Raw genomic sequence first — 72089 nt, forward strand, 5'->3', positions numbered from 1 at the left:
GAAATTACTGGATGGTATATTTTACTGACAAAATTTAGTTGTGCATGTTACAGGCTAACCATCCCAAACAGATGAGCACATGATATTCAAACCACTTGCACATATTAGTGTCTCAGATAGTGCATAAATATGTAAACAAATTATCTTGGTGGAATCTGTCCGCTTCACAATCCTAAGTACCTAAGCATATTTGTTTGATTGTAAATCAATATACCAAGGAATTCAAGCATTACGAATGACAATGACGATATGATCGTAGATGCGTTAACGGAGCCTGTGGAATCAACTATTAAACCTATGGGTTCAACTCATATTCAAGTGTACCCTCACTTTAACATAATTTCTTTGATTTTACAGTTTCTTATATTTGTCTATATATAATTGGCACTAACTATGTGTATATTTGTTGACGTGTATAGGTCAGTTGCTAACAAAGATTTTACATCAGATGATTCTGATGAATTTTAATTGTGGTCTTTCAGATTATAAGGATGAGGTTGTTACATATAACATTGTAAACAAGAAAGATGATCTATACTTATTTGTTTGTCTTTATCTTGGTAAAATGTATATTGAATGTCAGTTTGTGGAGCACCGCATTGGATTGACGAGAGGACATCCGATTCATCGAAGAAGAATCCATCCTCTGCACTACCAGAGACTCCTCAGGAAATGATGGATTTACTTGATGGAGAAGAAGCCAAGTCAATGTTTTCCAGAGATCACATGATTCACGTCCAGAAGTACAATGATTCGAACGCTTTTACCAGTCTTGGTTGAAAACTGGATAAGAGAGTTTTGAAGGGTAATGGTCTGAAATCCTTTGCAATTCACATGGAACTTTGACAAAATTCTGGACCGTCACTACCCAATTAGGGAAATGAGCCAATATATCAACAGTTGTATATCTATGATCTTAATCAGGGCAAAGTATGTTCTTGCAAAACGAAAACACAACTGGATAACGACGTTCTTGGAATAATTCTGGAAATTATCTCAAAACATAATGTGTTTTGCACAAAATATTCCCAGGCACAGGAGATTCTGAGCAATGTCAATACCGCAGACCAAAATGTCAAAGTCATCATGCACTATAACGAAATCACATATGAAAGACGTAATAACCTGCCAACGGCTAACGAACTTTCGGTTATACTAGCTGAAAATGGTTCTCAAAAGCCTAATTTCAAGGATATCATACTTCATCGGAAGGGGAAAATGGATTCAAACGTATTTCACAGTGTCACCCTGCACACTTTCCCTTGCATTATGTTTTACTCTTTCTATACGGAGAGATGAGTTGGCATCCTGATATAAAACAATTGGATACACACACAAGAAAACATACTATGAAAAGCTAACTCTAAAACAAGTTCAAAGTTTTCGTCTTTTTAAGCGTTCATGCGAGTATTTTTCCATCCTAAAAATTAAAAAAAAAAAAGTTTCAAAAGTTCTTAGTGGATACTTGGGCATCAACTGAACAAAACCACCTATATTATCTCAAGAAAAATCAAGATAAATTGCAAGCGGAAATTCTTACAAAAATATAAAGGACTTTGCAGAATCTGGGCTGAATCCCGATAATGGAGGTAAGCCATACGTATTACCATCGACTTTTATTGGTGTTGCCAGGCATACGCATGAGATTTATGAAGATTTAATGGCCATTACACGGTTTAATAATCATCTAGATATCTTCCTAATAGTGACAGTAAATCCGCGTCGGTCATAAATTCAAGATGAGCTTCTACCTAATCAATATGCTTCTATCATCCAAATTTCATAACCTGTGTCTACGAGTTGACGAGAGCTGAGTTGATGAAAGAAATTAAGAAAAAGAATATGCTCAAAAAAGTAGTTGCTGATGTGTTCATGATTGAATTTCCTTATGCATGCTCTTATATCTTTGGATGGTCTTGAAAAAATTAAGACATTTGAACGGATTGATAAATTTTGATGTACCGAATTTCCTGATGGAAAAACCAACCCATTTTTAGTTGGGACTGTTAGGAAATGCATGGTACATGGTCTATGTGGTGTGAACTCCATGTGCATGAAGAATGGAAAATGCAGCAGAGGATATCCAAAGAAATATACCGAATGTACAAGCACGGATGAAGGTGAATATCCAATATATCGTCGTGCGACAACATGAAGGAAATGATTGTACGCGGGGGAACAAAGCGTACATCACAAATGTTGTTCCGTATGACCCATATTTATATAGGATGTTCAAATGTAACATTAATGTTGAGATCTATGGGGGTGTAGGGGATATTAAATACATACATAAGTATATATGCAAATGTCGCGATCGTGCAACACTAATCGTCGATGAATGCAAGGAAGTGCAACAGTACACTGATGCAAGGTATATTGGCCACCTGAGGCTGCGTGACGTTTATACGGTCACCCAATACACCGGGAATAACATAATGCAATTCAAATGGATATTCATCTTCCAAGCCAACAAATAATTATGTATGATGCAACTAGCTCAATGGATAAGTTTAATACTGCTGCAGAAATATATAAGTCAACATTGATGGCGTTCTTCGAGTATTATCGCAAGAATCCCACTGCCCAAGCATATACTTATCAAGAGTTTACATATCATTTTGTATGGAACAAGAAAGAATGAAAATTAAGGATATGAGCTTTTGCAATTTGAAGGATGTACTTTTTTAGCCATAATACCGTTGAAATGTATTACCTTTGTTTATTACCAACGGTTGTAACCGGTGAAAATTTCAAGTTATGGGGTCAGTACTTCCTACAGGGTCAGTATTTCCAACAGCAAATCGGACTTGCTGAGGTGGAAAAGCAATGTTCACAATAACATGGTAGAGTTTCTTAATATGGTTTGATATTTTGCAATGCAATACATGATAGGTGGTTGGTTACATGAACCTAAATTCAATCATGAACATGTCCAAAATCAACAATGGCACAGAGAATAGATGGTTATAGTGCCAGTACCTATCGCATTTATGTAAATAAATTTTTTCTAAAGTTCCGACACTTCCGGGGTACACGAATTATAGACTAACTATATGGAACTAATTCACATCCAACACAACTGGATCAATGTATAGTATTTTTAACTCTAAGACAAACACAATTTCTCGGTTTGGATGAATAACTATTCTGGAAATTATCGAGTAATTATTTACCCTGTGTGACTATGAAAAGTTTCTATAATTAAAATCAAGTTACATGGTTAATACTTCCAGCGGAAAAACATGCTTACTGAGGTGAAAAAACAACGTTCTCAATAACACACGAACATGACACAAATATACTTACGGATTTGTTGAGTTGGTTGCTAAAATGTTAACATTTAAGACCAACTGGACACACTAAATCAAAAATACGTAAAAATAAATAAATCAAAAACGTATCAAACAATCTACATAATTTCGTAAAACTAGACGATTTCCAAAATCAGTTAGAATTCCGTATATACTGAAACATATTAATCACAAACCGACATCGAAAATAGGCTATATAAACCAACATAATAACAAGGTTTACTTCTATATAATCCATGAAAATAACAGAGTTTCGTATTAAAACAGCTGACGTTTGAGAACAATAAAAGATATGATTTTGTTAAACAATAGAAAGAGAAAAAATCTATCTACAACAAGATAGTTCAAATTTCGGATTAAAATAGTTCAATAGATGAAGAAAAAACTTTATCAAACAACCAGTGTAAGGTACGACACATCAAAGAAACCCTGCACACGGTGCCCTTATTTCCTTAATGGAAAACTGATGGACTCCAATGACGAATATGAATTGGAACAATATATTCATGGAGAACTTTATGGGTTGCTCTCTCATCGTTATCATGACATACTAAACCAAACTAATTTGTAGTTGTAACAATGAAATTAAATCAAGTGATTGACATTTTTTCAAGATATATTTTTGTTATTGGAGCTATGTGCCTAAATATAAACGGATTCTATTAGTAATGATGGTATAAGGTGTTTAATTAAAGAAGTACGTGTACTTTGTTGTACACTAAGGCTATAAGGAAAGGTTGAGCCGGGGCCGTTAGGCCTCGGTGATACCTAGTAAATTATTAATGAAATTATACATCTTTTTCATTAATGAAATGATGAATATAAAGTGAAGTATACATATATAAAAATACTTACTCAATTTATAAAAGTACTTAACAAACAAAAATCATAAAAGTAGTAGTTTTATTAATATGTTGCAATATCCATTTTTAGGTGTTTTGGGTATCAAAATTGTCCAATGCTTCTTTTGCAACACACATATAGCTAGCAGAGTCATGTGTTTTTGGACATGAGCCAAGTTTCTCCCAACTGACAAAAGGATGCTAAAACAAAGAGAAAACAATCATACGTTAGTAAGAAAACAACTACTCCCTCCGTCCCAAATTAGATGATCTAATTGTAGTTTGCACAATTCTTAAGGCAAGGAGGAAAGGGGAGTATGTTTAAGTATTTTTTTACAATTATACCCTTATGAATAACAACTGAAAAAGCGGGAGTTAACAACCACACCCGATATTTCGCTTAGCAATCTGTATGGACAAACTCCAATATACTTTCAAGAGAATCAACTAGACAGTCAGACTCAATATGTAGAGAAGTATATCAAAGAGTTTAAATCTCAACTTCTCAATTCAATCCGCAACCAAACAAATAGGAATTTGCGAGCCCGGTTGAATAGGAGAAATAACTTGGACGGTATCAAAAACCAACATCCAAGTGTCAATCAATCCAATCAACAACCCAAAGGTCGAATTCAAGAACTGATTGATCTTAACGCACAACCTGTGATATTTCAATTATATAAACAAATATAATGCAGAAAAGAAATAACACAGACACCAGAATTTTTGTTAACGAGGAAACCGGAAATGCAGAAAAACCCCGGAACCTAGTCCATCTTTGAACACCATGATGTATTAAGCCGCTACAGACACTAGCTTACTACTAATGAACTTCAGACTGGAATGTAGTTGAGACCTAATCAATCTCACACTGATCAAGGTACAGTTGCGCTCCTTACGTCTCTGAACAACAGGATTCTACGTACTTGATTCCCTTAGCCGATCTCACCCAAAACTAAGAGTTGTTACGATCTAAATTCGAAGACTTGATAAACAAATCTGTATCACGCAGAAAAGTGTATTGATATAGATAAATATGTCTTCCACAGAAATACCTATAAGTTTTGTTCCGTCTTTTGATGAATCAAGGTGCATAGGAACCAATTGATAAACCGGACTTATATTCCCGAAGAACAGCCTAGTATTATCAATCACCTCATAATAATCTTAATCGTATGGAAACGAAACAAGATATTGTGGAATCACAAACGATGAGACGAATATTTATGCCAATACTTTTTATCTTGCCCATCGGAGATTAAATCTTGAGCAAATCTTAGAGAGGATAGTACTCAATACGATAGAAACGGGCAAGATTAGAACATGCAACTACAGAAAAATAGTTGGGTCTAGCTTCACAATCCCAATGAAGTCTTCAAGTCGTTAACCTTCAGGGTTTTGGGGAAAACCTAAGGTTAAAGGAGAATCGACTCTAGTCGCAACTAGTATCACAAAGAAGGTGTGGGTATTAGGTTTCCCAGTTGCTAGAGTTCTCCCTTATATAGTTTTCAAATCAGGGGTTGCAATAAATGTTACCTTGGTAACAAAGCATTCAATATTCACCGTTATATGAAAACCTTATTAGACTTAAGCTAATATCTTTCAACCGTTAGATCAAACTTAGCTTGTTACACAAAAATGAAATGTACCTTCATTTAGATATGAGTAACCGTACCTAAACGTGTACACCTTGTTGGCTCAACAATAGTTAACCGAAGTTGGCCATATGAACACTTTCATATCAACCGTATTCATCTTAACCACAACTAGTTCAAATGACTCAAATGAAACTAGTTTTAGAGTTGTTCAATTGTTTATGTTCTCATTGAAGTATACAAGACACAATTGAAACAAAATCGGTTTGATTCACTCGAATCGGTTCATGAACATTATAGTCACGGTCTGCAAAAGATTGCATTCCATATTTCATTAATGTATTGGTTCATGACATAACCGATTTTAGAACATAACTCACTCAAGTATGCGAACTGGTACGCATACTTAAGTAGCCGGACTTGGACTGTGCTCGACAGTATGCAAACGGGTACGCATACTGTCACACATCCACACATCCAAACATCAGTTGAAATTAGTATACGTACGAGTATGCATACCAAAGTTCCCGTAGTTGAACTGAGTTCGCCAGTACGCATACAGGTACGCATCCCAAGGCCCCCAGACTTCACCTGACCTCGCCAGTACGCATACGGGTATGCATACTACATCGGTCTTTGGATCAACATATATGCAAGTACGCATACTATGTCTATAATCCAATTAAGGTTAAGTGTTTTAAACTCCAATTCATTCGTTGAAACATTCTTAGAAGACGACAATAGTTGTCTCACACAAACTATTAGCTTCAAAGCAATTTTCAAGTGATCGAATGATCTATACGAAACATTCCGAGTCTACATCAAATGACTGTCTCACACAAATCATATAAGATGTTACCAGGTGATTTTCACATGATTATCTTTTGATTTTCGTCAAGAATATAAGATGAACTTGGTTAAAGCGAAAGCTTACCAACACATATTTCGAGAAATATGTAAGCGAGTTAAACTCAGCTCGAAATATCAAATGTCTATAAATCGAAAACTATATAGTTATACGACTTTTGTCTCAATTAGGAGATGGAGTAGAAATAGACTTTCCGAGTGATAGATGAGTTTCAGTCTCCACATACCTTTTGTTGATGAAGTTCCACAAGCTCTCCTTAGTAGTTTTTCGTCTTCAATTGATGAACGACGTGAAGTCTAAAGCTCAACTACACAATTTATCTTAGTCCGAGACATCGCTATAAGTAGACTAGAAATCAAGACCTATAGTTTTGATCACTAAACTTGACAAACAAGCTTGAGATAGCAGCGCTTGCGAGTTCTACCGAGCAGTGCTCTAACAACAAGTAGTAAAACTTAGAAATGATTTATCTCTTAAACTATACCACGGTTTTTCGTAAACTTTATATCGTTGAAAAGAATTTTAAAACACCTACATAACGAATATAAACATGCTATCAAATTAAACATATTTCTTATAGTAACAATAATCAATTAAAAGGGTAGTTTTAGAAATATCCCGTTGATTAGTGAGATAGCTCGTCTATTTATGGGACAAACTTTAAAACCAACTAGGTCATCTAATTTGGGACGGAGGGAGCACAATTGAAAAAAAAACTAAATAATCAATTCATAATCCATAATCAGTTACACAAGCAATATGGATGTATAGATGAAAGTTACACATGCTAATTGGATGTGTAGTTGCAAGGTACACATGCTATCTGAAGAAAGAAAACAAATCGGACCTGGAAAAACCTGGAATGAAGTACACAAGCTATAAGAATGTGTAACTATGAGTCACACATGTTAATTGGATGTGTAAATGAAAGTTATAAATGCTAATTAGATGTGCAGACGAAAGTTACACATACTAATTAAATGGAATAAAACAGACTCAGAACTGGAAAATTCTGGAATCAGGTACACAAGTTATACGAATGTGCAACTACGAGTTACACATACTTATTGGACGTAGAAAGGCAAGTTACACATGCTAATTGGATATGTAGACGCAAGTTACACATGCTAATTGGATGTGTAGACATAAGTTACACATGTTGTACATCATCACATAACAAAAGTCATCTTACAACAACAATATTACAGTTACATACTGAAAAAGCGTGGGTCAAACAACCACACCCAATATTTCGTTTGCAAATCTGAATAGACAAACTCCAATATACTTTCAAGAGAATCAACTAGACAGTCAGACTCAATCTAGAGAAAAGTATATCAAATAGTTTTATATCTCCATCTCTCAATTCAATCTGCAATCAGCAAATAGGAATTTGCGAGCCTGATTGAATATAAGAGAAGTAACTTGAACGGTACCAAAGACCAATGTTCAAGGATCAAACAATTTCAATCAATAACCAAAGGTTGGATTTCCCAGTTGATCGATTTAACGCACAACCTGTGATATTTCAATTATATAACAGAATATAATGCGGAAAAGAAATAACACAGACACCAGAATTTGGTTAACGAGGAAAACCGCAAATGCAGAAAAACCCCGGGACCTAGTCCAGCATTGAACACCACATTGTATTAAGCCGCTACAAATACTAGCCTACTACCAATGAACTTCGGACTAGAATGTAGTTGAACCCTAATCAATCTCACACTGATTCAAAGTACAGTTGCGCTCCTTACGTCTCTGATACCAACAGGATACTACGCACTTGATTACCTTAGAAAATCTCACCCACAACCAAGACTTGCTACGACCCAAATTCGAAGACTTGATAAACAAATATGTCTCACACAGAAAATTCTATTGGAATAGACAAATTTGTCTCCCACACAAATACCTACGAGTTTTGTTCCGTCTTTTGATAAATAAAGGTGCACATGAACCAATTGATAAACCGGACTTATATTCCCGAATAACAACCTAGAATTATAAATCACCTCACAATAATCTTAATCGTATGGTAGCGAAACAAGATATTGTAGAATCACAAACGATGAGACGAAGATGTTTATTACTACTTTTAATCTTACCTATCGGAGATAAATCTCAAGCAAATCTTAGCAAAGATAATATTCAATCACGATAGAAGAAGTAAGATCAGAACACGCAACTACAGAGAAAATAGTTGGGTCTGGATTCACAATCCCAATGAAGTCTTTAAGTTGTTAACCTACAGGGTTTCTCCTAAGGTTAAAGGAGAATCGACTCTAGCTTATACAACTAGTATCACACAGGAGGTGTGGGGATTAGGTTTCCCAGTTGCTAGAGTTCTCCTTTATATAGTTCTCAAATCATGGTTTGCAATCTAAGTTACCTTGGTAACAAAGCATTCAATGTTCACCGTTAGATGAAAACCTGATTAGATTCAAGCTAATATCTTTCAACCGTTAGATCGAACTTAGCTTGTTATACATAAATGAAATGTACCCTCATTTAGGTTTATGTAACCGTAGCTAAACGTGTACACCATGTTGGCTCAACAGTAGTTAACCGAGGTTAGTTATATGAACACTCTTATATCAACCTTATTCATTTTAAGCATAACTAGTTCACATGACTCAAATGAAACTAGTTAAAGAGTTGTTCAATTGCTATATTCTCATAGAAGTATACAAGAACACAATTGAAGCAATATCGGTTTGATTCACTCGAATCAATCCATGAACATTATAGCCACGGTTTGCAAAGAATGCATTCCTTAATATATAAATGTATTAGTTCATGAACAAACCAATTTTAAAACTTTAGTCATTCAAGTATGCAAACGGGTACGCATACTTAAGTAGCCGATATGAGTTTGGGTTCGCCAGTATGCGAATGGGTACGCATACCTTAGTACACTTCCAAAACCGAGCAGAAATTCCCGAACCTATACCTTACGCAAGTATGTGTACCGGTATGTGTACTTGGTACACGGAATTTCAAAACTACAAGTACGCATACGGGTATGCATACTATAAATCCGGCCATGGATCACATACATGCAAGAATGCAAACTATGTTCATAATCCAATAGTTCTGAACTCTATTTCAATCATTGACACTTTCTTAGAGGATGACAATAGCCGTTTTCACACACTATTACCATCAAAGCAATTTTTAAGTTATTGAAATAATCATGACGAAACATTCCAAGTCTACACCAAATGATTGTATCAGACAAACCATGTAAGATGTTACTCGGCGATTTTCACATGATCATGTTTTGACTTTCGTCAAGAATATAAGATGAACTTGGTTGAAGCGAATGCTTACCAACACATATTTCGAGAAATATGTAAGTAAGTTAATCTCAACTCGAAATCTCAAATGTGTATAAACGAAAACCATAGTAATACGACTTATGTCTCAATATAGGAGATAGAGTAGAAATAGACTTTCCAAGTGATAGATGGGTTTTAGTCTCCACATACCTTTTGTTGATGAAGTTCCACAAGATCGCCTTAGTAGTTCTTCGTCTTCAATTGATGAACGCCGTGAAGTCTAATGCTCAATTACACAATCAATCCTAGTCCGAGACATCATTATAAGTAGACTAGAAATCAAGACTTATAGTTTTGATCACTAACATTGACAAACAAGCTTGAGATAGGAACGGTTGCGAGTTTGACCGAGCAGTGCTCTAACAATCTCCCCCTTTGTCAATTTTAGTGACAAGACTATAAATACATATGGATTACAGAATAAATAATCTTTGTAGCTTCTCATCCAAATGCTTGATCTCCTTGGTTCTTCAAAATTACTCGAAATCTTCGTCACTTCCAAGTACTGCAATGATTCCAAATGTTTTCAATTCTGCATCATCCTTGTTGAATATCCGTATCAATAACAATGAGAAAACAGTTGCTCTCAATCATTGTTATACAATGTCATAGTATTATTACACATCAATAAAGTTCAATTGTATCACAACTTTGACAACAATGCTATGGTGATACGTATCACTCACCCTTAGTCAATACTTCATCTCACATGAAAATCACTCCCCCTTACATAATGATCCGTAAATCATATGTATTTGTAGTGTGAACTACACATTAATTCTACTCCTTTTTGTAAATATAAATTGGCAAAGGTACGAAAACTAGTTGGATCCTCATGAAATTTTCATAGAGATACTTCATGACCAAAAGAGAACAACATATCAACTTGTTTAGACGCAATCATATATCCGAAACTAAATGCATTCATCAAGGAGTTAATAAAGATACAAGATAAATCCTACAATATTCCACAGCCGCACTCCCTACAAAGATTTGGCAATTAAGCACAATTTCAATTAAGAACTCTCCTTCATAAAATGTCATTCCTGAAAGAACAACAAGAGCGGCCTTAGTTTCACAAGAAAAGAAGGATTTCTTTGGACATTAACAAATCACATGAAACATGAATTTGTATCCAAAAATCTCAATTGAATTAACCACAAGGAAAATGATCAATTCAATTGGTCATGCTCAACATAAGAGAACTTACGGAGCAACACAGTATATACACAAATATGTGGATCAGGGAAAGACCAATACTGAGGAATAATCAAAGATTCATTCTATTTTCCATCACTATTTGCACAATGACATATAATATACTTAATCTTTGTAAACAAAAGTTCATCCTTTCTTCCATCAATATTTTCATAATGACATAAAAGGCTTAACTTTTGTAGTCAAAAGTTCATTTTATCTTTTATCAGTACTTTCATACCGAAATATAATAGAGTTAACTTTTGAACAAATATGGGATAGTCAAGGTTCACGGACGTAAACGACATATCCCATAACAATTTGCAATATATAAAACCATAAAGATTAATACTGCAAAAATCATCTTCCAAATAAACTTTAGAATTTAAACCAATAAATCTAAAAACATTGCAAAATGAAAACGTTGGCAATAGCTATGTGTACTCACAATAATGACTATTCCAAACCCTGGTTATCCTTCTTAAAAACACAAGAATAATTATCATAAGAAGTTTCCTAGATATTGTAGAGTTTTCTCAAGGCATCTACTGAGAATTCCTTCTCATTATTGAAAAACCCATTGATAATGAGATCATTCAATTCCTCCAGATCTTCAGAGATATCAGTTAACTCACTAAGTTTTTTCTTTAGTCCACACAGAGTGTTCTTTGTTAGAGACAACATTTGTTCATAGTGAGATATTTCTTCCAAAGATGAAACGATTTGAGATTTTAATCATTTATGTTTCTGATGAAATATTTTACCATAGCCCTGAAGTTATTATCATAATGACAAACAGACAAAAGGCAGTTAGAGGAGGAACCTGAATCACTAACCGTAGGCTTCACCTTTTTCTTCCTTGAGGACATGATTCCTTCACATATATACACATTCACAGCTTCTACTGCATCTCTTTTTGTAGTACCTCTCGTTATAGGTGCCATGAGACTGTATCTTTCAGAAAAAAGAGTGAAGTACAATTCTGATCACAAATGAATATAAATAGACTTATTAGGAAAACTAACCCTAAAGAACCTTTGAAAAAAGTCTCCACAGTTCACGTTCCATTATCTATCTTAACAACAGAATATTCACTTGGTCAAAATAACTTTTAGTTATAAATGGAACAATGAGAATTAACCAACATATTTTACAGGACTTGAGCAACCTTGATGTGATCCTTATTCCAAGTCAACAATAAGGATTCATCACATTACTACGATAGTGAACAAAATGTTCACTTCTTCTGTCATAAGATGACATATCAAGGCTTGTTGGGTAAAAAGACTTACCTCGTCTGACTCTGATTCTTTTAGACATCTTCTTCTTGTACTTAGATGTTTACTGGTTCTCCAGAGTCAGGCTCATTCTTTGCATGTCATTTTGAAGTTTGGACATTCTTTTGTTGTTCTTCTTGAATTTCCAACACTTACTTTGAACATGACTTACACTTCCACAAAATGAGCAACATAGTAAAGAGTTTTTGCTTTATGGAGATGACTTCTGTTTATCACAACTTACAAAATAAGTTGTTATAGAACCGGCCGGAACAAATGAGTTGATTGTGCTCAACTTCTTATTTTTGAACCCTAAACCCTTAGTGTTTCCAAAAGCCTTTTGACCAAATAACATCGCTGAAATTTTGTCGGAGCTTCATGTCAACCTTTGCAGGTCACATTTGAGAGAATTAATCTCTTTTTCTTTCAGAGATAGGGTTCTGGTGAATTCATCATTAAGACAGTCAATCTCAAGAGATTTCACCTGAAGTGATGATTCAAGCTTCTCCAACAAAACCTTTAGTTGAAGATTTTCCTTGTCAACTTCTTCACTTTTATCCAAGAATTCTAAAATCTCAGTGTCAGACTCACATTCCGAACCAAAATTTGAGTTAATGGAGACTTCTGCCGAGAGGGCTGAAAATCCTGAACATACTTCAGGAGTATGTATATCATTGATACACTGAGATATTTCTTCTTGAACTGAATCATCAAAGAGAGAAGACAGTCTCTTGGATCTTTTTCTTTTCTTCACAATATCCTTGATCTTTTGTGTAATCAGCAATCTGTTAGGATCAGATTGAATAGGACAACACTCATCAGCCCATGACAAGTTAGAAGCTTCACTTGTAATGGTCACAACATTGAACGCAGACGTTCTGACTGTATTTTGATCATGATCAAGTAATTTTAACTTTCCAACAAGAGTATTTCTGGAAAGAGTTGCAAGGTTATTACATTCAACAATAGCATGCTTTTTAGAATCGTATCTTGATGGAAACGATCTGAGAATTTCCATCATAATGTCCTTTTCAGTAATAGTCTTACCCAACGCAAAAGATACATTAACAATTTCAGACACTTTGTGATTAAAATCATCAAATGAATCTTCATCTGCCATACGAAGGTTTTCCCAATCAGAATTTAGGTTTTGCAGCCTAGCTTCCTTTTCACAGCTATTCCCTTCAAATACGGTTTCTCGGATATCCCAAGTATCTTTAGACCGAGTGCACATAGTCACATAGTGCTCGAGATCTGGGGTAATGGCATGGATGATAGCATTTAACCCGTCATAATTTCGCTTTGCAGTGAGAATCTCGGCAGGTTCATATGCACAAATATCCTTTGGAACAGTTGCATCACCTTCTGCAATAACCGGAGGATTATAGCCATTAACAACATAAACCCATGATTGAAAATCACGTGCTTGAAGAAAGGCACACACAACAATTTTCCACCACAAGTAAATTGAGCCATCGAGGACTGGTGGTACGTTTAAGGAGATAACACTTCTGTCCATATTCAGATCGCTACAAACACAAACTTATGAGGTCTTTAATGTGTTTTCCTGATCTGATACCAATTGAAAAAGCGGGGGTCTAACAACCACACCCAATATTTCGTTTGGCAATCTGAATAGACAAACTCTAATATACTTTCAAAAGAATCAACTAGACAGTCAGACTCAATCTAGAGAAAAGTATATCAAAGAGTTTTATATCTCTGTCTCTCAATTCAATCTGCAATCAGCAAATAGGAATTTGCGAGCCCGATTGAATATAAGAGAGATAACTTGAACGGTACCAAAGACCAATGTTCAAGGATCAATCAATTTCAATCAACAACCAAAGGTTGGATTTCCCAATTGATCGATTCAACGCACAACCTGTGATATTTCAATTATATAACAAAATATAATGCAGAAAAAAAATAACACAATAACCAGAATTTTGTTAGCAAGGAAAACCGCAAATGCAGGAAAACCCCAGGACCTAGTCCAACATTGAACACCACACTGTATTAGCCGCTACAGACACTAGCCTACTACCAATGAACTTTAGACTGGAATGTAGTTGAACCGTAATCAATCTCACACAAATTCAAGGTACAATTGCGCTCCTTACGTCTCTGATCCCAGTAGGATACTACGCACTTGATTCCCTTAGATGATCTCACCCACAACCAAGACTTGCTAATACCCAAAGTCGATGACTTGATAAACATATCTGTCTCGCACAGAAAAGTCTACTGGAATAGATAAATCTGTCTCCCGCAGAAATATCTATGAGTTTTCTTACGTGTTTTGATAAACCAAGGTGCACATGAACCAATTGATAACCGGACTTATATTCCCGAAGGACAGCCTAGTATTATCAATCACCTCACAGTAATCTTAATCGTATGGTAGTGAAACAAGATATTGTGGAATCACAAACAACGAGACGAAGATGTTTGTGACTATTTTTAATCTTACCTATCGGAGATAAATCTCAAGCAAATATTAGCAAAGATAATACTCAATCACGATAGAAGAAGTAAGATCAGAACACGCAACTATAGAGAAAATAGTTGGGTTTGGCTTCACAATCCCAATGAAGTTTTTAAGTCGTTAACCTACAGGGTTTCGTGAAAAACCTAAGCTTAAAGGAGGATCATCAACTCTAGCTTATACAACTAATATCACACAGGAGGTGTGGGGATTAGGTTTCCCAGTTGCTAGAGTTCTCCTTTATATAGTTTTCAAATCAGTGTTTGCAATCTAATTTACCTTGGTAACAAAGCATTCAATATTCACCGTTAGATGAAAACCTGATTAGATACAAGCTAATATATTTCAACCGTTAGATCGAACTTAGCTTGTTATACACAAATGAAATGTACCCTCATTTAGGTTTATGTAACTTTACCTAAACGTGTACACCATGTTGGCTCAACAGTAGTTAACCGAAGTTAGCTATATGAACACTCTCATATCAACCTTATACATTTTTAACCATGACTAGTTCAAATGACTCAAATGAAAGTAGTTAAAGAGTCGTTATATTCTCATAGAAGTATACAAGAACACAATTGAAGCAGAATCGGTTTGATTCACTCGAATCAATCCATGAACATTATATCCACGGTTTGTAAAGAATGCATTCCTTAATATATAAATGTATTAGTTCATGAACAAACGGATTTTAGAACTTTAGTCACTCAAGTATGCAAACGGGTACACATACTTAAGTAGCCGGTCTGAGTTTGGGTTCGCCAGTATGTGAACGGGTACGCATACCTTAGTACACTTCCAAAACCCAGCAGAAATTCACGAACCTATACCTTATGCAAGTATGCGTACCGGTATATGTACTTGATACACGGAATTTCACAACTACAAGTACGCATACGGGTATGCATACTATAGTTCCGGTCATGGATCACATACATGCAAGAATGCAAACTATGTTTATAATCCAATAGTTCTAAACTCTATTTCAATCATTGAAACTTTCTTAGAGGATGAAAATAGTCGTTTTCACACACTATTAGTATCAAAGCAATTTTCAAGTTATTGAAATAATCATAACGAAACATTCCAAGTCTACACCAAATGATTGTATCACACAAACCATGTAAGATGTTACTCGGCGATTTTCACATGATCATCTTTTGACTTTCGTCAAGAATATAAGATGAACTTGGTTGAAGCGAAAGCTTACCAACACATATTTCGAGAAATATGTAAGTGAGTTAATCTCATCTCGAAATCTCAAATGTGTATAAACGAAATCCATACTAATACGACTTATGTCTCAATATAGGAGATAGAGTAGAAATAGACTTTCCAAGTGATAGATGAGTTTTAGTCTCCACATACCTTTTGTTTATGAAGTTCCGCAAGCTCACCTTAGTAGTTCTTCGTCTTCAATTGATGAACGTCGTGAAGTCTAATGCCCTATTACACAATTTATCCTAGTCCGAGACATCACTATATGTAGACTAGAAATCAAGACTTATAGTTTTGACCACTAACATTGACAAACAAGCTTGAGATAGCAACGCTTGCGAGTTCGACCGAGCAGTGATCTAACACATACAAACATACAAAGACAACCAATCATTCCAGGAAAAAATTGAAATTGATTTGAACAAGATTCAACAAGAAAAGCACAAACAATATCCCTCGTTTTCCTAAAATTCAATTCGACTTCATTTCGAGCCTTAAAATGGCCAAGTACACTACAGTGATTGTAGTCAACAACTAAAAGAAATTCATATTAATGTTAGATCCTAAAAATTCATACAATCACGTAGAAAATCACAATTGTATCAACAAGATCATGAACCCTAAAACGGATTAAAACAAAAAAAAATTCAAAAAATCTAAACAACATGAACTAGTCGTAAAAATTAAACTAAACAGTTTGAAACCCTAGAATTGATATCAAAATCAACATACAACAATATCTCTTTTGTCAACATTAATTTATTCTACAATCCCTAAAATAACATTAAAATAGAATAAAACATACCTGGTAAGGTCGATTCTCTTAGTTTTTCTTCTTCAGCGACTTGATTGTTGTCTCTTATGTTTTCGGAATGGAATGATAATAGATTAGGTTTTTTAGATCGGACCGAGAATTAGTCGATAAAGTTTTTCATCCTGATCTTGATTGCTTTTCTCAATTTCTTCAGGATATGGAATGATAATAGATTAGGTTTTTTAGATCGGATCGAGAATCAATCGATAAAGTTTTTCATCCTGATCTTGATTGCTTTTCTCAATTTCTTCAGGAATTATATATCCAGATATGATTACTTTCTTTCGATTTTTCGTTCTCGTTTTTTTGTCTCGAATTTTCGCTCTCGATTTTTCTCTCTCCAGATCAGACTGAATGTGGAAGAAGGTAGGTTAGATACATACGTATTAAAGGATAATTTAGTCTTTTTACTCTATATTAAAACTAAGGGGCCACTTTTGGTGTCGTGTCCGCGTCTGACTCACAGGGGATGCGGAACGTGGTGACGTGTGTCAGACGCATGCACATGCGCGTCCCACGCGCTTCTCCTTTGGACATTGTCTGGACACACATTTGGACGCGATTGGGCCTTCTGACGTTTATGGGTTGGGCTATCTCGTAGTCGTAGAGTTATTGGTTTTTTCCTCTTTTTTAGAAATTTTTTCAGCAAAAAGCATCCCGAAAAAAAAGAAAAAACCAATAACTCTACGACTACGAGATAGCCCAGCCCAATAAACCATTTCAACCTCTGTGCTGGATGTTGTATATACTACATATATAATCGAATTTAAACATTTAAGTGAAAATACTTTACTTATACATATTATAAAATGTTAGAACATAAAATCATTGTAATAAAAAAAGGTGGTCTTTGTCTCCTTGATCAAAGAGTCAATCGGTGGACAGGATTTACCAGGGAGGGTCATCTTTCAGCCCACAACATCCAGGATCGAGCTTTGACTTGGACGGCTGGGAAAGACTCGCGGTAATGTTAAGATGGGGCGTGTGGATGAAAAGTAAAGGTTTTGTTATACACGTATCAATATTAATATTATCAATATATAGTCCAACGAAAGAAAACTTTGTTCTGTGTTTATCGATCGCGGATTTCTTGCTCCCCTAAATCTCTTTCACGATTCTGCACAGAAAGAGGATCGGCTCCATCACGATTCCACTATCATAAGAAACAATTTCATTCATTAAACAAATAATCAACAAAGATTTAGAGGTATGTTCCCCATTATCCCTTTTTAAAACCCTAATTTTCATCGTCAATTAAAATCAATTTTGTTTTACATTATTGCATAATTTTGAAAAAATAAGTTTGTTCAGATTTATCAGCAGGAATTTTCAGAGATTGGTCGGCCAGATATCGAGCTTCAATTCGTTGTAAGATTTTGATTATTTGTTTTTTTTTTCTTTTTCTTTTTGAGGTTTGAGATTATGTTGACAAAAGTATAGTGGAAACCGAAAGGTTTGCTGTAGGTAGAAATTACTTGCATATGGTAGAAGAAACATATAGAAAAAAACAACAAGCTGCAGAAGATGAGCTAGAGTTTTTCATGTGAAGCAGGATTTCGAGTCATCGAGATCATACATTAGTAGTTTAGTTAATGACATTTAAGCTTAAACTAGCGAGGGGGGCATTGTCGATTGTGAGCTTCTCATTTTAGTTTTTTCTTTTAGGTGAAATTTTGTGGCAGAACTGTCGACAATTAACCAAATGCTATTAAGAATACCGAGTTCACTTTGGATTTATAAGGTGTTGTATTCAATGTCATGTAGGTGTTCAACAAGCATGACTACAGATGACAAGTTTTTAAATAGCTAAGCATTTTAGTTTTTGGTTCTTAAGAAGTACTTGCAAAAAAACACCATTGATGTCTACCATTACTTTGTTAAGGGTAATTAAACATGACACTTCTTTATCTGTAAGACTGTAACCTATTTTTTCTAGGTTTTAGTTTGTCTGTATATATTTTGGAGTAAAGTCTGATTAGGAGATAACTACCTTGCGTTTTCAATAATTTGATTATATCTTTTTACTGTTCATATTGATTTCCAATTAATATAGAATCTGCAGTGAAATTGCAGGATATTGGCTTTAACAAGCGAAAATGGCAATTATCAGCAAGTCAATTAGAAGGGAAAATGGCTTTAAGAACATTACAGATGAAAAAGCGGGGGTCTAACAACCACACCCAATATTTCACTTAGCAATCTGTATGGACAAACTCCAATATACTTTTATGAGAATCAACTAGACAGTTAGACTCAATCAATGAAAAGTATATCAAAGAGTTTATATCTCAATCTCTCGATTTGATCTTTACTCAAGCAAATAGAAATCTGCGAGTCTTTATCAAAGAGAGATAACTTGGATGGTACCAAAGACCAATATCCAAGTGTCAATCAATTTAAATCAACAACCAAAAAGGTCGGATATTCTAATTGATTGAACAACGCAAAACCTGTGATATTACAATTATATAAACAAATATAATGCGGAATAGAAATAACACAGACACCAGAATTTTATTAAAGAGGAAACCGCAAATTCAGAAAAACCCCGGGACCTAGTCCATATTGAACACACACTGCATTAAGTCGCTATAGACACTAGCCTACTCCAAAATAACTTCGGTATGGACTGTAGTTGAACCCCAATCAATCTCACATTGATCCAAGGTACATTTATGCTCCTATGCCTCGGATCCCAGCAGGATACTGCGCACTTGATTCCCTTAGCTTATCTCACCCACAACTAAGATTTGCTACGACCCAAAGTCGGAGACTTTAATAAACAAATCTGTATCACACAGAAAAGTCTACGATAATAGATAAATCCGTCTCCCATGAATATACCTACGAGTTTTGATCCGTCTTTTGATAAATCAAGGTGAACAGGAACCAATCAATAATACCATACTTATATTCCCGAAGAACAGCTCAGTATTATCAATCACCTCACAATAATCTTAATCGACGCAGCGAAAAAAGATATTACGGAATCACAAACGATGAGATGAAGTTTGTTTGTGCTTACTTTTCTCTCTTGCCTATCGGAGATATCAATCTCAAGCCAATTATTGCAATTGTACTCGTACGATAGAAACAGCAAGATCAGATCACACAACTACGATAAAAGTAGTATCGGTTTGGCTTCACAATCCCAATGAAGTCTTTAAGTCGTTAACCTGGTTTAGAAGAAGAAACCAAAGGTTAAAGGAGAATCGACTCTAGCTTAGCACAACTAGTATCACACAGAATGTGTGGGGATTAGGTTTCCCAGTTGCTAGAGTTCTCCCTTATATACACTTTCAAATCAGGGTTTGCAATCAATGTTAGCTTAGTAACAAAGCATTCAATATTCACCGTTAGATGAAAACCTGATTAGATTCAAGCTAATATTTCTCAACTGTTAGATCGAAAACTTAGCTTGTCACACACAAATGAAATGTTCAATTTTGGGTTTATGAACCGTACCCAAACATTAATATTTGTGTGTTCAACAAGTCAACCAAATGGTTAGCCATATGATTACTCTCTGTTGATGGTGGATTTTAGTTCAGGGCTAAAATTTTAAAACCGAATTTAATGTGATGACATCCTGCAAAGGATAAAGCCGTGTGCTGACATCCTGCAGAGGATAAAGCTGTTTGATAAGTGATGAGTACCTCTTCGCTTTTATTAATTCACCTAGAATGGAGCATGTGTCAACAATCCCGAATATTCTGCCAATTAAATACACAAAATTCACCTAGAATGGAGCATGTAGCAACAATCCCGAATATTCTGTGAATTTTTAGCATTATTGATTAATGCATGGTTTTCCTAGTATTTCCTGTGTTGTTCCCAGGAACTCTCATTATTGGTGTGGCATGATGACTAAGTGTTGCTCTTAATAGAGTAACATGAATATCCAAGTATCAATAATGAGGCATGCACGAAATATCGGCAACATCTCTCGGTGTGCTTATATTTACCCGATTGAGCATATTTAATATGGACTGACCGTATCAGTCTCAGAAATGATCACGACCATGCAGGTTGACCGCATGATCTAACCAGCCTAGACGAACCCTAACAGGAGCAGGATATCACCTTAATGATCACCAACGGGCCTATTTATGCCCAAGACGGTCGAACATTATACTTCACCTGCCGGCGTGCCAAAACGCCAGCCCTAAGGAAGAAGCTCGAACGAGCAAGACTGCTTAAGACAGTTTCAAAAGGATCGTGACCGTCCAACTTCACTAGCATGATTGGATGGCTTAGATCACACCTATGACCATGAAATAGGTACGAATATGTTCACCATCGGCCCAGCGTGGGCCCCACATGGTCGTCCTCCCCAAAGGAGGAGCATAGCCTGCCAAACCGATCGGCTAAAGTTGCATGCGAGTGACCGGCCCAAAACTCTAATTAGGGTATGCGGCGCCGCATAACTGTCGTAGTTCGATCACGACCATCCATCTTCGCAAGCTTGGATGAAGGGTGTAGATATAGACTTAAAAGGTCCCAAGCATGTCAAATGATAACTCTGGGACCACCTTTGCGTGGAGCTGGTCGGCCTAGGAAGACTAGGATCCGACGACCTCGCAACGTGCGCCCAAAAGTGGCATGCTGAGCGGCTTCCAAATCCTTTGCGACAATGGATTTCTGCCACAAATCAATCTCCACCACTCACCTTTTCCGGTAAAATTGAGTGTCCTAGATCGCACCCCCATGAAATAAAGAGGTATGGGCATATACACTGGCAGGCCGTCTACACGCATGCCTGGTCAGCCCCACCAAAAACTTGCGCCCAAGCTCGGATTCGGTCAAGTATAGGGGTGATGCTCGCGCACCTCCTAAAACCCTAAAAATCCATCAACGGTCGCAAACGGGAGTTTTAAACCATCTCGTCCGTCCAACTTTGCTATCTTGGTCGGACATCCTAGGTTGAAAGCTAGACGACCAGTAAGGCATCCAGATGATCGCCATCCGCCACTCTTCCACAAAAGTGATCGGCCAGGAGATAGCTTGCCCATACAGCCTCCAAACGATCACTCGAAGATGGTTGGACGTGGTGCTATTTTAAGACGCTTGGTCCGCGACTTATTCAGTCAGGCTTTAAAACAACGATGCTTCATACATGTTGATTTTTTGCGATGCATTACATGCATCGAGCATACATGATATTTCATAAATATCAAATCCTTAGTTATTTTAGCATCACATGCTACTTCCTACAATGGGTCCCACGATCCACTCATTCGAGACATCAAACATGTCACAAACTGGGGGATACTTACTGGGGTATTGGTCTGGCGGTTTACAGCGTGCAACGCGCCATTACAAGAGCGTGTCAGGAGGCATGGACGGTTAGTGATGATGGAAGAAGTGGGCAAAGACTGATCGTGTGATACTAACACGACCCCACTATTCCATCACTCCACTTCCTCCACTTCCTACGAGAGACGAAGGTTGTGCTCAATGATGATTATGAAGATGAATACAAGGAGCCCTATGATTTGACTCAAATAATTGATAATCTCATTCCCAAGAAGAATAATTTTAGAGTTGGAAGACGAAAACGTTTTTAATTTCCTAGTTCTCTTCTTTATGCTAATTTTTAATGTTTAGGAGCTTATTTTATGAGTTTTTAGAGTTTTATGCCCCTTTGGTTTATGAGGGTGGGGAGGCCTAGAGCCTCCCATTTTGTAATTCTTGTAATTACGTTGTTTTGCTTTAATAAACCATTTTGACCTAGCAAAAAAAAAGGTTGTGCTCAATGACTTGTATAAATAGGTTCTCCTCCCTATTTCCAAGTGTTGATATCCAGAAAACACCCAGAGCTGATTGCTTACATTATTGCAAGTCATTTCGATATTCTGATACAAGTCATAAACAGCCAACACCTTCACAATCTCAACACCTTCTTCGCTTCCCTCCCTAAGATCAACCCCATCTCCTTCACTTTGTGACCGAAGCAAGTCTGGAACAAACATTTCTTGGTTTAGGCCAGAATTGTATAGATTGATCTCTCGAATCAGAGAGCACTCCCGTGCAGTGCATTTGTTTAGGGTTTAGATTCGTTTCTCATCCACACACCCAAATTTACCAAAAACAGCATAAACAGTTTTCACCCATAAACACGCTCATATCAATCTTATTCTTCTTCACCATAACTATTTCAAATGACTCAAATGAACTAGTTAGAGAGTTGTTCAATTGCAAGGAAATATTATGTAACTACACAAGACACAATTGAAGCAAAATCAGTTTGATTCACTCGAATCGGTTCATGAACTTTATAGACACGGTTTGCAAAAACATTCCTTAGTTTATTTAAACATTAGTTCAAGAACAACCGACTTTAGATATAACCTGCTCAAGTTCGCGGACTGGGTTCGCGGACTTAAGCTCATGGAAGGAGTACACAAACTCCAGCAGAAAATCTCGGGCCGAGAAGTTCCCCAAGTTTGCGGACTGAGTTCACGGACTTGGATCACGCCACTTCCAACTTCTCTTGATCAACAAAGTTAGCAAACTTTGGTTCAAGGAATAGGACTTATGCATATATGTATTTCCACAACAATGTTTATATCCACCAATGGTTATGTAATCTAAACTCTCATTTCAATCATTGAAATATTCTCAGAGAACGTTATATAGCCGTTATTCACAGGCCATTTTTCGTCAGAGAAATTTTCAAAGTGATTGAAACATAACATGACTTTCTTCACTTGGTAAAGATGAATTCGGCTAAAGCGAAAGCTTACCAACACACACTTCGAGAAATAGATAGGCGAGATAAACTCGGCTCGAAATAGCAAATGTGTATAATGAAAATCTATATATCAAAACGACTTTTGTCTCAAGAGTAGGAGATAGAGTAAATAGACTTTTGAGTGACAGATAAGTTCAAGTCTCCACATACCTTTTAGTCGATGAAGATCCACCAGTTCCTTGAGTAGTCTGAAAAATCGGGGGTCTAACAACCACATCCAATATTTCTCTTAGAAATCTATATGGACAAACTCCAATATACTTTTATGAGAATCAACTAGACAGTTAGACTCAATCAATGAAAATATATCAAAGAGTTTATATCTCAATCTGTCGATTTGATCTTTACTCAAGCAAATAGAAATCTGCGAGTCTTTATCAAATAGAGATAACTTGGATGGTACCAATGACCAATATCCAAGTGTCAATCAATCTAAATCAACAACAAAAAAGGTCGGATATTCTAATTGATTGAACAACGCACAACCTGTATTATTTCAATTATATAAACAAATATAATCCGGAATAAAAATAACACAGACACCAGAATTTTGTTAACGAGGAAACCGCAAATGTAGAAAAACCCCAAGACCTAGTCCAGATTTAACACACACTGTATTAAGCTTCTACAGACACTAGCCTACTCCAAACTAATTTCGGTCTGGACTGTAGTTGAACCCCAATCAATCTCACACTGATCCAAGGTACGGTTATGCTCCTACGCCTTTGATCCCAGCAAGATACTGCGTACTTGATTCCCTTAGCTGATCTCACCCACAACTAAGAGTTGCTACGACCCAAAGTCGAAGACTTTAATAAACAAGTCTGTATCACACAGAAAAGTCTACGGTGATAGATAAATCCGTCTTCCACGAATATACCTATGAGTTTTGTTCCGTCTTTTGATAAATCAAGGTGAACAGGAACCAACCAATAATACCAGACTTATATTCCCAAAGAACAGCTCAGTATTATCAATCACCTCACAATAATCTTAATCGACGCAACGAAAAAAAATATTGCGGAATCACAAACGATGAGACAAAGTTTGTTTGTGATTACTTTTTATCTTGCCTATCAGAGATAGAAATCTCAAGCCAATTATTACAACTGTACTCGCACAATAGAAACAACAATATCAGATCGCACAACTACGATAAAAGTAGTATCGGTTTGGCTTCACAATCCCAATGAAGTCTTTAAGTGGTTAACCTGGTTTAGAAGAAGAAACCAAAGGTTAAAGGAGAATCGACTCTATCTTAGCACAACTAGAATCACACAGAATGTGTGGGGATTAAGTTTCCCAGTTGCTAGAGTTCTCCCTTATATACACTTTCAAATCAGGGTTTGCAATCAATGTTAGCTTAGTAACAAAGCATTCAATATTCACCATTAGATGAAAACCTGATTAGATTCAAGCTAATATTTCTCAACCATTAGATTGAAAACTTAGCTTGTCACACACAAATGAAATGTCCAATTTGGGGTTTATGAACCGTACCCAAACATTAACATTTGTTGGTTCAACAAGTCAACCAAATGGTTATCCATATGATTACTCTCATATCAACCTTATTCTTCTTCACCATAACTAGTTCAAATGACTCAAATGAACTAGTTAGAGAGTTGTTCAATTGCAAGGAAATCTTATGTAACTACACAAGACAAAATTGAAGCAAAATCGGTTTGATTCACTCGAATCGGTTCATGAACTTTATAGCCACGGTTTGCAAAAGCATTCCTTAGTTATTTAAACATTAGTTCAAGAAAAACCGACTTTGGATATAACCTGCTCAAGTTCGCGGACTGGGTTCGCGGACTTAAGCTCATGGAAGGAGTACACAAACTCCAGCAGAAAATCTCGGGTTGAGAAGTTCCGCAAGTTCGCGGACTGAGTTCGCGGACTTGGCTCACGCCACTTCCAACTTCACTTGATCAACAAAGTTTAGCAAACTTTGGTTCAAGGAATATGACGTATGCATATATGTGCTTCCACAACAATGCTTATATCCACCAATGGTAATGTAATCTAAACTCTCATTTCAATCATTGAAACATTCTCAGAAAACGTTATATAGCCGTTATTCACAGACCATTTTTCGTCAGAGCAATTTTCAAAGTGATTGAAACATAACATGACTTTCGTCACTTGGTAAAGATGAATTCGGTTAAAGTGAAAGCTTACAAACACACATTTCAAGAAATAGATAGGCGAGATAAACTCGGCTCGAAATAGCAAATGTGTATAATGAAAGTCTATATATCAAAACAAATTTTGTCTCAAGAGTAGGAGATAGAGTAAATAGACTTTTGAGTGACATATAAGTTCAAGTCTCCACATACCTTTTAGTCGATGAAGATCCACCAGTTCCTTGAGTAGTCTGAAAAAGCGGGGGTCTAACAACCACATCCAAGATTTCTCTTACCAATCTGTATGAACAAACTCCAATATACTTTTATGAGAATCAACTAGACATTTAGACTCAATCAATGAAAAGTATATCAAAGAGTTTATATCTCAATCTGTCGATTTGATCATTACTCAAGCAAATAGAAATCTGCGAGTCTTTATCAAAGAGAGATAACTTGGATGGTACCAAAGACCAATATCCAAGTGTCAATCAATTTAAATCAACAACCAAAAAGGTCGGATATTCTAGTTGATTGAACAACGTACAACCTGTATTATTTCAATTATATAAACAAATATAATGAGGAATAGAAATAACACAGACACCAGAATTTTGTTAACGAGGAAACCGCAAATGCAGAAAAACCCCGGGACCTGGTCCAGATTGAACACACATTGTATTAAGCCGCTACAGACACTAGCCTACTCCAAACTAACTTCGGTCTGGACTGCAGTTGAACCCCAATTAATCTCACACTGATCCAAGGTACAGTTATGTTCCTACGCCTCTGATCCCAGCAGGATACTGCGCACTTGATTCCCTTAGTTGATCTCACCCACAACTAAGAGTTGCTACGCCCCAAAGTCGAAGACTTTAATAAACAAATTTGTATCACACAGAAAAGTCTACGGTGATAGATAAATCCGTCTCCCGCGAATATACCTACGAGTTTTGTTTCGTCTTTTGATAAATCAAGGTGAACAGGAACCAATCAATAATACCAGACTTATATTCCCGAAGAACAGCTCAGTATTATCAATCACATCACAATAATCTTAATCAACGCAACGAAAAAAGATATTTCGGAATCACAAACGATGAGACGAAGTTTGATTGTGATTACTTTTTATCTTGCCTATCGGAGATAGAAATCTCAAGCCAATTATTACAATTGTACTCGTACGATAGAAACAACAAGATCAGATCACACAACTACGATAAAAGTAGTATCGGTCTGGATTCACAATCCCAATGAAGTCTTTAAGTCGTTAACCTGGTTTAGAAGAAGAAACCAAAGGTTAAAGGAGAACCGACTCTAGCTTAGCACAACTAGTATCACACAGAATGTGTGGGGATTAGGTTTCCCAGTTGCTAGAGTTCTCCCTTATATACACTTTCAAATCAGGGTTTGCAATCAATGGTAGCTTAGTATCAAAGCATTCACTATTCACCGTTAGATGAAAACCTGATTAGATTCAAGCTAATATTTCTCAACTGTTAGATTGAAAACTTAGCTTGTCACACACAAATGAAATGTCCAATTTTGGGTTTATGAACTGTACCCAAACATTAACATTTGTTGGTTCAACAAGTCAACCAAATGGTTAGCCATATGATTACTCTCATATCAACCTTATTCTTCTTCACCATAACTAGTTCAAATTCCTCAAATGAACTAGCTAGAGAGTTGTTCAATTGCAAGGAAATCTTATGTAACTACACAAGACACAATTGAAGCAAAATCGGTTTGATTCACTCGAATCGGTTCATGAACTTTATAGCCACGGTTTGAAAAAGCATTCCTTAGTTTATTTAAACATTAGTTCAAGAACAACCGACTTTAGATATAACCTGCTCAAGTTCGCCGACTGGGTTCGCGGACTTAAGCTCATGGACGGAGTACACAAACTCCAGCAGAAAATCTCGGGCCGAGAAGTTCCGCAAGTTCGCGGACTGAGTTCGCGGACTTGGCTCACGCCACTTCCAACTTATCTTGATCAACAAAGTTAGCAAACTTTGGTTCAAGGAATATGGCTTATGCATATATGTGTTTCCACAACAGTGCTTATATCCACCAATGGTTATGTAATCTAAACTCTCATTGAAACATTCTCAGAGAACGTTATATAACCGTTATTCACATACTATTTTTCGTCAGAGCAATTTTCAAAATGATTGAAACATAACATGACTTTCGTCACTTGGTAAAGATGAATTCGGCTAAAGCGAAAGCTTACCAACACATATTTCGAGAAATAGATAGGAGACATAAACTCGGATCGAAATAGCAAATGTGTATAATGAAAGTATATATATCTGTAGATGCTGGGTTTCCGACAAAGGGTAGAATTGTAAAACTATACTCCAGATTCGGCAACCGGATGAGTATTGAGGCTCATGTCTCTCATCAAAGCATGAAAGCTCATGCCATAAAATATCTGACTGAGAAGGTCGTCTCTCAGTGTACATGTAGATGTGTAGTCTCTCAGCTGAGGCCACGACACATCTCATAAATATTGAGCAATTTCACTAATTACTCAGGATCCGGCAATCGGATGAGTATCGAGACTCATGTCTCTATGCATGAAAGCTCATGCCACCTCTGATGGAGAAAGTCTCTCAGGGAAGATGAAGATGTGTAGTTTCTCAGCTGAGGCCACATCACATCTCATATTGTATAGAATCGAAAGTGTAGATGGGGAAAAACGATTTGCTGGTTTTTAAGGAATTGAGGAGACGACCGTACGGAGGAGACTCCTCGAACCGAGCGAAATGTTAAACCTTACACAGATGCACCGCTGCAAAGGGGGTGCTTTAGATTCGAGAGATCAATATGTAGTACTCCGGCCTAAATCAAGACAATGACCGTTCCAGAGTAAATTCGATCACAAGAGAGGATGGGTTGATCTGTAGGAGGGATGCTGGGAAATGTGTGGAATCAATGGTAATCAAAGATTGTGGGTGTGTGAATTCTGAATATGATAAGCTCTAAATGATTGAAATTTCTCAATTGAGAGTATTTTCTCAATTGATGAGTTGATGATCTCGTGTTGTCGATGAGACGTGAGATTGATGATACTGATGATGCTGATTCAATCATGATTCAGAGACTTATTTAAATTACTGGAATTGTAGATACCATGATTCCATGAAGTGTGACAGTTGATGGAATCAAAGAGTGGGTAAGTGGAGATCGTGTTTGAAACCAGTTGCTCAACGTGTGGAGACTTGGTCGATTTTTCACCCACTACCTCGTGAATTCCTTCAACTGATTGCACGACTTGCTCACATTCCATCGTGTGTTTGAACACACGTGCCGTAGACCGCCAGACCAAAACCCTAAGTGATATCCCCCAAGTGACACGATTGATGTCTCGTGGTTTGTTAGTCAATTGATGACTTCGTGGTTTGATGGGACGATGAGTCCATGTAGTTGCTGAGTGTCGAACATGATGTTCTGAAACTCATGAATTGAACATGTCATGAGACAGAGGTATAGTTCTTACGATGAAGTGAGTAAGTATTGCTCATTCGGTAGATCGTTGAATATTGATTGTTGAACCAATATTCCTTGGTTTGAACAAATATTTATCATCTGAGCAAGTGTTGCTCATGTGATGAATTGTTGAATATTTGATCGTCTGAGCATGTGTTACTCGTCTGATGGATCATTGGCAGCATACCAAAAATATTAATTAGAATACTGGTCGTTGAACCGAGCATAATTAATAAAATTAATGACCATGAGGTCGTCGTAAAATTATTAAGGTTAGAATCTGGAATGATGATCCTTGGATTCAGAAACCCTAATTTGATCAATTGATGATCAATTCATGGTTCGTCAGAATTTCAACCATGGGACGAAGGAGGGAGCGACTACATGGGACCGTGGATCAACCATGTAGTTTCCATATGATCACGTGAGCAAATACGAAGAACTCCTGAAGAGTTGACGATTTGTTGGTGGAAGAATGATTAAATGCCGGCTTAATCATTTATTCAAAAATGCTCGTCTGAGCCTTAGGTGAGAAAACCTAATTAATTATGACGAGGCGAGGGACCGACCATGGATTCATGAAACCGTCCCTGGGTTGTCCCGTGACCGCCTGACAATCACTTCATGAAAATCCAAAGTGTTTGGGAGAGTTTTGGACCTAATACGACCAATTGTGCAAATTAGGTCAAAACTGTGAAAATTGATGGGACCGGCTTCCGTGAGCCAAAGAGCCAATCTTGGTCGGTCAAGATAACGTGATCGTGTCCCCAAGGCGTCCGCGTCTCAGTTCTGAGAATTTTGATATTTTCTGGCGTGCAATTGAGCATCCATTCGAGAAAATATGCCAAAATTAGGGTTTCGACGAAACTGAGGAAAACACCATGAGATGATGAAAAATAATTATAAAATAAGGAATGAGGAGGCGTGGGACCGCCGTGGTCAAGGAATGGTCGGCCGGTCGTGACCACGGTCCCGTGGTGCCTTTTCCTTAATTTTATAATATTTTGATGATTTTATGAAAAATTCATGAATTTTGAGAAATTTGATGAATTTAGGGAGTTTCCATGAATTGAAGGAGTTTTCATGAGTTCAAGGAAGTAAAAAATATTAAAATAATAAAAACAAGGGCATGTGGACCGTGGAGGCATGGCCGGCCGGCTATGGACCGGTCCCACGAGTTTTCATAATTTTTTAATATTTTTTAGGTATTTTTGATGATTTGAGGGAATTTTTCCTAATTGGAGAGAAATACCATGAAATCAAGGAATTTGATGAATTCAAGGAAAACTAATAATAAAATAATAAAACAAAGGGGCGTGTGGGACCGGCTAGGGCATGGTCGGCCGGCCAAGTCCCGGTCCCACAAGTTTTCATAATTTATTTTATTTTATTTTATTTTATTATTATTTGATGATTTGTGCAAAATACCATGAAATCAAGGAGTTTTTTTAATGAAATTAGAGAAATAATAATAATAATAAAATAATAAGAAACCGTGAGGTGTGAGGGCCGGTTGGGACCAAGGCATGGCCTGTTGGCCAATGGTCACGCCCCACACTCCTTTTCTTAATTTTATATTATTTTTTATGGATTTATGGAAGTACCATGAAACCGAGGAGTTTCCTCGAGACGAAGGAGATTTGATAAAATGAGAGAATTTTCATCAAATCATGGAAAATAATATAAATGCATTAAAAATATAAAACTGGCGTGGGATTGACCACGACACGGTCGATCGGTCGTGTGTCCGTGCTCCTAGCACCCTGGTCAATATTTTTAATTATTTATTATTTTCTTCTTTATTTTGCATAGGCTCATCGTTTCGTTGTATTTTTGAAATACTCGTTCATGCGGTGACTGTTAGTGTATCGTCGTTGAATACACCTTCACCATTTGAATCGGGGCTTACTTAGAGGTAGCTCAGACGCCCGGTTGTTGATTATTTATTACTAATTGTGAAATTCGGTGGAGAATAATTCACAAAACTGAGAAATAAGATGTTTATTATTAATTCATAGGATCAGCTGAGGATTTGACTACGAATTCAAAATAATAAAGTGAGCATTACCGTTCCATGGGATCGTAGATCCGACCATAGAATTGGATTAATTAAGATTTATCTATTACCATTTATGAGACCAGTTGTGGATTCGACCATGAAATCGGAGTAATGAGATAATATAGTTATTGCTATTCTATGAGATCAAGTCGTGGTTCGATCATAGAATCAGAACAATTTTTATTGCCATTCCATGGGACCAGTCGTGGATTCGACCATGGAATAGGAGCAATTGTTATTTCCATTCCATGGGACCAGTCGTGGATTCGACCATGGAATAGGAGCAATGATAGATTATTCTGGGAATTCGGTAGTGAATGTCACGACAGAATTAATCTTAATTATGAATAATTAACTTTGTGGCTCTATACTAGCAGAGCAGGCTGTCTAGGAGCATTAATTATCCCGATATGAGCTTGTCGGTAAGTCATATCCTTTATATAGTCAGGGTAAACTTGTTGTTTGTTCCTGAAGACGTTATCGCTCTATACTAGCAGAGCAAGCTGTCTAGGAGCCGTCCATCTCGTGATACTATATAGAAATAATCACTGAAAGTATTCAGTATTCATGAGATATGTCGTTGTCCAGTCGTGAGACTACATATCTACATGTACTCTGAGAGAAAGTACTCTCCGTTGAGAATTCGATGAAAGACCCGTGTCTCGGTACTCACGTCTGATTGTTGAATCAGAGCTTCGTATAATTATGAGTTTACGATTTTAGCCTTTGTCGAAAATGCACCATCTATATTAAGTCCCCTGCTTACTGAGGAAAGCTGTGTTCCTCAGTCAGCATTAAATGGTGATTTTCCGGCCATAAATAATAATACCAGTAATTGAACTTAGTCGTAAGTTGAGACATGAGCAAATCACGACTTGATGAAGGCTTCAATGTCATGATTGGAGCGTCGTTTGATGAGCATAAATTGGTGTTGAACCGCTGGTTTGGACGACGAGTCCGTAGTTGGTTAGGATTCGCGGGCCGGGCCCAATAAGGAAATCCTTGTTTTATGAATAGACCCTCGTTCGTTCGTTAGTTTAAGGAACAAACAAAATAGACCTGAGTCTAATGATATAAAATTCGTCTATGAGATTTCATGAAATTTTTTATTTTCGATATGTGAGCGTTCACAAATTTTTGAAAATATACTCTCGCTTCAAAGACAGATGCTCGCGCGAAGGAGAAAAAGTATGTAGATATATTTTTCATATTTACATGGGTTTCACGTTAAATATTTACATATTTTGTAAAATCATGTTTTGATTTTGAACAATTGTCGAAAGTAGACAATTATACATGGTGAAATAATGTCTGTGAGTTTTCACAACTGTAGAATGGACGTCTGTCATATTTTCGAAAAACCAGTGGATGTTCACTCAGTAAAAACTTTACGTGGGTTGTCCACGGTTTCATGAAAATCAATTTATGATTTTTGAGCAATTGCTGGAAGCAAGCAATTGTATACATGATGAAATAATGTATGTATGAGTTTGGCGATATTATAGTGTATGCACACATGTAGAAAACCAGCGAATGTTCATATGAAAGGTTATGTGAATTATTCATAGTTTCATGAAAAGTCGGGTGCTGGTTTTAAATAATGAATTTTGTTCATCTTGGCAAGTTTGAAGAGGCGAGCAAGTTTTTCGAGGGTTTTACGTTATTATCACTAAGTTCGTGAAACGTAAATAGGTAAGAGTGGAGGATTACCATTTTTGTAGACGATGTTGTGAGCACCTTTAATCCATGATTCATTGTTCTGTCGAATCCTGCGCTTTGTATGAACGATGTGCTCTGAGTGGTGAGAGATCCTTCATACTGAGTTGTATTCCTGGTTATTCCGTTAGCTTTACTATAGGATGATCGTGTAGTGAGATCCCGGATCAATGTAGACTCCATGGAAATGGAGGAAAATCTACGGGAGCGGAGAGCCCAGAAGTAAGGATTATAGGGTGTTAGCAAATGACTTGCAGTCCCCAGCCGCTCCTTGTGTCATGACTTTACCCGTGTAATTAGGATCATGAGATCAAGGTTTGTTACTTCTTTTCAGACTTTTGCTCCATCGATTGACGGTCTTCAACTTGTTCCCGGGTAAACAATTCATGAATCCAACACTGATGAAGAAGTCGATGTAAGTACCCTTTTTTGTGCACGTGATCGTGGCATCTCCTTGAATGACATAATAATAATTGTTGTTGACGAACCCAGGAAGAAATCATGGTATATAAGCATTATGTTGATGAAGCGTGCTCTTCTTTGGGCTATGAGAATATGGAGAGTTCCCAAAATCCCGAACCGAATGAAGATAATGGAGTTGCCAACGGAGATTCCAACATTGCCGAACCCTCAAATGGTTTAGAGACTCCCCTAGTAAGTATATCTCCTGTGACCTCTTCATAGAAGTATGAAATTTCTGATTTGTGAGTGAATGAATGAAAACCCATGTGAATACACGAGTAATTTTTCCGAAATACGTCACCAGGAAATTTCAGACTTCAGCCTTTATTAAAAACGCTGTAGAATCTTCGTTTGGTGTCGTATTTTTGACATTTGCATATGTATTCTCAAGCCCAGGAAATTTCCAAGCTATAGCAAAGAAGATTTTTGAGTTTAGAGCTTGTTTAGGATCCGAAATCGGCGAAACAGTAAACTTCCAGGAAACCTTCAGAAAATTTACAGCTGGCATGGGGTCCAATGTTTTGGCCACAACTCTTCTCTAGTTTCTCCAATTTTTGTGAATTTTGGATAGGTTGTAGAGGACATTTATACGAAGAAAATGGTATATGACCCATACCTAGATTCTTCACCAATTGCTCCCAGCTCGTCGGTTTGTACAGGACAGCATAAAATTATTTCAGACGGGCTTGTTGTAAAACACTCATGTTGCGTCTTTAGACCATTCGCTTGTGTCTTGAAAGGTTGGTGAAGGATTGATTCCATTGATTCAATTGAGATCAGGACTCCTTGATTGGCACATGAGCATGGTGCTTGATTACCACCTTGTTTCTGTCAGTAGTAGAAACATTACTTCTGAAACCCTGGTCATGGGACCATAATTGAGGTTGCTCTCAAGAGGGGATGATGTAATGACCATGGTTTCATGTCCCGGTGGTAGCATTCCTTTTATGATGAATGATTAACACTTGAGAGCCCGGCACCATGAGTGTTGGGATGTGAAATTGATCGTCATGATCGGTGAACCGACAGCCCCCAGTATATTGTTGAATCTCCCTCTTTCATTTTCCCTTCTTCTGTCAAGACCTAGATAGAGGACCCGGGTAGAAAAATCAATGTAAAGACCTAGGTGGTCGAAGTTGGAGGTACCTTGATGAAGGACTTAGCGAAAAGACCTGGTGGACACCGATCGACTGTGGAAGTTATGAATCCCGTCCACGAATCTCTGGTTGCGCGTTGTATGCTCTGGAAGATGTAGGAACCTCATACGACGTCGGAATTTGATGCTTGACCACAACTTTTGAAGCTAAGAGACTGAGTTATCCCATGAGACAAGAATCACTCAATTTGGAGTTGTAGAGGTCATCCAACGAAGCGTGCACATTTGTAATTTTTAATCCCGTACAAATTTTTCAGATTTCGTAGACCTGATGGTAAAGGCCATATCTTTCAGCTCGTACGTCCGATTGATGCGCCCTTTTGGTAGGTTGTATAAGAGACATAGACGAACATCTTTTGTTGAGGATGTATCGCCACATTTCTCACTCGTTGGTACGTTTTTGTAAACCCATTTTCTGAAGTATGTTATATCTCATTTGTAGAGGTGATGAGAACATCTTGTAGAAGACTTTGGTGTTGTGCCCACCCATCGTGCAATCTTCAGAAAGACTTTCATGTGAGCATATTTCATGTCTACACGCCTTGATATGAATCATTAATGCTTCGAGAAGTCCGTTTCCTCGAGCAATACTTCAGAGAATGGTTAGTTGATGGAGCCTTGTCATGAGGATGTTGCTCCTGAGACCGTTGTTGGTGCTAAGACCATGAATTATTATGCTCCAGATATCCTTGTCGATGCTAAGATCATGGATGGTGTTCCTCTAGAGATTATTGTTGATGTTGATACCATGGTTGAAGTTGCTCTAAAGACCGAAAAGGCTAGAACTATGATTATAATTTTTGTTCCTTCATCCAGTGAGCCTTTTACGTTCACGAACTAGTTAGTGGGTTGAGAATCCAGTATACTAGGAGTTCAAACTGAGTGCTCTTGAAAGCATGATTGTATCGTGAAGCGGCTTTGTAAGTGAATCTACGTTGTTGTGGAAGATGGCAGTAGAAATATCCGTTCTAGATCGGTGAAGGGAACAAGTTCCTCAGTCATGTAGGGTTTTGTGATGTAGAGAAGTCCCGTCGATGAAGTTTCACGGAATCACCTCAGGTTTCCCAGTGTATGTTGAAGGAGTTGGTAACATTCATGTGTGAATGATGTTGCATCTGCTTCATAAGTCTTATAATGAGATAATGAAGACTTATCGAATGTAGTGTCGTGCTGGTGTTGAATCAGTGTCGAGATATTTGTGTTGAAGCCAGAGGCGCCATTATCGAAGGTGTACTCTTTGATTGGGAGTACAATTTTGAAGGCTTCTTAGATGATTGAGCGTTGAAGCGTCATACCCCTTGAGCATGTCTTAGGTTTGATCGTCTGGGCCCCCTTTCTTCTGTTGATTCAGCATTCCTTTCGTTGCAGCAGTGGGATTCAACACTTGTGCAGAAGTCAGAGCTTTCTAATTTTGTGGCACACATGGACGCTCCTGCAAGGCTATGTAGAAACTCCCAAAGTGTTCTTTGCCATGTTTGGACATCATCTCAGCAATGAACGTCTCAGTGATCGATTCAGAGAAATGTCAGATTCAACCACTTGGTAAAATACTAATGCGGTGAAGTTACCATTCATAACGTCTTGCAGAGTTGCTAGCAGAATTAAGTCCCCATGCTACATAGCATGTGAGGAAATAAATGACGTAGACACGGGAGGAATGAGACTTGCCTGAGTGTGGAACCTCTTGATGAATGTCTATGCATCTTTTGCAGGTTCTTGCTTCAATCTCGTCAAAGTTCGAAATTCCTCCAAGTGCTCTGATGATGGAATGTCCGTCAAATCTTCTGGATCAGAACTTTCTTTGTTGGAGAGATATGTAACCAAAGGCGCTTTGTAAGTACCCATCTTTTCAGCGTGGATCCACGCTCTTCTGAAGGACGTGTCATATCCTGGATCTTCCTGATTATGTGAAACTTGGTTTCTGTCCAGGTTGAACTTATGTTCACTTTGAGAATGATGTAGCCATAAGTATTTCCGAGCGCTCCTTCAAGGTCTCTGATTGAGATGGAGCATGAGTATCTTCTTGTCGAGTGATGCATGTGGATCCGATGGTTTTCAGTGGAATGTTGTTGATGGCGGTGTCAGCATCATCCATCAACGTTCTTCCCAATTCGTTTCTTCTGAGATTGATTGTGGTAAGAAGTTCCCAGTCGCACACCTCTTGGTCCGTGGATGGAGGCTCAAGAAGTATTTTCGGAATGGACTTCTTGACATGATGTGTTCAGTGTTGTGAACATGTCTCTCCTTCGTGCCTTCGACAGATAGAGCAATTCACGTTCGACCAGGATTGAACCGCCTCTTTGATAGGTTGTTCAGAGAGAGTGTAAAGCTTCTGAGTGGGAGAGGAATCTTATGTACTCCTTCAGTCCCTCGTTGAAGCTATTGTGGATCAACCTTCTCTTTGAAAATTTGCTTCAAAATATTGCAGTTACTTGTTGGATGATTTGATGAATCTATGAAGGTGACAGTACCTGGGTTTCTTCATTTTTCTTCAGTTGGCTCTCTATGATGAGCAGCGATTTGATTGCACCATCTTGAACCCAGACTTCTAGTAACTCGATCACTGCTTCATGATAAGTTTGAGTATGTCTGATCATCTCCTCGTTCGTTAATGCCGGATCGAGGTTTGTGTAAGATTGGTTATCCTTTCTTGATGCTTTTGTAGGATGAGGTGTTGGATGTCTCATGTTTGAGCAGAAGCTTTCCTTTTGCTTGAGCAATAACGTTCATGGAAGGTTGGACATTGTATTGTTTGTTGATCAGTCATCGGCTGCTCCGAGGTTCCTCGACCTTGTAGACTTTTCTCAGCAAAGCAGGTGTAGTAGTCGCTGATCGTTAGGCTGCTTCATGAAGTTCTGAGAGAGTCTGGAGTCGCATATAAAGGCTATGTAGATTGGGATCATTTCGTTTTGTTCATGCTCTCCTAGTGCCTCCAGGGATCGAGAGACGTGTTCTCGAGCGCTCCATGTTCCGTTATAGAGTGCGAACGTTGGGGAAGTGTAGCCCTTCGGGAAAGAAATTATTTGCCTAGCAACAGGGTATGAAGGTTGATAACGATGAACAGATGATGCTTTGTCTTTTCCTCGATCCTCCATGAAGCGTTCCAGATCCTCACGAGCGATGAAGCCTGCAAGTTCCTTTGCTGGAGAGTCATCTGCAGCTTTGCGGAATTCTTCATCTTGTACAACATGGATTGGAGATATTTCAGGATCAGCAGTTGAAGATGTTTCTTTAGCTTCTCTTTTTTCGCACTGAGGCTGAGTTCGTTCAGACGCAAACTTCTCTGTAAGAGTTTTGAGATAAGCATACAACTCTTTTTGTGTTGCAGCCACGTCAGTCTGAACCTTCATGAGATCAAGCTTATTTCCTCTGGTTTCTTCAGGAGACCAACCGAAGAGTGGATTGTTGATGGCGCCAGTGTCGTCACTTGTAGGGGCGATCTCTGGAGCACCAGTGCTTGGAAGAGTGATAGTAACATGTGACGTGATATTGCTGGCCGAAGGAGTGGTGTTAGCACTACCACTAGAGCCTGCAACATTAATAGGAGTAGTACTTACTGGGAGTACCACTAGGACTTGCAATGTTAGAGTTGGGTGTTGAACCTGGATTGGTAACTATACCTAAGACCGACCATCCTGCCGAATTGAGATTGCAACCGAGAGAATGATCTCCCACTGTGGTCGCCAATCTGTAGATGGGGAAAAACGATTTGCTGGTTTTTAAGGAATTGAGGAGACGACCGTATGGAGGAGACTCCTCGAACCGAGCGAAATGTTAAACCTCACACAGATGCGTCACTGCAAAGGGGGTGCTTTAGATTCGAGAGATCAATCTGTAGTACTCCGGCCTAAATCAAGACAATGACCGTTCCAGAGTAAATTTGGTCACAAGAGAGGATGGGTTGATTTGTAGGAGGGAAGCTGGGAAATGTGTGGAATCAATGGTAATCAAAGATTGTGGGTGTGTGAATTCTGAATATGATAAGCTCTGAATGATTGAAATTGCTCAATTGAGAGTAGTTGCTCAATTGATGAGTTGATGATCTCGTGTTGTCGATGAGACGTGAGATTGATGATGTTGATTCAATCATGATTCAGAGACTTATTTATATTGCTGGAATTGTAGACACCATGATTCCATGAAGTGTGACAGTTGATGGAATCAAGGAGTGGGGAAGTGGAGATCGTGTTTGAAACCAGTTGCTCAACGTGTGGAGACTTGGTCGATTTTCCACCCACTACCTCGTGAATTCCTTCAACTGATTGCACGACTTGCTCACATTCCATCGTGTGTTTGAACACACGTGCCGTAGACCGCCAGACCAAAACCCTAAGTGATATCCCCCCAAGTGACACGATTGACGTCTCGTGGTTTGTTAGTCAATTGATGACTTCGTGGTTTGATGGGACGATGAGTCCATGTAGTTGCTGAGTGTCGAACATGATGTTCTGAAACTCATGAATTGAACATGTCATGAGACAGAGGTATAGTTCTTATGATGAAGTGAGTAAGTATTGCTCATTCGGTGGATCGTTGAATATTGATTGTTGAACCAATATTCCTTGGTTTGAACAAATATTTATCATCTGAGCAAGTGTTGCTCATGTGATGAATTGTTGAATATTTGATCGTCCGAGCATGTGTTGCTCGTCTGATGGATCATTGACAGCATACCAAAAATATTAATTAGAATATTGGTCATTGAACCGAGCATAATTAATAAAATTAATGACCATGAGGTCGTCGTAAAATTATTAAGGTTAGAATCTGGAATGATGATCCTTGGATTCAGAAACCCTAATTTGATCAATTGATGATCAATTCATGGTTCGTCAGAATTTCAACCATGGGACGAAGGAGGGAGCGACTACATGGGACCGTGGATCAACCATGTACTGTCCATATGCTCACGTGAGCAAATACGAAGAACTCCTGAAGAGTTGACGATTTGTTGGTGGAAGAATGATTAAATGCTGGCTTAATCATTTATTCAAAAATGCTCGTCTGAGTCTTAGGTGAGAAAACCTAATTAATTATGACGAGGCGAGGGACCGACCATGGATTCATGAAACCGGACCTGGGTTGTCTCGTGACCGCCTGACGATCACTTCATGAAAATCCAAAGTGTTTGGGAGAGTTTTGGACCTAATACGAGCAATTGTGCAAATTAGGTCAAAATTGTGAAAATTGATGGGACCGGCTTCTGTGAGCCAAAGAGCCAATCTTGGTCGGTCAAGATAGCCTGCTCGTGTCCCCAAGGCATCCGCGTCTCAGTCCTGAGAATTTTGATATTTTCTGGCGTGCAATTGAGCATCCATTCGAGAAAATATGCCAAAATTAGGGTTTCGACGAAACTGAGGAAAACACCATGAGATGATGAAAAATAATTATAAAATAAGGAATGAGGAGGCGTGGGACCGCCGTGGTCAAGGCATGGACGGTCGGTCGTGACCATGGTCCCGTGGTGCCTTTTCCTTAATTTTATAATATTTTGATGATTTTATGAAAAATTCATGAATTTTGAGAAATTTGATGAATTTAGGGAGTTTCCATGAATTGAAGGAGTTTTCATGAGTTCAGGGAAGCAAAAAATATTAAAATAATAAAAATAAGGGCGTGTGGGACCGTGGAGGCATGGCCGGACGGCTATTGACCGGTCCCACGAGTTTTGATAATTTTTTAATATTTTTTAGGTATTTTTGATGATTTGAGGGAATTTTTCCTAATTTGAGAGAAATACCATGAAATCAAGGAATTTGATGAATTCAAGGAAAACTAATAATAAAATAATAAAACAAAGGGGCGTGTGGGACCGGCTAGGGCATGGCCGGCCGACCAAGGCCCGGTCCCACAAGTTTTCATAATTTATTTTATTTTATTATTATTTGATGATTTGTGCAAAATACCATGAAATCAAGGATTTTTTTCATGAAATTAGAGAAATAATAATAATAATAAAATAATAAGAAACCATGAGGTGTCGGTCCGGTTGGGACCAAGGCATGGCCGGTTGGCCAATGGTCACGTCCCACACTCCTTTTCTTAATTTTATATTATTTTTTATGGATTTATGGAAGTACCATGAAACCGAGGAGTTTCCTCTTGACGAAGGAGACTTGATAAAATGAGAGAATTTTCATCAAATCATGGAAAATAATAAAAATGCATTAAAAATATAAAACTGGCGTGGGATTGACCACGACACGGTCGGTCGGTCGTGTGTCCGTGCTCCTAGCACCCTGGTCAATATTTTTAATTATTTATTATTTTCTTCTCTATTTTGCATAGGCTCATCGTTTCGTTGTATTTTTGAAATACTCGTTCGTGCGGTGACTGTTAGTGTATCGTCGTTGAATACACCTTCACCATTTGAATCGGGGCTTACTTAGAGGTAGCTCAGACGCCCGGTTGTTGATTATTTATTACTAATTGTGGAATTCGGTGGAGAATAATTCACAAAACTGAGCAATAAGATGTTTATTATTAATTCATAGGATCAACTGAGGATTCGACTACGAATTCAGAATAATAAAGTGAACATTACCATTCCATGGGATCGTAGATCCGACCATAGAATTGGATTAATTAAGATTTATCTATTATCATTTATGAGACCAGTTGTGGATTCGATCATGAAATCGGAGTAATGAGATAATATAGTTATTGCTATTCTATGAGCTCAAGTCGTGGTTCGATCAAAGAATCAGATCAATTTTTATTTCCATTCCATGGGACCAGTCGTGGATTCGACCATGGAATAGGAGCAATTGTTATTTCCATTCCATGGGACCAGTCGTGGATTCGACCATGGAATAGGAGCAATGATAGATTATTCTGGGAATTCGGTGGTGAATGTCACGACAGAATTAATCTTAATTAGGAATAATTAACTTTGTGGCTCTATACTAGCAGAGCAGGCTGTCTAGGAGCATTAATTATCCCGATATGAGCTTGTCGGTAAGTCATATCCTTTATATAGTCAGGGTACACTTGTTGTTTGTTCCTGAAGACGTTATCGCTCTATACTAGCAGAGCAAGCTGTCTAGGAGCCGTCCATCTCGTGATAATATATAGAAATAATCACTGAAAGTATTCAGTATTCATGAGATATGTCGTTGTCCAGTCGTGAGACTACATATCTACATGTACTCTGAGAGAAAGTACTCCCCGTTGAGAATTCGATGAGAGACCCGTGTCTCGATACTCACGTCTGATTGCTGAATCAGAGCTTCGTATAATTATGAGTTTACGATTTTAGCCTTTGTCGAAAATCCACCATCTACAGAAAGATTGGGCGGCTCCTAGACAACATGTCTGCTAGTATAGAGTGACAACGTCTTTGGGATGTAACCAGGTTTCCCCCGACTATGCAAGAGGAATATGACAGTCCAGCAAGTTCATATTGCTCAACCCTCAGATAATTAATGCTCATAGACAGGAATCCCTTCTAGTATAGAGCCGACAATTAATTATCTTAAATCGTCTGAATATTCAGCAATATTCTACGAACCATCATCTGAATATCCAGCAATATTCTACGAGTCGTAAATTAATCGCCTGAATATCCAGCAATACTCTACGATTCCTCGTTATATTTCGTTACTTCAATCTGTGGTTCTTCCCAGCAGAATTCCACAGGTTAGTAATAAATATTCAATGAAACAGGCATATGAGCATCGAATAAGCCCTGACAAAAATGGTGCAAGTGTAATTAGCAGATAATGCACAGACCAGCATTTTGAATGCACGAACGAGCATTTCAAAAATACGAACGAACGAGGAACCTATGCAAAATTGGAAGGGAAAATAATAATAAAATATTAAGCAAAAGCGCCAGGGGACTAGGCTCACCAGCCGGCCAGTCATGCCGTGACTAGTCCCGCGCCCAATTTTATATTTTATCATATTTTTACTATCTTCACGATCTCATGAAAATCCTCTTGTTCGAGCAAATTTCCTTTATTTCAAAGAAATTATCTAAATCACATGATTTTATCAAAAATAATAAAATTAGGGAAAGGTGTCGCGGGACCGAGCACCAGCCGGCCATGTCTTGGCCGTGGCCGGTCCCACACGTCCCATTATTTTATTATTTCTTCTCAAATTATGAAAATTCCTTGATTTTATGAATTTTCCCCAAAATCATGAAAATTACCTAATTTCATGTATTTTTATCTAAATCACATGATTTTATCAAAAATAATAAAATTAGGGAAAGGTGTCGCGGGACCGCCGGTCGGCCGGTCATGCCTTGGTCGTGGCCGGTCCCACAACTCACGACCCATTATTTTATCATTCCTTCTCAAATTATGAAAATTCCTTGATTTTATGAATTTTCCCAAAAATTACCTAATTTCATGTATTTTCTCTAAAATCATGAAAAATATTAAAAAATTAGGAACACTTATGGGATCGGGCTCTAGCCGGCCGGCCATTCCCTAGCCAGTCCCACATGCACATTATTTTATTATTATTTGGTGTTTTGTTTCCTGATTTCATGTAAACTCTCTGATTTCAACAAAATATCTTGGTTTTCAACAAATCCCTTTGATTTTATGAAAATTATCTAAAATCATCAAAATTACATATTTGTTCAAACTAGCAATATTTGCTCGAACTAGCAATATTCGCTCGAACCGGCAATATTTACTCAATTAGAAATATTCGCTCGGACTAGCAATATTTGATCAAACCAGAGAATGTTGGTTCAACTATCAATATTCAACAATTTAGCAACACAGTATTGCTCGTCTTAGGTTATGATGATACCTCGTCTCAGCAGAAACGTTAAATTCATGAGTTTCGAAACATTTACTCACACATGTTCAACTCAGCGCTACATGGACTCATCGTCCCATAAAGTCAGCAACTGACTCCAAAATCACGAGATTTCAATCGTGTCACATGGGGGGATATTAACTACGGTTTTGGTCTGGCGGTCTACGGCACGTGTGTTCACCCACGATGAGAATGTGAGCAAGTCGTGCATTCAGTTGGAAGAGTCAGCAAAGTAGTGGGTGGAAAGTTAACCAAGTCTCCACACGATGAGTAATTGGTTTTAACATGATTTCCCCATTTCCCATTCTCTGATTCCAGCAACTGTCACACTTCATGGGATCATGGTGTCTTCAACTCCGGCATTATAAAAATGTCCCTGAATCCTGATTGAAAAGGTAGAAGTTTTCGAACACTCAAACAACATTAGCCAAGACGAGCAATTTCTCATCAAAGTTCATACAGACAATCTTTCGTCTACACGAACTCACATAAATTACTCTCAATTGAGCAAAATTCAATCATTCAGAGCATTTTCACGCTGAATTCACAACTCATCTACAATCTCAGATCACCATTGATCTCACGTATTTCTCAGCTTCCCTCCTACAGATCAACCCATCCTCTCTTATGACCGAATTGACTCTGGAACGACCATTGTTCTTGGTTTAGGCCGGGGTTGACCGGTTGTCAGCCGTGCAAATATAATTCACTTTCTCACTCAACTAGATATAAATATAGTACGTGATAAGAAAGAGTTCGTTCCCACATAGAGGTCTTGGGTTGTCAATATGTTTCGGTTTCCTATATAAACAAGGGGGGGTGGGGGGATTTTCTGATTTTTATAATCTAAAAGTAAAATAAAAGCAAACAAAACAAATAAAGCACACAAATCAATTATGAGAAAGTATTGGTTAAGGACTTCGTTTTCATTCACTAACATGTTCTTGTCTTAATAACTAGAATTGATATTTAATCTCTCATTATCAAAATCCCTAGAATACCTTGATCGCAAGAATATCCCGCTAATTCCCTCTTGTCATCAATAAACACATTAAAAGATGCGAATATGAATTCTATCTAAGAGAAAAACCTAACGTGTAAAATCACTAATCAAGTTTAATTCCCTAGATGCACTAAGTTTTATGAAATCAGGCCAATCAAAGCAATCGAACGTGTAAAAGCACTAATCCGATTTAACAAAGGTTATGACTCACATGTGACTATTAGGATGTATCACTACAAGCAATAATCACAATTACGCTACTTGTATTCAAGGTGTATCACGTTTACGTATAATAAACCCTAAACTAGCAATAGATATGATTACGGGTTCTACGAATTTGCAACTTGATGAAACTAACAATCAATCATACATGCGATATTTCTAGTGAATCATAATCGATAATTGTGAGACAAAACTAATTTATTGAACAAAACCCATGTTTGGAAATCCAACTTATTCCTTAACCAATAATAAAATCTAGGTACTCATGGCATATGAGTTCATCACAAGAAGAAAAATAAAAGTTTTCATCTTTCTAAACCCTAGAACCAAGTATAAGAAGAGATCATAAGATATCCCCCCTTTTGTTGTGTGAATATGCTTATATATATCTTCTCCTGATGTGTGTGTTATTAGCCTACTTCTAAATCTCGGTCAAGGCTAAATGTCCAACCCATAACTCACTTCATGCTTCCGCCTCAACACAGCCCACAAGCCCATTAGCTCTTAGAACATTTGGCTTGTCAGTTCTCTGGAACTGACAGCCTAATTTTCACTCAGTTTCCAGAACTGACAGTTCATTCTTCAATCATCTACTTTCCTCAACTATTGCAACTGCATAACAGCCAGCACAAGATCCACAACATGCAATTTCAGCTCAGAATTCATTACCAAGCATGTTCAACTGTTACATTCACCACTGCCTTGCATCTAACCCATGTTATCCTATTTGCAGTTGCAATTCTCTTCTGTTTGCTATATCTCCTTGCTGCAACACCAAGTCATAGCATCAGTTCACAAACCATTCTACCAACTTCTGCTGCCTTCTCCTTAAGCCAGCTTTGAGATTATCCATCTGCCAAACACAAACCCATCTCCTTGTAAACATATGAGATGTATTCTAACCCCCACTGTATTTTCTTCTTGATTTCAATCTGCATCCAAACTCAATTTCCTCCCTGTCTTGTCAATTCACTGCATACAACCTGAACCACCTGGCCTGTAATGCCATCTGCCAACTGAACCACCATCTAACTTGTAATCACTTATAGCATCTGTAGTTCCAGCCTCATCACAGGTTATATTTCACGGCTCAGGCCATCCAACCCAGCTTCTTGACCTGTGAAACCTAACATTTATCTAAACACCACTGCAACCTTCTTTCCTTGTTCGCACCAAATCCACAGCTCCATTCAATCTGCACTATCCATTGTCACAGCCCAATGCATCCACCCACTTTGCCTGTACATAAACTGCATCTCATTCTACTCACAACAAACAATCAATTTCTTGCTCAGCTTCCTCGTGTATCTTATCAGCTCATCGAGCTCTTAAGCTTTCTTGTTCACCAGAAGTAACAACATTTGCGCCTCTTCTTCCACCTGGATCACCAACTCTTGCATACTGCACCTGCCAATTCTAAGTCATGCCCTGAATCTTCTCAACTCAACCAACTGCAGCTGCACCAAAACTGGTGAACCAGTTCTGCCATCCATTCCATAACCCGTTCATGTCTTATTAACATCAACTCAACTTCCGCATTCTCACTGCACTTCATAATCCATTTCTGCGGTTGCTCCTGCATCCACACTGCAGTATCACCACCTGCAATGAGCTCAATCTCCATAAAACTCAGTTGCACCTGTACCTAGCCACCTCAGATTCAAACACAACACAACCATGGAAGAAGTACCACCAACAACATCTCATTTGAGACTTCATTAACTTCAACAAAAACCCTGTAATCTCTGGCAGAACCCATGACCTGCAATGTCTCAATTGCAACAGCTCCACAGTCAAAACTGCAACTGCATCCAAGCTCTCCTGTCACTTCAGCAACACATTCTGTAATGTTGCTCAAAACCCATTCTCTGAAGCTTGTTCTTCATTACCAGCTTGCATCAGAAACTCAACAGCATCACAACCACCTCAACCTGCAGTTCCAGCTTAATTATACAACCCATATCTCCATTTGCAGCATCATAACACTCATGGCCACACTAACAGCCACTTCAACCTAAACCCAGTCTCTGCTTCATTCTGGCCATATTAGTCAGTCCACTAACCTGTTCCCCTAGACTAACATCTGCCACCAATTCATATAAATTACGGCATCACCCTCAAGAGCTCAACCGCAACCAACACAGGCCTGCAACATTTATCAGCTTTAGTTAACCTCAGTTTCATCTAGCCATCACACTTCCTCTGGCATTCCATTCATTTCTCTTCACATTGCTACAACTTTGACTGCAGTTGTAACCCTTGAACACCACAGGCCACCAACACCTCCATCAGTTCTTCACAGTTCATCATCTTTGATCCTGGCAGCAGCATCACAACAACCTTCATACCAACATCAATACTTCCTGCAGTTCCATTGCTATGCCATCTTGATCCAACAACACCTTATTGCAGCTACACATTCTTTCTGTTTCATCTCAATTCAAAGTCTCAGCAGCAGTACCTCCTTTTAAATCTGGTCTCAATCAAACCCATAATTCATCAAATTTGTTGTTCAAACCTCCTCTGATTCATCCACCACAGACCCATCTTATCAATCTCTCTTCTTGATTTGAATCTGCATCTCAGTTCTCAATCACCTTGTACTCAAAACCCTAACTTCTATTTCTGTTAAAACCCCTTCCAGATTCGAACAACATCTGCTTCATCTTCACCACCAATTGCAACAGTTTGAGCTCAAGAATCCATATTCTAATTTTTCCCTAATTTGCTCTCAATTTCGATCTCTCATTGTCTCGGAATAATGATGTCGTCAATGGTTTCTTTTCTCTGAATTTCTAGATGGGAAAGAAAGAAGAGCTAATGATAGGGAGGAATAATCTTCTCTGACTTTTAGCATTTGGTAATGGGTAAAATTGATATAGGCATCCAGCAACCTTATGCAGGCCACCAGATGGCAGCTCCTAAGGTTAATCATGAGAAATTGCTTGCCCCTTATCCTCCACTGTGCTCCCGATGTACTTGCAATGAATTGGCGCTTTTGCACTTCTCGCTCCAAATGCACGGTTTCTCCTTCTTTTGCTCCAAATGACTCCAAAGTACCTAAACACTCAAAAACAAACATAAGATACATAATTCACCCGAAAAGTAGCAAAGAAAGCATAAACAATAGATAAATATTAAGGTGTTTTCAACACCTATCAAGGGTCTTACATATTGATCTCTCGAACTTAAAGCACTCCCTTCTTGCAGTGCATCTGTGTGAGGTTCAACATTTCGCTCGGTTCAAGGAGTCTCCACACGGTCGACTCTTCAATTCCGTAAAAGCCAGCAAATAGTTTTTCCCCACTCACAGATTGGCGACCACAGTGGGAGATTAATCTCTCGGTTGCAATCTCACGATTTCACAAGGATGGTCGGTCGTAGGAATGACTCAACAGCTCTAGCTCCCAACCATAATATCTCGAATGGTAATGTCTCTCACACTCCTTCGAACAATTCTGGTTACAATGAATTATCATATTTTACAAATCCATTTATCTCCGTTGAACCGATGGATGGAGAAATCCCAAGCTTGGCTGAATTGGCACGAAGACAAGAAGACTTGTCAAGAAACGTGGATCGACTGAATAGGGCAATCGATAGCCTGTTCACTTGCCTGGTACACGTGACGAGGATTTTAGGAGCAGAGATGGTGGAACCTCCAAATCCTTCGACTAGTAATCCTCCTCAGACCAACAGTTTCACCACATGTGAGGAATCACTGGAACAGGAAGTTGCACATTTGATCGAAAATTTATGTGAACTCCTACACTTCTCTAAGGAGCAACGCACGGGCACATTTGCTGCACTCAGCCAGATATCGTCCGATGTACAAATAACTTCGCCAACCCCAGTAGTTGAAGAAGTTTCTTTGATGACTGGACATTCAATCGACAACATCACTTTTGGAGAAGAAGATCGCATGGCAGACGAAGGGCACAATCGCGCGTTTTACGTGACTGGCTTCATTAAAGGCACCGAATTTAGAAGAGCTCTCATCGACACCGGTGCTTCCACCAACATTGTCACTATGAAAACTCTTAGAATGTCCAGATTTCCGCGAGGCAAAATCATTCGCCATCGCATCCTAATGACAGGGTTTAAAGGAAGACGAAGCCATACATATGGATACGCGTACATAGATTTGAGGGTAGGACCAATTCAATCAAAGGTGAAATTCCATGTGATCGAACAAGAACCTGACTACCACATGATACTTGGGCGACCTTGGCTCCATGACAATAAGGTGGTTCCATCAACCTACCATCAATGCATGAAGGCTTTACTCAATAATAAGATCGTCCGCATAGCTGCTTCATCATCTCCGTATGCTCTGTCCTACGATATGGAATTCATCGAGTCCCATAGAAGCGCCCCTGAACCTCCTAAGAAAATCTACATTACTCCACTTCCAAGTTGGAAGGCTATTGAGGCATCTGCGGCGTCATCACCATCTTCAGAAGCAGAACCAGTCAAGTCACATGCTACACGGGTCAAATGCCGAAAAGATGAAACTACGATCCCAGGATCCAATTTTATGACCACTCATGATGCACAAGAAAGGTTCATTTACCGGCGACGCAAAGATTAGCAATTAATAGGGGAGATTGATCAAGAGTCTCCCCGCACTGGTGAATCGTGTCAGAATGAACAACCACCTGAGGATGAAGTTCAGGAAGCTCCACAGAAGTTGCAAGATGGCACGAATTCTACCACTGATGATCTTGAGACGGTTAACATCGGCACAGAGGAATATCCAAGACCAATCTTAATCAGTTCTGCGCTATCACCGGAAGAGAGTACATGCCTGGTAGAGTTACTGAAGGAGTATCGGGATATATTTGCTTCGACGTATGAAGAAATGCCTGGTCTGGATGACAAATTGGTCACTCACCGTCTACATATCATTCCTGGCTCCAAGGCTGTCAAACAACCACCCAGGCAACTCAGGCATGAAATCGAGGAACAAATCAAGGTCGAAATTCAAAAATGACTGGTAGCAGGATTTATCAATCCTATTCAACACCCAACATGGATGGCTAATGTCGTCCCAGTTAAGAAGAAAAATGGTCAAATCAGATGTTGTGTAGATTTCAGAAACCTGAATAAATGCTGCCAGAAGGATGACTTTCCTTTACCCAACATTGATATGCTCGTTGATGCGACCAGCGGCCACGATATGTTCTCGTTCATGGATGGTTACAACGGGTACAACCAAATCAAAATGTTCGAACATGATGCTGCCAAGACTTTGTTCCGTACTCCCATTGGGAATTTTCATTATATTGTGATGCCCTTTGGGTTGAAGAATGCCGGCGCCACCTACCAACGAGCCATGACAGCAATATTTCACGATATGATGCACAAGCAAGTAGAAGATTATGTTGACAATGTCGTGGTGAAATCGAAAGCTCGAACATCCCATCTAGAAGTTCTGAGACAAGTCTTCGAAAGATGCAGAGAATACAAGTTGAAGATGAATCCTCTAAAATGCGCTTTTGGAGTTTCTTCTGGAAAGTTTTTGGGATTCTTGGTCACTGCCGAAGGGATCAAAGTCGACCCAGACAAAGCAAAATCTATCTCCACCATGCCTCGCCCACGCACTGTGAAGGAACTACAGAGCTTCATGGGTAAAGTGAATTACATCAGACGCTTCATACCAGGATTAGCTCAACTTATTGCTTCGTTCACTCCTCTACTGAAGAAGGGAGCGAGTTTCACGTGGACGGATGTCCAGCAGGAAGCATTCCAGAAGATACAACAGATACTTTTATCACCCGCAGTCATGAGGTCTCCAGTGCAGGGACGACCGCTGATACTATACACAGCCTCCAGTGATGTTGCTATTGAAGCCCTATTAGCTCAGGAAGATGAAGAAGGCGTCGAGCATCCGATATACTATTACATCCGAACCATGAAGGATGCTCAACTCAGATACCCGAAAGCTGAAAGAGCATGTCTGGCGTTAGCTCATGCAATGCAAAGATTCAGGAATTATTTACTCTCCAACAGAGTCGTGCTTGTATCCAAAGCTGATCCCATAAAGTTTTTGCTCTCAAAACCTGCTCTGATAGGAAGACATGGGAAGTGGCTGATTTAGATGTCAGAATTCGACATAGTATGTGTTTCACCCAAAGCAATCAAAGGTCAAGCATCAGATTTACTGGCGGTCTTCCCAGGAGAAGATTCCGCGACGTTACAAGATGATGTACCAGGAGAACTGCCAGGAATCTCAGTCGTTAAAGAGGAAACATGGCTATTGTATTTTGATGGATCCTCCACTCCTAGTAATGATACCGGAAGAGCAGGCATAGTCTTGGTCTCGCCATCAGGAGAGGTATTCTCACATTCATTCAAGCTGGATTTTCACTGTACAAATAATTCAGCAGAGTATGAAGCCTTCTTGCTAGGATTATCCTTAGCTAAACAAGCAGGAGCAATGCATCTGGAGAGCAGAGGAGATTCAAAGATGCTAGTTAATCAAATGAATGGGGTATACTCTCTCAAAGAGATAACACTTGCTCCATTCAGAGCTGAAGCACAGCGACTCCTGACTCATTTCTCCGACGCGACCATCACCCATACTGTCCAGATCAACAACATGCATGCTGATTTCTTAGCAACCCTTGCCTCCAAGTTGCAATTCGAAGGGTCAGAGAAAGCTATCATAGTGCAAAGATGAACTGTATCATCCACGTGGCTTAGTCAAACTGAAGAAGCTCAAGCAAATGACTGGAGAGCACCTATCATTCATGAACTGAGCAGCTCCATTACAGAAGGGACAATCAGCCTTAAAGAGCTGAAGAACTTATTCTTGCTTCATGGGGCCTTATACCATCGCAACCCCGATGCCTCTCTATCACGATGCCTGGGTGATGAAGAAGCGAAAGAGAAACTCGAAAGTGTACATCAAGAAGTGTGCGGACAGACGCTGGTAATAACACTTTATAGAAGACTCCAAAGACTCGGGTACTATTGGCCTTCCATGGAAACACAGTCGAGGACTTTGCAGGGAGCTTGTCCTAATTGTCAGACACCTCCTCATCATTTGGAAGTGCTAACACTCCTTCACACCGGGGACTGGAGGCAGCCTTACATCGAATATCTTCGAGACAACAAATCGCCACCAGAAAAGAAAGATGCAATCAAACTCATACAGAGAGCTAAGAGATTTGTTTTTCTTGACGGAATCTTATACCGCAAAAGCTTTGGAGGAGACTTGTTGAGATGCCTAGCCGAAGATGAAATCCTGACAGTCCTGAAAGAAACTCATGGGAGAACATCAGGGGAAAAAGAAATTGTTTCTCCAAATCCACGAGAAATATTACTGGCCGACTATGGAAGATGATGCAGCCGCATACGTTCAGAAGTGCCATAAATGCCAGATTCACGGTAATCTCATTCATACCCCTTGTCTTCCATTACACTCTGTGAATAGTCCATGGCCTTTCTATAGCTGGGGACTTGATATCATCGGGAAGATCAACCCAGCATCCTCAAAGCAGCATGAATACATCATCACAGCTACTGAATATTTCACTAAGTGGGTCGAAGCAATCCCGCTCAGAGGTACCACAGGGGTAACTATTGCAGCCTTCATCAAGGAGCATGTTATATGTAGATTCGGCGTCCCTAAACATATCATCACAGATAATGGGACTCCTTTCGCCAACCAAGATGTCGAGAAATTGCTCAAGGAGTACGGGATTAAACAGATCTTCTCCACACCATACTACCCCCAAGGAAACGGCCAAGCAGAGAGTACCAACAAAACTTTGATCCGGATTATCAGTCGAACAATTCATGACAATCCACGATCGTGGCATGAGCAACTTCCCATGGCTTTGTGGGCTTACAGAACTGCACCGAGAAGCTCAATTGGAACGTCACCGTATTCGCTCGTCTATGGGATGCTGATATACTCCCAGCCGAGATAAAAATTCCTTCAGCAAGGATTGCAGCGGCTAGTGGAATACGATGGGATGAAGCTGAAGTGTCCAAGTCAAGAGTTGCTGAACTAGACATGCTTGAATCAAGGAGAGCTAAAGTAGAAAAGTACGTGGAGGCTTATAAACAGAGGATATCCAGGGCTTACAACAAAATGGTAAAACCCCGAACTTTTCAAGTAGGAGATTTGGTATTAAAGACGGAAAAGCACATTCAACAAGATATGTCTGCTCCCAAATTCTCTCCGAAATGGGAAGGGCCGTATGTTATCATCAAAGCGGTGTCTAGTGGATACTAAAATTTTAGCAATCAGTGGAGGAAAGGAAGGAAATGTTATCAATGGCAAATGGCTCAAAGCCTATTACGCTTGATCAACACAGATAATTAACCTTTATTTCAAATACATCTCAAATGTAATCTATTTCCTTCAAAGAGCATGCAAGATGCTCTTTGTTCATCAAATATTCATCAATTGAAAAAAACTCCTCATGCTATCAGATTATTCTACCTTGTCAGAAACCTACATTTCAACTCTCCTGAATATTCACTCAGAGCAAACCATCCAGCAATGGATAATCCCTGTAGGAAACCCTGTCGAGTTTCTTCTGGAAGATCCTAGTCTTTGCCTTCAAATCCTCAACCGCCTTCTCGACCCTCGCTGACTCCAAAGCCATATCTTTTCCTCCTCCAATAAAGCAGTGGTCATGGAAATCGCATCAGCAGCCTCGCCGCCTTATGGATCTTAATTATCTCAAGACGACGGCGAAGCCAGCTCACATTGAATCGCAATATCTCGCAATTGGAAATCATCTCATCCCACTTGTGTAGTTCCTGATTCTTGACGTCTCGCAGGTGCATTTGGTTCATTTCTTCAATGATGGTAGCAGCCCTGCAACTGTAGTCAGGAGGGTGGGTAGAAAACCTTTCCACACTTCTGTAGTGGCAATATGCCCAACTTTTTCCAGATCTTAGTATACAGAGGTGCATGGCACTTGGGAATGACGAATCCACCAACCACCTCATTATCTGGGAAAGTGTTAATCAATGGAGCTTCAAACAAGAGCCCAGCTGTCGGGTATTCACGGGCATGAACACTGTCTTCTGTCTCCACGGATTCTGCAGAATCTTCACATGCTTGATTGCTACTATCTTCAACCTCGACCACAGTCACGGACTTTCCACTCCTTCTCCTTCTAGCATCAACAACGACACGAACATCCGCCTGTGATGAACGGGAAGTGTTTAATTTTGCCTGAATTAGACATGGTAAAATTTCAAGGATTATAAGATTGCTTACAGATGATCCAGTCTCAGCAGGAGCCGACCTATACCGGGCAGGAGTTCTAGCAGTCCGCTTGGGCCTTGAATTGTGAGAAGAAAGATTCTTCTGGTTATCCTGCAACAAATCATCTTCTACGATCAGTAACCTCAACTGAACGAGACGGAAAAGATGTGCAACTTACCAAGATGGGCGCTTCTACTCCATGTTTCGACTGAAGTCCGTTTTGAGAAGAAGTATTATCAGCAGACATGATATGAGAGGTATGGTGATCGAAATTTCTTCTGATGAAACTAACTTAGGAATGGAGGAAATATTGGCGCAAGTGATAAACCCTAAATCTACAAAGATATATACAAGATACGGCAGACACTTATCTCCGATTCAGTTACGAGTTTTAATGAAACCCAAAGTCTTGAACAAGGTCAAACTGGAGATGCGGAGTAAAATAGTGCACTGGGGACTGACCAAGGTTAATTGTGATCGGCAAGTCACACGGCCCCATGTACTATACAACTTATGTTTGGATATTTTCATAAGACGAAGAACCACAAGAGTTAAGGGAGATTACAATGAGTTCGGCATGAAGATTGGCTCGGTTTGCTTAATTCAATCAAGAATAACTCACGTTAATAAAATCTCTCGTTCGAAAGGAAGACCTCAATACTTCAATAAAATTGTTCGAATGAAGACATCTACTACGAAGATTGAGAGTATTCAAATACTAAAAAGAAAAAGAGATCGAAAGTAAAGCTACTCGTCAAATCCATCTGAGTTGTCAGATTCATCACCATTGTCCTTCTCAGAGTCTTCATTACTATCCTTCTCGGAATCCTCTTCTTCGGAATCACTGTCGTGACTATTGGTGACGTCTGGATGAGCATAAAAATCCTCATCTGAATCTGAATCTTCTTCCGCTTCAACTTCAGTGTCAATCTGCTCCATGGGAATTTCGAGTTCTCTGGCACACTCATCAGGCAAACCCCAAGTGGTTTCTTCTTCAGGAACATCAGAATCAGAGGGTACCCCGTCCAAGAATTTGCGTTTTTCCTCAGCTCTCTGTATTTTGCGCCGGATTCGATCCTTTTTGCGCTAACGAGCATCTTTCTCATCGTCTTCGGCTTTTCTTTTCCTGAGTTCGGTAAAAGTAACTCTCCGATCATTCAAGGGTACGCTGGGCTTTGCTCCCTCATCGCGAATTACCTTGGCTCTCGACTTAGCTATGGGAGCTTTGGGATCTTCGTCAGAACCGGAGGAATAACTACGACTGCTGGAAGCCGACATTTTCTGAAACCAGGAGCATGGAGTTATCGACATGCAGATAAATTCATCCACAAAATGGTAATTCTTGAATCTTACATCTTTCAATTTCACTAACAATAGTGGTTGCAATACAAGAGTTAACACATGAAATCAATTCGTTCCTTGAAATCTGCAATAACGAACAAAACTTCATTAGTTCATGGAAAATGATTTTCTCATAAAATCATATACATAATTTTCATAACGTGAACATTCACACAACTGAACTATGAATTACAATAAGACATGACTTCATCATAAATAAGTTGTCTAGTTTGAAGGTTACTCAAAACCCATGTCTTGATTTTACAAATCAATAATTAATGCAATTTGTTCATATAAATTTTCAGAATTTATCTAATAAGAACAAATCCATGTGAATAAAATATGTCATCATGTTTCACATAAAATATGTCACGGCTACATATATATTAAAAAAAATCTATTTTCCTTCGTATTAGCGTTTTATTAAAAAACGAAGGTTTATGCTAGTTTTGTGAAAGCTCACACCTATTGTGATAAAATACTAATTCTCATGAAAGCTCATAAATAAAGTTTTATCACTGGACATAAATTTACATACATAAAATATATATGTCTATTTTCCTCGAATGAGCATTATCCTTAAAACGGGTTTATTTCGGTTTTGTGAAAGCTCACATCTATTAAGGTAAAATCTTGGTTCACATGAAAGCTCATACACTAAGTTTTATCACTGGACCTAAGTCCACATATATAAAGAAATCTCTCATAAATCAGGGATTTTTATTAGTTTTCAAAACTAACGATCGAACGAACATACGTTTGATAAAACAAGGGTTTTTCTACAAAACTCACATCAACATATACACATGTATAGAATTTTGAATGATGAAAGCATGAACTCATGAAATCAGCAAACTGGAAAAAAAAATCGACTCACCTGACGGCGCCGGCCGGAAACTGGCCGGACGGTGGACGGCGGCGACGGAAATCCGCGGGAAAACTTCTGTTCTCTGCTGCGACGTGAAGAAGAGGAGGTGATGATGGTGGTCGGTCGTGAAAGAAAAAAAAAACAAAGGGATTAATTCCCTTTTATACCTAATTTTATTTCCAAAACCTAATTCCTTAAGGATTTCCTTTTGGGCCCGGCCCATGAATCCTAAACCAACCAAGGTTCCACCATCGAATCAGCGGTTCTACATCAATTTATGTTCACTGGATGATGTTCTATTATGCCACATAGGTTTCCGCTCAAACCATGGTTGCTCATTCAGTCGAAATCCGGTAATATCTTATCTTATGACCAAGTTCAATTACTTATTTTGTCTGTACCTGGAAAATCACCATTCAATGCTGACTGAGGAACATGACTGTTCCTCACTAAGCAGGGGACTTAATGTAGATGGTGGATTTTCGACAAAGGGTAGAATTGTAAAACTATACTCCAGATTCGGCAACCGGATGAGTATTGAGGCTCATGTCTCTCATCAAAGCATGAAAGCTCATGCCATAAAATCTCTGACTGAGAAGGCCGTCTCTCAGAGTACATGTAGATATGTAGTCTCTCAGCTGAGGCCACGTCACATCTCATGAATACTGAGCAATTTTAGTAATTACTCCGGATCCGGCAATCGGATGAGTATCGAGACTCATGTCTCTATGCATGAAAGCTCATGCCACATCTGATGGAGAAAGTCTCTCAGAGAAGATGAAGATGTGTAGTCTCTCAGCTGAGGCCACGACACATCTCATACTGTATAGAATCGAAAGATTGGGCGGCTCCTAGACAGCATGTCTGCTAGTATAGAGCGACAACGTCTTCGGGATGTAACCAGGTTTTCCCCGACTATGCAAGAGGAATATGACACTCCAGCAAGTTCATATTGCTCAACCCTCAGATAATTAATGCTCCTATACATGTATCCCTTCTAGTATAGAGCCAACAATTAATTATCTTAAATCGTCTGAATATCCAGTAATATTCTACGAGCCATCGTCTGAATATCCAGCAATATTATACGAGTTGTCAATTAATCGCCTGAATATCCAGCAATACTCTACGATTCCTCGTTATATTTCGTTACTTCAATCTGTGGTTTTTCCCAGCAGAATTCCACAGGTTAGTAATAAATATTCAACGAAACAGGCATCTGAGCATCGAATAAGCCCTGACAAAAATGGTGCAAGTGTAATTAGCAGATAATGCACAGACCAGCATTTTGAATGCACGAACGAGCATTTCAAAAATACGAACGAACGAGGAACCTATGCAAAATAGGAAGGGAAAATAATAATAATAAAATATTAAGCAAAAGCGCCAGGGGACTAGGCTCACCAGCCGGCCAGTCATGCCGTGACTAGTCCCGCGCCCAATTTTATATTTTATCATATTTTTACTATCTTCACGATCTCATGAAAATCCTCTTGTTCGAGCAAATTTCCTTTATTTCAAAGAAATTATCTAAATCACATGATTTTATCAAAAATAATAAAATCAGGGAAAGGTGTCGCGGGACCGAGCACCAGCCGGCCATGTCTTGGCCGTGGCCGGTCCTACACGTCCCATTATTTTATTATTCCTTCTCAAATAATGAAAATTCCTTGATTTTATGAATTTTCCCTAAAATCATGAAAATTACCTAATTTCATGTATTTTTATCTAAATCACATGATTTTATCAAAAATAATAAAATTAGGGAAAGGTGTCGCGGGACCGCCGCCCGGCCGGTCATGCCTTGGTCGTGGCCGGTCCCACACCTCACGACCCATTATTTTATTATTCCTTCTCAAATTATGAAAATTCCTTGATTTTATGAATTTTCCCTAAAATTACCTAATTTCATGTATTTTCCCTAAAATCATTAAATATTAAAAAATTAGGAAAACTTGTGGGACCGGGCTCTAGCCGGCCGGCCATGCCCTAGCCAGTCCCACACGCCCATTATTTATTATTATTTGGTGTTTTGTTTCCTGATTTCATGTAAACTCTCTGATTTCAACAAAATATCTTGGTTTTCAACAAATCCCTTTGATTTTATGAAAATTATATAAAATCATCAAAATTACATAAAATTGGGAAGAGTGCCTTGGGACTCGCGCCCATTGGCCTGCCGGCCATGCCACGGCCATTGCTGGTCCCACACTCCCATTCCCTATTTTATATTTTAATTTATGTCTCTCATCTCATGGAAGTTCCTTAATTTCGCCAAACTCTCCAGTTTCATGGAATTTCCCTTAAATCAGAGAAAAATACATAAAATCACATAAAACTGGGAAAAGCATGTGGGACCGCGTGTCAGCCGTCCGGCCATGCCCTAGCCGTGGCCGGTCCCACACCTTGTAATTTCTTGTTTTATTTATTATTTTCATCATCTCATGTATTTTTGCGGGTTTCAGCAAAACCATGGATTTTGCATATTTTCTCCAAATGTTGCTCAAACGTGCACCAGAAAATATCAAAATTCTCAGGACTGAAGCACAGACATCATGGTGACACGGGCACGTTCCCTTGACCGACCAAGGGTGACCCTGAGGCTTGCAAACAACTGGTCCCGCATGTTTTAATGATTTTAACCTAATTTGCTCAGTTGCTCATATTAGGTTCGAACTCTTTCCAAACAATTGGAAGTTCACTCAAACGACCATCTACTGGTCCCACGACCACCAAGAGCCGGTCTCATGACCTCTTGGTCGGTCCCTCATATTTTCTACATCAGGTTTTATGATTTGTCGCTCACACGAGCATTATTTCAGTAAATGATTAAATCAACATTTAATCATTCTTTCACCAACTGGTCCTCAAGAGACTTTGGTATTTTTGCTCATTCGAGCATTTGGGTGTTATATGGTGAACCCGTCATCCCATGTAGCCGGTCCTATGTGATTTGCAGTAAATCATCATCTCGGTAAAATTAGGGTTTTGAATCCAGAACTCTGCAGAAACGTGATTCTGAGTAGATTCGAACACTTTGATAATTTTATGTTGATTCCATGATTAACATTCGTATTTATTTTGCTCGACTCAGCAGTCAGTAACTTAAATTAATATTTTATTTGGTCCAGTTACCAACAATTCATCAAAAGAACAATATTTGTTCAAACTAGTAATATTTGCTCGAACTAGCAATATTCGCTCGAACCAGAAATATTTACTCAATTAGCAATATTCGCTCGGACTAGCAATATTTGCTCAAACCAGAGAATGTTGGTTCAATTATCAATATTCAACAATTTAGCAACACAGTTTTGCTCGTCTTAGGTTATGATGATACCTCGTCTCAGCAGACACGTTAAATTCATGAGTTTCGAAACATTTACTCACACATGTTCAACTCAGCGCTACATGGACTCATCGTCCCATAAAGTCCGCAACTGACTCCAAAATCACGAGATTTCAATCGTGTCACATGGGGGGATATTAACTAGCGTTTTGGTCTGGCGGTCTACGGCACGTGTGTTCACCCACGATGAGAATGTGAGCAAGTCGTGCAATCAGTTGGAAGAGTCAGCAAAGTAGTGGGTGGAAAGTTAACCAAGTCTCCGCACAATGAGTAATTGGTTTTAACATGATTTCCCCATTTCCCATTCTCTGATTCCAGCAACTGTCACACTTCATGGGATCATGGTGTTTTCAACTCCGGCATTATAAAAATGTCCCTGAATCCTGATTGAAAAGGGAGAAGTTTTCGAACACTCGAACAACATTCGCCAAGACGAGCAATTTCTCATCAAAGTTCATACAGACAATCTTTCGTCTACACGAACTCACAGAAATTACTCTCAATTGAGCAAATTCAATCATTCAGAGCATTTTCACGCTGAATTCACAACATATCTACAATCTTAGATCACCATTGATCTCACGTATTTCTCAGCTTCCCTCCTAAAGATCAACCCATCCTCTCTTATGACCGAATTCACTCTGGAACGACCATTGTTCTTGGTTTAGGCCGGGGTCTTACATATTGATCTCTCGAACTTAAAGCACTCCCTTCTTGCAGTGCATCTGTGTAAGGTTCAACATTTCGCTCGGTTCAAGGAGTCTCCACACGGTCGACTCTTCAATTCCGTAAAAGCCAGCAAATCGTTTTTCCCCACTCACAATATCAAAACCACTTTTGTCTCAAGAGTGAATAGACTTTTGAGTGACAGATAAGTTCAATTCTCCACATACCTTTTAGCCGATGAAGATCCACCAGTTCCTTGAGTAGTCCTTCGTCTTGTATGATGATTGCCATGGAGTCTTGAGCTCAACTACACTTTCTATCCTAATCCAAGACCTTAGCTCTAATAGGCTAGTAATCGAGACTTATAGTTTTGATCACTAATATTGACAAACATTCTTGAGATAGCAACGCATGCGAGTTCGACCGAGCAATGCTCTAACATAGTCCTTCGTCTTGTATGATGATTACCATGGAGTCTTGAGCTCAACTACACTTTCTATCTTAATCCAAGACCTTATCTCTAATAGGCTAGTAATCAAGACTTATAGTTTTGATCACTAATATTGACAAACATGCTTGAGAAAGCAATGCATGTGAGTTCGACCGAGCAATGCTCTAATAATCTCCCCCTTTATCAATTTTAGCGGCAAAACTATTAATGCATCTGGAATACAAAAAATAAATAAATTAACTTTTGTAGCTCCTATTCCACATGCCTAATATTCAACATTACTCGAAATCTTCGTCACTTCCAAGTACTCCAATGATACCAAAGGTTGGAAGTTTAGCATCATCGTTGTTGAAAATCCGTAGCTATAACAACAAGAAAACAATAGTTCTCAATCATTGTTATACAGTGTCATAGTATCATTATCAGCGTCAAAGTTCAATTGTATCACAACTTCAACAACAATACTATGGTGATATGTATCACTCCCCCTTAGTCAATACTCCATCTCACATGGAAACCACTCCCCTTTACATAATGATCCGAAAACCATATGTATTTGTAGTGTGAACTACATATTAATTCTCCCTCTTTTTGTCAATAAAATTGGCAAAGGTACAAGAACGGGATCCTAATTAAATTTTCGAAAGAGACATTTCATGACCAAAAGAAAGAACACACATAGATGCAATCAAAAAGCCGAAGCTAAATGCATTCATCAAGGAGTTTAAAGATACAAGATAACCCCTATAATATTCCATACCGCACTCCCACAAAGATTTGGCAATTAAGCGCAAGTTCAAAAAGAACTCTCCCCCATAATATGTCATTCCCAAGGGAACAACAAGAGCGACCTTAATTTCTAAAGAGAAAAGAAGGATTTCTTTGGACATAAAAAATCACATACAAGTATGAATTTGAATCCAAAATATTACCACAAGAAGTTCATGATTAATTTAACCAAAAATTCTCAACACAAGTAAACTTATGGAGACTTAAGAGCGCTCAATTAGATTAATCACAAGTAAACCCATAATTAATCTAATCGAAATACTCAATCAAAATAATCACAAAAGTAATCAATTTAATTGGTCATACTCACATAAGAGAGTCTATGGAGCAATGCCTAAGTTAATCATGAAAACAATCAACCCAGTCATGAACGCTCAAACATAAGAAGACTTATGGACTCATAACTAAATAACCAAACAAGATGATTAATTTAGTTCAAAATGCTCAACATAAAGTACCTTACGGAACAACAACAAGGCTAATCATAAAAATAATCAACTCGGTTGTTTCGTGCTCAACATAAGACACATTACAGAGCCACACAGTAATACATAAAATATGGATCAGGGAAGATCAATTACTGCGGAATATACAAGGATTCATCCTATTTTCTATCACTATTTGCATAACGACATTTAATAGACATAATCCTTGCAAACAAAAGATTTTAACCTATCTTTAATCAATAATTGACAATATAGGCTTAACTTTTGTATTTATCAAAAGTCCATTCATTCTTTCATCAATACATGCATATCAACTCATGAACGACTTTACTTTTGACAAGATATGGGACAATCAAGTTCACGGACGCAAACACACATATCCCATAACAATATTGCAATATATAAAACCATAAAGATTAATACTTCAAAAATCATCTTCCAAACAATTTAGAATTTAAACCAATAAATCTAAAAACATGAAGATGAAAATGTTGGGCATAGCTATGTGTAATCACAATAATGGCTATTCCAAACTCTAGTTATTCTTCTAATAAAAACAGAAAATAGAAGATTTACTAGGCAATAAAACCTTTGAAGAATTTTTTATCGTCCCCGAACTTCTTGTCGTCAACAGCCATTGGCACATAAGGTTCATTAAGGTAGGAGTTTATATCAATAAACCTTCTCGGCTGATGTTGTCGAACCAGGGCCTTCTGAATCTCATGAGTCTTATACACAAACGCCTTCATTTGATGAATCTCCTTTCGCATCTCCTTCAACACTTCAAGAACATCAAAAAACTTCTGAGAATTTGAAGGAATGGATCTTAGCTTCCTCACATTCCTTCTTTTTCTTTTCAATGTCGGAGCTAAAGGAGATTTTTCTTTTTCCTTCATTATTGATGGCTTAACAATCATATTAACATCTTTTCCATCAAAAGACATCATGCTTGGAGTATCCATACGTATGGGTTTGTGAGAGGAAATCACAAATTGCTCAACAAGTAGTCTTGAGATAAAAAGAAGTCACAGTGAAGGAAAACAGGAATGTAGGGTTTCGAAACCTTTAACTAGGTTCGTACACGATCAACTATTGACCCTATGAAGAGTAGAATTGTCGATAATACCCTTTCTCTTGTTTTTGATAGACAAAATGATGAAAAACTAAGAAAAGAAGAAAAAAACTTTTCCTAAAGCCTGAGTAATACAAAATCATTGTCTCTTTTGATCAGGCACATGAGACAAGATTTTTCCAACGACAACACAATCAATTTGTGTTGCGGTGGACAACAATTTGTCCACCATTTTCCTCTTGAGAGGAATCCTCAGACTTTTATCTATCAAACCGATTTGACCATACCTTCTTCTCTAATGGTCTTGGTTTGTTCTTGGAAACTAACTTCTAAGACGAAGATAAGATCCTACATACCTTAGCGGTCTTCTGAGCAAGTTTAAGCTTCCTTGCTAAATGATTTGCTCTTCGTTGAAGTTTGTTGACGTGCCGCAATTGGTTTTTGTACTTGTAACACCTTGAAAGTTCATGACCCTTTAGAGAACAATACAAACACGTCAAACTAGGATAAAAAAAAGGCTTCTGAGATGTGCACGCAGCTAGACACATGGTGGAACCTGAAACATTACAAACAGAGTTTCCAAGAAGTGGGTCAATTTTTTCTTCCAGATTAGTTGGATTATCTTCTGAAAGAATATTGAGATTGATGTATGTATTGCTACAGTTATCAAAATCAATATTTTCACAAAGAGGTGCAACACTTGATTTCTCGTCTTCATTAGAACCATAGCTATCAGACATTTCATCAAGAGTTGCAGCAAGACCTTTGTTCCCAGTGTATTTTCTATGATTTGGGCACTCATTTGCAAAATGACCAAATCCTTTACACTTAAAGCACTTAGGCATATCCTTATCATCAGTTTCATTTGTTTCCTTGTTTTTAGGAGGAATACGATTATGAGGTTTAACTGATGCTTTAGGATTTTCTCTGGAGAACCGTTTATTTCTCTTCAACAGAAGATCCCTAAACTGTCTTGTGATCATCGAGACTGACTTGTCAAGATCTTCATCTGATGAATCTGTCTCAGAATGATCATCTTCAGAGATATACACTTTTTTACTCTTATCAAGTAATTTAGTGTCCTTTTGTTCTTTCAACGCAACATCCTTAGTTTTGGATGAATGTTCGTGATCAAAGATCTTAAGCTTCCCAACCAGCGTATTTCTGGAGAGATTATTAAGGTTATTTCCCTCAACGATGACATGCTTCTTAGAATCGTATCTTGATGGCAGTGATCTGAGAATTTTTATCACAATGTCCTTTTCAGGAATAGTCTTACCCAATGCAAAAGATGCATTAACAATTTCAGACACTTTGTGATTAAACTCATCAAATGTTTCTTCATCTGCCATACGAAGGTTTTCCCAATCGGAATTAAGGTTTTGAATCCTAGCTTGCTTTTCACTGGAGTTACATTCGAATACGATTTCCAAGATATCCCAAGCTTCTTGCGACTTATTGCAATTAGTCACATGGTGCCGAAGATTTGGGGTAATGGCATGTATGATCACATTTAAACCGTTTGAGTTTTGCTTTACAACAAGTATCTCAGCAGGGATGTATTCACCAATAGGTTTGGGAACGTTTACATCTTCAACTGCTACAACGGGAGGATCATAGCCATTAACAACATATACCCATGATTGAAAATCACGCGCTTGAAGAAAAGATCGCATAGCAATTTTCCACCATAAGTAATTAGAGCCATCGAAGACTGGTGGTACTTTAATAGAGATAGCACCTCTGTCCGTAGAGTCAGACCGCTACAAACACATACTTGTAAGGTCTTGAACGTGTTTGCCTGCTCTGATACCAATCGAAAAACCGGCGGTCTAACAACCACATCCAATATTTCGCTTAGCAATCTGTATGGACAAACTCAAATATACTTTTATGAGAATCAACTAGACAGTTAGACTCAATCAATGAAAAGTATATCAAAGAGTTTATATCTCAATCTCTCGATTTGATATTTACTCAAGCAAATAGAAATCTGCGAGTCTTTATCAAAGAGAGATAACTTGGATGGTACCAAAGACCAATATCCAAGTGTCAATCAATTTAAATCAACAACCAAAAAGGTCGGAAATTCTAATTGATTGAACAACGCACAACCTATATTATTTCAATTATATAAACAAATATAACGCGGAATAGAAATAACACAGACACCAGAATTTTGTTAACGAGGAAACCGCAAATGCAGAAAAACCCCGGGACCTAGTCCAGATTGAGCACACACTATATTAAGCCGCTACAGACACTAGCCTACTCCAAACTAACTTCGGTCTGGACTGTAGTTGAACCCCAATCAATCTCACACTGATCCAAGGTACAGTTATGCTCCTACGTCTCTGATCCCAGCAGGATACTACGCACTTGATTCCCTTAGCTGATCTCACCCACAACTAAGAGTTGCTACGACCCAAAGTCGAAGACTTTAATAAACAAATATTTATCACACAGAAAAGTCTACAGTGATAGATAAATCCGTCTCCCACGAATATACCTATGAGTTTTGCTCCGTCTTTTGATAAATCAAGGTGAACAGGAACCAATCAATAATACCAGACTTATATTCCCGAAGAACAGCTCAGTATTATCAATCACCTCACAATAATCTTAATCGACACAGCGAAAAAGATATTGCGAAATCACAAACGATGAGACGAAGTTTGTTTGTGATTACTTTTTATCTTGCCTATCGGAGATAGAAATCTCAAGCCAATTATTACAATTGTACTCGTACGATAGAAACAACAAGATTAGATCACACAATTACGATAAAAGTAGTATCGGTCTGGCTTCACAATCCCAATGAAGTCTTTAAGTCGTTAACCTAGTTTAGAAGAAGAAACCAAAGGCTAAAGGAGAATCGACTTTAGCTTAGCACAACTAGTATCACACAGAATGTGTGGGGATTAGGTTTCCCAGTTGCTAGAGTTCTCCCTTATATACACTTTCAAATCAGGGTTTGCAATCAATGTTAGCTTAGTAACAAAGCATTCAAATATTCACCGTTAGATGAAAACCTGATTAGATTCAAGCTAATATTTCTCAACCGTTAGATTGAAAACTTAGCTTGTCACACACAAATGAAATGTCCAACTTTGGGTTTATGAACCGTACCCAAACATTAACATTTCTTGGTTCAAAAAGTCAACCAAATGGTTAGCCATATGATTACTCTCATCAACCTTATTCTTCTTCACCATAACTAGTTCAAATGACTCAAATGAACTAGTTAGAGAGTTGTTCAATTGCAAGGAAATCTTATGTAACTACACAAGACACAATTGAAGCAAAATCGGTTTGATTCACTCGAATCAGTTCATGAACTTTATAGCCTCGGTTTGCAAAATCATTCCTTAGTTTATTTAAACATTAGTTCTAGAACAACCGACTTTAGATATAACCTTCTCAAGTTCGCGGACTGGGTTCGCAGACTGAGTTCGCGGACTTGGCTCACGCTACTTCCAACTTCTCTTGATCAACAAAGTTAGCAAACTTTGGTTCAAGGAATAAGTCTTATGCATATATGTGTTTCCACAACAATGCTTATATCCACCAATGGTTGTGTAATCTAAACTCTCATTTCAATCATTAAAACATTCTCAGAGAACGTTATATAGCCGTTATTCACAGACTATTTTTCGTCAGAGCAATTTTCAAAGTGATTGAAACATAACATGACTTTCGTCACTTGGTAAATATGAATTCGGCTAAAGCGAAAGCTTACCAACACACATTTCGGGAAATAGATAGGAGAGATAAACTCGGCTCGAAATAGAAAATGTGTATAATGAAAGTCTATATATCAAAACGACTTTTGTCTCAAGAGTAGGAGATAGAGTGAATAGACTTTTGAGTGACAGATAAGTTCAAGTCTCCACATACGTTTTAGTCGATGAAGATCCACCAGTTCCTTGAGTAGTCCTTCGTCTTGTATGATGATTGCCATGGAGTCTTGAGCTCAACTACACTTTCTATCCTAATCCAAGACCTTATCTCTAATAGGCTAGTAATCAATACTTATAGTTTTGATCACAAACATGCTTGAGATAGCAACACATGCGAGTTCGATCGAGCAATGCTCTAACATAGTCCTTCGTCTAGTATGATGATTGCCATTGAGTCTTGAGCTCAACTACACTTTCTATCCTAATCCAAGACTTTAGCTCTAATAGGCTAGTAATCAAGACTTATAGTTTTGATCACTAATATTGACAAACATGCTTGAGATAGCAACGAATGCGAGTTCGACCGAGCAATGCTCTTACAATCTCCCCCTTTATCAATTTTAGTGGCAAAACTATTAATGCATATGGAATACAAAAAATAAATAAATTAACTTTTGTAGCTCCTATTCCACATGCCTAATCTTCAACATTACTCGAAATCTTCGTCACTTCCAAGTACTCCAATGATCCCAAAGGTTGGAAGTTTAGCATCATCGTTGTTGAAAATCCGTAGCTATAACAACAAGAAAACAATAGTTCTCAATCATTGTTATACAGTGTCATAGTATCATTATCAGCGTCAAAGTTCAATTGTATCACAACTTCAACAACAATATTATGGTGATATGTATCACTCCCCCTTAGTCAATACTCCATCTCACATGGAAACCACTCCCCCTTACATAATGATCCGAAAACCATATGTATTTGTAGTGTGAACTACATATTAATTCTCCCTCTTTTTGTCAATAAAATTGGCAAAGGTACAAGAACGGGATCCTAATGAAATTTCCGAAAGAGACATTTCATGACCAAAAGAAAGAATACACATCATCTTATTTAGATGCAATCAAAAAGCCGAAGCTAAATGCATTCATCAAGGAATTTAAAGATACAAGATAACCCCTATAAATTCCACAACCGCACTCCCCACAAAGATTTGGCAATTAAGCGCAAGTTAAAAAAGAACTCTCCCCCATAATATGTCATTCCCAAGGGAACAACAAGAGCGATCTTAATTTCGATAGAGAAAAGAAGGATTTCTTTGGACATAACAAATCACATACAAGTATGAATTTGAATCCAAATATTAAATTAACCACAAGAAGTTCATGATTAATTTAACCGAAAATGCTCAACACAAGTAAACTTATGGAGACTTAAGAGCGCTCAATTATATTAATCACAAGTGAACCCATAATTAATCTAATCGAAATACTCAATCAAACTAACCACAAAAGTAATTAATTTAATTGGTCATACTCACATAAGAGAGTCTATGGAGCAATGCCTAAGTTAATCATGAAAACAATCAACCCAGTCATGAACCCTCAAACATAAGAAGACTTATGGAGTCATAACTAAATAACCAAACAAGATGATTAATTTAGGTCAAAATGCTCAACATAAAGTACCTTACGGAACAACAACAAGGCTAATCATAAAAATAATCAACTTGGTTGTTTCGTGCTCAACATAAGACACATTACGAAGCCACACAGTAATACATAAAATATGGATCAGGGAAGATCAATTACTGCGGAATATGCAAGGATTCATTCTATTTTCCATCACTATTTGCATAACGACATTTAATAGACATAATCCTTGCAAACAAAATATTTTAACCTATCTTCCATCAATAATTGACAATATACGCTTAACTTTTGTATTTGTCAAAAGTCCATTCATTCTTTCATCAATACATGCATATCAATTCATGAACGACTTTACATTTGACAAGATATGGTACAATCAATTTCACGGACGCAAACACACATATCCCATAAAAATATTGCAATATATAAAACCATAAATATTAATACTGCAAAAATCATCTTCCAAACAATTTAGAATTTAAACCAATAAATCTAAAAACATGAAGATGAAAACGTTGGACATAGCTATGTGTAATCACAATAATGGCTATTCCAACCTCTAGTTATTCTTCTAAACAAAAACAGAAATATAAAAGATTTACTAGATAGAATAAAGAAAAAACAAAAAAAAAACAGACTTTTATGCCCATGTCGAACACGAACTAAAGTCATATAGACGGTTCTGGATCCTCATGAGTCTTGAGATCGTTGAACTTGTGATCGACAACATCCACTGCATCCTTAGAAAAGATATCTTCATTGAGAATATCTTTAATTTTTGCTTTCATGAGAAACCTTTTCCAACTCAGTTCTTATCACATTAAGACTTTTCAGGGTATCAACCAGATGCAGTTTTTCTTTCTTGTAATACTTAAGAAAGTCATGAACCACTTCAACAGATATCATCTCCTCTTTCTCAATATCCTCATGTGTATACGCAAAGTAACATGAGGCATTGGGATGATTATCTTCAACAAATGTTCTTTTCTTCCTCCCTTTGGACTCAAAAACAATACCTTTAGCAAGAACACCTCTAGTAAAACCACAAGATCGTGAAGAGGAAGACATTCTTGACAAGAGAATAACCCAGAGTATGCAAACGTGACTCAAAGGTTTGGTATTTAAAGGTTTCTTAGGGAAGAAGTTTTTTAGGGTTTCTAAATGTTGACTCGTGATGGCAACGCACGTACACATACGAATACAACAAGATCCACAAAGAAAACTAACAAAAACCTTTTGCTACAAAAATGGCTCAATAAATTTCACAACAGGAAGAAATATAGAGCACAAGTGCAGCATACCATAAATACAAAAAGTCTTGCATCAAAACAGAGAAACGATACTAGACACCACAAATACTTTTTAGGCAATATTGTCTGTAAACACTAGTTTAGCTATAAACGATAAGAGGATAGCTCAACTAGACAGAACATCAAATCGCCACAGTATACCTGACTTTTACCCATCTTGCTCAACAATATTTTTATGAGCAAGTTCTCAACTTTTGTGATTAATTGGCACAAGTATGAGCACTGAGCTCATTAAGAGAATTGTGTTTCTGATCAAGTCTCTTTTTCCTTCTAAATTTAGAGAGAGATCCCTTTTGATGTGAGAAATTATCATAAAACTTACTATCATCAAAATATGACACATAGTTTGAGTTCTTACCTGGAGAGTTTTGGCATGAGGAGGATGATAACCTGTCGACAATTTCTTTATACCCTTCAATTATCTCTATCAGATTATTTCCCCATATCATCAATTTTTCTTCTTTCTCCTGAAATTTCATTCACATCAAGGTTAATGTTATTTCTCGAGGAACCGACTTGATCTTTCCTTAGACAATTCTTGTTAAGACTTCTGTTCTGCTTTAGAACATTTGAGGAACTCAACGAACTGACTTTCCTGGTAACATACACAGGGTAAGTACGAAAACCAACTGGTTTAGACATACGTATGTCAGTTACACCTTTGAGAATTAAGTCCAGGGTGTGTTGAAGTTTATTCAACCCAGAGTTTCTCTTTTTTTTAGCAGAGCCTTTTGCACTGCAAAAGAGACATACTTTTTGATCACAAGAGTGACTAGACACAGTAGTCTTAACAACCTCGTTAGGAGATTTCTTCCTTTCATGTGATGTGGAACATCCTTGATCAATGGGGACTTCAGACACATCTTTTCTGAGTGGAAAGGATTTCGATTTTACTTCTGAAGCTGTAACATTTTCAGTTGTAGAAGTACTTGGTATGTTAGACTGCTTAGAGCATCCTTGAATAGAGAGTTTACTAAAAGCAATGTTCTATTTCCAAAGCATCCTTTTTGAGGCTAGCCTCAAGCGACATACATGAAGAATGATATTCAATATTTTCTTTGAATTTACAGTCTCTTACAATACCAAGAAAGACTTCAACATGATGTTTTAACCGATTAAATCTATCAACTTGGATTCTAGCAAGATTTAGAATCAACTTACTCTCTTCAGCTTTTTCCCGTTCATTTAGAGAGATAGACTCTTTTGAAGAGTAATCGGGAGAACACATGTTGGAGCCTGTCTGTCTTCTTTGAACACAAGGTTCATCTATCTTTGAGATTGAAGAATATTTCTCATTAATAGAAGTAGACGAGACAGAGCTTTTATTTCTGGTGACGCGTTTATCGGAGATACTATCTTCCATCCTCAGATCGCTACAAACACAGACTTGTAAGGTCTTAAACGTGTTTGCCTACTCTGATACCAATTGAAAAAGCGGGGGTTTAACAACCACACCCAATATTTCGCTTAGCAATATGTATGGACAAACTCCAATATACTTTTATGAGAATCAACTAGATAGTTAGACTCAATCAATGAAAAGTATATCAAAGAGTTTATATCTCAATCTTTCGATTTGATCTTTACTCAAGCAAATAGAAATCTGCGAGTCTTTATCAACGAGAGATAACTTGGATGGTACCAAAGACCAATATCCAAGTGTCAATCAATTTAAATCAACAACCAAAAAGGTCGGATATTCTAATTGATTGAACAACGCACAACCTGTCATATTTCAATTATATAAACAAATATAATGCGGAATGGAAATAACACAGACACCAGAATTTTGTTAACGAGGAAACCGCAAATGCAGAAAAACCCCGGGACCTAGTCCAGATTGAACACACACTGTATTAAGCCGCTACAGACACTAGCCTACTCCAAACTAACTTCGGTATGGACTGTAGTTGAACCCCAATCAATCTCACACTGATCCAAGGTACAGTTATGCTCCTACGTCTCTGATCCCAGCAGGATACTACACACTTGATTCCCTTAGCTGACCTCACCCACAACTAAGAGTTGCTACGACCCAAAGTCGAAGACTTTAATAAAAAAAATTGTATCACACAGAAAAGTCTATGATAATAGATAAATCTGTCTCCCACGAATATACCTACGAGTTTTGTTCTGTCTTTTGATAAATCAAGGTGAACAGGAACCAATCAATAATACCAGACTTATATTCCCGAAGAACAACTCAGTATTATCAATCACCTCACAGTAATCTTAATCGACGCAGCGAAAAAGATATTGCGGAATCACAAACGATGAGACGAAGTTTGTTTGTGATTACTTTTCTATCTTGCCTATCGTAGATACGAATCTCAAACCAATTATTACAATTGTACTCGTACGATAGAAACAGCAAGATCAGATCACACAACTACGATAAAAATAGTATCGGTCTGGCTTCACAATCCCAATGAAGTCTTTAAGTCGTTAACCTGGTTTAGAAGAAGAAACCAAAGGTTAAAGGAGAATCGACTCTAG

Source organism: Papaver somniferum, chromosome 5 (genome assembly GCF_003573695.1).
Source record: "Papaver somniferum cultivar HN1 chromosome 5, ASM357369v1, whole genome shotgun sequence".
Taxonomy (NCBI): domain Eukaryota; kingdom Viridiplantae; phylum Streptophyta; class Magnoliopsida; order Ranunculales; family Papaveraceae; genus Papaver; species Papaver somniferum.